General features: G+C 41.5%; 3 protein-coding genes across 4 annotated transcripts in view; 2 read left to right on the forward strand and 1 right to left on the reverse strand.

Annotated features, from left to right (window-relative positions):
• LOC130201863 (glucosamine-6-phosphate isomerase 2) overlaps window positions 1–39 on the forward strand; it is a 4,098-nt gene extending 4,059 nt beyond the window's left edge. For both annotated transcript variants that reach the window (XM_056427027.1, XM_056427026.1), the window contains exon 7: window positions 1–39. This exon is cut by the window's left edge and continues 425 nt beyond it. The gene's annotated coding sequence lies outside the window, so the exon portion shown is untranslated.
• Window positions 40–12,628: 12,589 nt separating this feature from the next.
• On the forward strand, window positions 12,629–34,309 carry dglucy (D-glutamate cyclase). Its single transcript, XM_056426029.1, has 14 exons — window positions 12,629–12,704; window positions 21,222–21,375; window positions 21,636–21,716; window positions 22,011–22,173; window positions 25,479–25,629; window positions 25,710–25,832; window positions 25,918–26,163; window positions 27,208–27,325; window positions 28,248–28,390; window positions 28,479–28,578; window positions 29,320–29,468; window positions 30,190–30,309; window positions 31,998–32,158; window positions 34,148–34,309. Exons 1-14 carry the CDS (start codon window positions 12,629–12,631, stop codon window positions 34,307–34,309), a joined length of 1,947 nt encoding a protein of 648 aa, XP_056282004.1.
• Window positions 34,310–55,642: 21,333 nt separating this feature from the next.
• LOC130201618 (ovarian cancer G-protein coupled receptor 1) lies at window positions 55,643–60,469 on the reverse strand. Its single transcript, XM_056426693.1, has 6 exons — window positions 60,374–60,469; window positions 58,661–58,810; window positions 57,857–57,990; window positions 57,536–57,758; window positions 56,902–57,082; window positions 55,643–56,130 (listed from the first exon to the last, which is right to left on the reverse strand). The coding sequence occupies exons 1-6, from the start codon at window positions 60,467–60,469 to the stop codon at window positions 55,643–55,645; spliced, it is 1,272 nt and encodes a 423-aa protein (XP_056282668.1).
• Window positions 60,470–60,948: the final 479 nt, after the last annotated feature.

Here is a 60,948-nt window from a genome sequence, read left to right on the forward strand (position 1 = left end):
TAAACATGGTCAGAAGGGACTTTTGACTGGTCAAACTTGCTCTTGTCTTGGGTTTGGGTTTGAGTGAGTACATCAGGACTGGCCTTGAAACTTAATCCTTACTGGGACTCGAACGTCAGTTCAGGACAATCTCAATACACACAACAGACCACACAGGAATATGAGAAGGATGTTTTAGATTGGCAGGAGGGACTTTTGCGAAAAATAAAGGAAATGGCTTGGAGCGCCTGTGAACACATACGAGCAAAGGAGTAGGTTTCATTTCAACAATGGGGGGGGGGGGGGGGAGTAACCGAAAATGTTCTAAATAAATAAGTAAAACACATTATTTTGGACGTTATTATTTGAAATAATATTATAGCGACCCTGTAAAGTGGCTCTGTGTAGTTTGAGATATAAGCCAATCACGGTGTGGCAGTGTGCATGCTGGTCGAGGGGTGTGCCTGTAATTGGCGGAGCAGAGGAGAGGCGGAGTTAACCTGCCGGGGAAACAAAAGTTTGGTGTGGTTGACGGGAACCTTGGTTGTTGTTAATGTTCGAGCTGATGAGCAGTTATCTGTCTGTGTTGGTGGATGCTTCAATAAAGTATCACTTGATAACGTCATCCTGTCTCCGTGCTATAAGTGCCATGACGTACGAGACGTTACAATATTATAGTTCATTGTCAGTCAATCAAAATAGTGTAATTTATATATACACTTTTAATGATCTGCCTTAAAAAAATTAAAACATTGGAAAGTTATGAATATCATTTTTTTATTTGAGCCAACTTTGCTTTTCATTTTCACTATAATATTATTTCATATAATGTCCAAATAATGTTGTTTTTGACTTGTTATATAGAAGTGGAGACATTTTTGCTGGAAAATGGGTCTATCTCCGTGCTTTCGGGCCGTACAAGCCCTCGTACCGTAACACCATGAATAGAGGTGTATTAAGCCGTTTCTCAATATGAGTTATTGTGCGTTCTTCTCTGTACTTGTATTCTCGTGGACATATTTATTATATATATATATATAATTTTTTTTTTAGACCCATATTTATATATAATCTAAATATGTATTAACAGTATATATATATGTTTTTTACACAATATATACAATTATATGTGTATGATTATTTTATTTAGAATTGTGTGTATATAAATATCTCTCCCTCTCTCGATATATATATACTGTATATATATATATATATATTTAAATGATAATGAAAAAAGCAGGGTTGTCATATTTTGTTTCACTGTAAAAAACAGTTACAGTGAATAATTAGAGTAAACTCATGAGCAAGAACAACTGATGTGGTGACATCATCAAGTAAGCTGCTGTTCCAATCGCAGAAAGACCGTCCTCCCGTCCTCTGTCCTCTCATCCTTCGGAGTCTGGACTCCCAAGACACAAACTCCCAAATCCAGACTCCAAAAGAACACAAGTCTGTACTCAGTGTACTTGGAATTGAGAAATGGCTACATTTCAAGCGACGGCTCACATGATCGAGTACCTCGGATGGCGGCCCACATGACCCCAGTCCTTCCGTTCTGTGTTCCACTTCTGAAAGGAATCCAATTTGTTTTTTGGCAGAAGAGGAGGGCACCGGAGCCGTTCCGAGCTATGACGGTTCCGGGCAGACGGAACCGTTAGTGAGAACTTTGTGACGCTCATACAGAAACTACCGGGAGATGCTCTTTCCGGGCCGTGACTACGCAAGTAAACTGCCTTCTGATTGGTCTACGCAGTGAGAAGAAGCCACTGATTGGCAAGTATCAAAGGCACATTCGATCAAAGGCTCATTTGATCCACGGCCATTGCCATATATTATTTTACTATATATAGAACCCAATGAGGCTTAAATTGAGCAAGTTACTGTCATATTTTGTTCACATTTTTATATTTCAACAAGACATAGAAGGTGTCCCACCATATAGATTCTTCAATGAGTAGAATCATCAGTGAATGAGCTGATTAACTGGAGAAGGGTCCAGACTCCATGATCGAAGAAGAACAGGAGGTAGAGTTCAGTTATTTCTGTGATGACAGTGGGTCAACAACCCACTCCATACTCGATCCTATCGCTGTAAAACTTGATCAGATGAGGGAACACTTTGAAAGTATCCGGGGTCAAATGTCGGACTTTCAATTTGAGCTGGAATATTATAAAGCTTATCGAGTAATTGAGAACGATCGTACCGGTCTTCATAAGGAAACGTGTGTTTGCAGAAGGGCCCAAATAATGAATAGTCCACTTTACTTGACCCCACTGAACTCCGAACTGGATATCATTTCCCAACGAACCAATATCCTAGAAGTGGAAATGTACGCTGATTTAATCGTCAAATGTTGTGCTTTCAGTTCAATTATGAAGGAATGACAAAGAAAAAAAAAATCTGGACCTATTTCAAATAAAGATCCATTCTCACCACACATGGTGTGGGAGATGGACAAAATTAACGTTATTCTTGAGAAAACTAAGGACATGATTATCGATACTATTAAGGAGATGACAGGAATTGCGTTAAAGCCCCATTATGTAGTTGTTCCCCTTTAGCGCCCCCTTCAGTTTTTGAGGTATTTAATGTTTACTTCAGTGTCGTAAATACCCAGTTACGATAGATGCAGCCCGGTAGAAGCAATCCGGCGACTGTTTCTATTTTGGATTCATACCAACGGGCGGGATCACTAATTCGAAGACTGCGCAGGAACACTGTGAACTGGGCCCAGCACCTACCGGACTAGGGTGAAGTAGCGCGGGGATTGAACGCGGCGCCGCCACGTTCCGCCTGGTGGGTCAGCTGTTTGCCGGCTTTTGAGGGGAGGGGGGGTGTGTGCGCGTGCAGTCATTTACTTTTGTTTGGGGGGACTGCAAAGACTTTGGGACTGTCGGGATCCGGGGATTATACTTCGTTTTGAGTGGGTTTGATTGTTTGTAGTGTATGTGTTCATTTTGGGGGCTTGCCGATGCATTGAATTTGATTTAATATAATAACATTTGGGTTTCCGCATATCGACTGTGTGTTTTTCTTTTACGACCATTTGAGCAGAGAGTTAACACCAGAACTCGCAGATCCGCCCATTCCCTTTTTTTTGCGTATTGTACCTTTTCCCCTTGATTGAGTTGCTAAGGGCGAATTGTTACAACATAACCAAAAGAATGACAACATTTAGTTTAGATGAAATACCGATCGTGTTTTCAGCCTATATACGTTGTTTTCTAAATGTTTGAATGTGGAGTACGTATGATCGAATACAATATTGTTGACAACACCAAAAAGCTACATAAAAAAGCTACCCTTATACTGTAGCTGCGAGCGTGGAGTGGCACTATATGACATTGCGTAATCACTGCCAGAAAGCAGGTCGAAGTACATCCGACCCGGAGCGGGCGGCTCCAGAATCTTACATAGCGGAGTTATTTCCCCACAGACCCCCGATGGCAATGGCGGAGACGCAAATCGTCATATTAAAAGTCATTGTATCGGCACAATTTTTTTCAAGCTGTTATTTTAAGGTACAATTGTTACATAATGTTACTTTAAAGGTGTTAAAAAACGAAATCTCTCAGGAGGTTGACCCTCTTGTTAAAACATTTCTCTGGATAATACTCAAAGATCAGAAGAGCTATGAGAAGATATATCCAACAGGAAAGGAATTTGCCGTACCAGATGATGTCCTCAAAGTTTCAATTATAGATAAACATCTAGATGCATTGGAGTATTGCACAAATGTGGTCAGATTTGTAATGCCGGAAAAAATTCAGGAGTACCTCTCTTGTCACTTGGTGGGACCCGACATGAACCCAGAAGAAATAAAAATCAGGGCATCTTGCAGTTGGTCACATGCTGACAAGTATTCTAATGCACTGACCCAAATATGGGCTTTCCTGAAGGATTATCATGTTAAGATCAACACTCACTTTGTGTCACAAAATCAGTCAGCGGATTACAGTAAACCTTTTGAGACAGTGGACACAGTGTCTGTTTTACCAACTCAGTAGTCGGTTAACATCTTTCATCATGGTGAACCTCCAAGAATACTAGTTTTAAGATGTGAGACAGTGGGCATTGTGTCTGTTTCACGAATTAAGACGCAGGTCTTAAGCTTAAATGACGTTGAATCTCCAACAGTTCCTGATTTAATATGTGGGACCATGAAGTCTGTTTCACCAACTCAGATGCCAGTTTTCAGCCTCAAGGAGGACGATGTACCTTTAACATCTCGGGACCCAATATGCGTGGACACGTGCTGAACCTGCTCGAGATGCAATGGCACAAAAAAGAGAAATAAAATGGCAGTTCAGATATTCGTGGAAAGGCTTGTTTCACGGATATTGAGGAAAGCAAACGTCAAGAGGAATGTTTCAAATCTAAAGGCCATCACCATGGAGCTATTTGAAAGAACGTGGCTCGAAGTTCAGGATGTCGACTTTCATCCCAAATCAAAAAAGTTTGAAAATCTTGACACAGTGATTTTACAGGAGCTGTGTAAGAAGTGGGGCAGTGCACTTTCGGTGTGGTTGGCCACTATTTCAAAGGAACCAGAATTTGGGAACTGCATTGGCTCCTCGGTGATAGATCACCTGATGACACGATGAAGTCCTACCTTGAGGGAAGAACCCAGTGTGTTAGAGTAGGTGAGGCTGTAGGATATGCTAGGATATGAAGTGGGTGTCCCTCAGGGTTCGATTTTGGGACCATTATTATTCAGCCTGCATATAAATGACCTCCCCAGTGTTTGTAAGGGGTGTGATATTCAAATGTACGCTGATGACACAGTGATTTATGTCTATGCGAAAAACAAAATACAGGCTGCACTTAAACTCACTGATACCATGGTCAATGTCTCTGAATGGCTCTCAGATTCCTATCTACACCTAAATATGAAAAAGACGGTCTGCATGTCATTGTGACACGTGCGTCGGTAAACGGATGAATAATCAGCTATTTTGACAATTAATCATTTGTTTCTGTTTGCCGACGTGTAGTGATTGTGTGTGTCCCTCTCAGGACTATCCCTTCATGTAGCCAGCGCTGTGTGCGAGTGGATTGTCGCGTTCAGCATCATCTGCTTCTTCCTCACATACATTGATGATTTCAAGGTGAGTATCTCGCCACCTAACGCACACTTTTTTTTCCAATATGTATTTACTGCTGCGAGGGGTTCTCAATTCTCTACATTTTTTTTTTTTTTTTCCACAGCTGTTCACCTTACAAGTGAAAACAGAATATGAGGAGAGGCCTTGATGAGTCTGCAAACTGCCAGCGAAATCACTCTTTTCAAAAATGTGCTGCACTTGTTTTTGTAAAGCTTTATATGCTTTTTGTACATTTTGCATTTTACACTGCAAGCTTTTGTAAGATTTTAACTTTTGTATATCCTGACTGAATTTATTGGAGGATTGCAGTTGGCACATTATTATTTATAAATTTTTGAAGAACCGATTATAGCAGGAACAAAACTGATCACAGCCTGTGTCTTTACACTTTTTATAAGAGTTCATGACATATTTATAAATGTATTTATTAAGTGCTGTGTTCAAACACAGCTTTGCACTTTGCTATTGATCGTTTGCAACTTGCGACGTTAGCATGACACGCCGAGTCCCGCCAGACCTGTGACAAAAAGAGAAGTTCAACATGGTTCAATGAGCACACTGATATTTCTGTAAATAACCAGAAGCCTGCCTGAAATATTACTTTAAATACTACCAGTTCCTTCACCAAAGTTTTATTTTTTACTCATTTTTCAATGTTTTTGTCTTTGGACTGTTGTGACAACAAATTAGATAGGAAAAATAGTTCCACTTTCTGGATGCCCTGATCCACAGTCTTATTGTATGCTGTTCATGGTTGTTCGACAGTGCTACTGTGCTTGTGTCTATAGCTCCGGCATTGATTAGACTACTCAATCCATTAGTTTGCTCACTACAACTGCCGAATTAGATTGCTGTAATACATAAACTTGAGGTGAAGCCAATTAGAATTAAAAACAAGTTTTCTGTGTGCTTTCAGGCAGATCAATAACAGTTTTATTCCTCTGCCTGAGAGCAGCGCACACAAGTTTTTAAAGGGTGACCTTTCTTTCTAAAAAGGGAAAGAATTGAGGATTTTTAGCGGTCTGAAGGGCGAGGGGTTTGCAGGATCTCACATGTAAAAATGTAATCGTCTGAAATATACAATTATATGAAGTATCAGAATTATATATATATATATAATTTATTATTTTTCATTTTTTCCCTCATCTTTTCAACAATAGATTATTAGAGATTTTAATGGTGCAAGTAACTCCACGAAGAGACTGAGAATCTTTGGAGACACATTTGTTAATGTGGAATTCATCAATAAAATGTACTTGACACATGAGGAAGTTACATCAATACTATGTATAATACTGTCAAGCTGCTTGAGATGTTTTTTTAATTACCGTCAACATATTCCTGTCACATGATGGGAAGGCTTGTGACACCTTGTATGCTGAGAAAAGTGTTTGTGGCCCAGTGGGGAACAAATTAAAGATCACTATTACATTGCTAGAATCTGCTGATATATTTCACTGGCCAGTACTTTTGGAGGATCTCTTTGAATATGAATCGTGATTAGAAGATGGGACTGTAATACAGTATTTCAAAGAGAGAGGCTGTGCTGTAATGGTGGTCAGTGGTCACATTACATTATTAATTAAAGCTGGAATTGTCCTTCCTGCTTCATAAATATCTCTAACGTTAGTCAACAATCAAAATAGTTGCAGTTAGTTTATGGATTGAAAAATAGTCATTTTTTAAAATCATTTAATAGTTCACATATTCATTTTTCAATCCAGATTAATAGAGAATTAATTAATCTTTTTTTTTCTTTTTTCATAATCCATACCGGGAATTAATCTATCGTCACAGTCCGATAGCCAATTATGTTTCTGTTTGTAACACATTAGTGTTGGCTGTAGCCAGTGTTCAGGCAGCTTTAAGTGAAAATATAAAAAGTTGAACACGATTCTGTAAACTCACCAGCTGCGTACGCACTGAAGGCTTCAGCTTCAAGCGCATGCGCAGCGAGTATTCGACTGCAGTCGTGTGGGTCACCTACAGTCAGGGTTGCCAGATCTGTGTGACAAAACAAGCCCAATGGCCAATCAAAACCAGCCCAAAAACCAGCCCAATGGCAACACAGTGTTGCCAGGTCCGCGGTTTTCCCGCGGAATTGGGCTACTTTTGAAGTGTTGCCGCGGGTTGAATTTTTTGTCCGCTGGTTCGGGTAGACCTATTTTGCATGCAAATTACATGAATATCTTTAAATAAAAATCCATATTTAAAATGAAATAATTTATTTATACCCAAATCCTACCAAACTGACTCCAGACCAGCACGTACACGTCGACACATCCCCCCCCCCCCCCCCCCCGTCGACAACGCTCGCAGTGGGTCACTTTCCTATCTCAGGGGGGCATCATGAAGGAGTTATGGGCATATTTTGAGTTCTGATATTGGGCTGGTTTTGATTGGCCATTGGGCTTGTTTTGTCACACAGACCTGGCAACCCTGGTCACCTACATTACATTACATGTCATTTAGCAGACGCTTTTATCCAAAGCGACTTACAATAAGTGCATTTCAACCTAGAGTACAAACTAAGAACAACAAGAATACAGGAAGTAACATTTCCTCAACATAGTCGAACTACAAAAGTACCATAAGTAAGTGCTATCTAAGTGCCACTGAAGTGCTAATCTGTGTTTTAATCCAGATATAGTCGGAAAAGGTGTGTTTTCAGTCTCCGACGGAAGATGTAGAGACTTTCTGCTGTCCTGATGTCAGTGGGGAGCTCGTTCCACCACTGAGGAGCCAGGACAGCAAACAGTCTGGATTTCGAGTGATTAGCTCGAGGTGCAGTAGTCACAAGTCGATTGGCTGTTGCAGAGCGGAGCGAACGTGCGGGGTGTACGGTGTGACCATATCCCGGATGTAGACGGGGCCCGATCCGTCTAGAGCACGTACGCCAGGACCAGTGTTTTGAAGCGGATGCGAGCAGCCACGGTAACCAGTGGAGAGGCGGAGGAGGCGGAGTGGTGTGGGTGAATTTCGGGAGGCTGAAGACCAGTCGAGCTGCTGCATTCTGGATGAGCTGCAGGGGTCGGATGGCCTTAGCAGGTAGACCAGCCAGGAGGGAGTTGCAGTAGTCGGGCGTGAAATGACCAGAGCCTGGATCAGAACCTGCGCCGCCTTCTGAGTAAGAAGAGGCGTATTCTCCTGATGTTGTGCAGCATGTACCTACAGGAGCAGCGTCGTCGCAGCGATGTTGGCCGTCAAGGTGAGTTGACTGTCGAGTGTCACCCGAGGTTCCTGGCAGTCGGGTGAGGGCCAACACAGAGCTGTTGAAGGTGATAGTCAGGTCGTGGGTGGGGAGCCTTTCCTGGAAGGAATAGTAGCTCAGTCTTGTCAGGGTTGATCTTCAGGTGGTGAGCAGACATCCACTGAGAGATGTCAGTCAGACAGGCAGAGATTCGTGCCGCCACCTGTGTTTCGGACGGTGGAAGCGAGAAGATCAGTTGGGTGTCATCAGCATAGCTATGGTAGGAGAAGCCATGCGAGCGAATGACAGAGCCGAGAGAATTTGTGTACAGAGAGAAGAGGAGGGACCCAGGACGGAGCCTTGAGGAACCCCAGTAGTGAGAGGACAAGGATCAGACACAGATCCTCTCCAAGTTACCCGGTAGGTGCGGTCTTTAAGGTAGGAAGAGAAAGAGCGAGTGCAGTGCCTGAGATCCCCAGGTCCTGAAGAGAAGAGATCAGGATCTGGTGGTTCACGGTGTCAAATGCTGCAGAAAGGTCGAGAAGGATAAGGACAGAGGAGAGAGGCTGCTCTAGCAGTGTGAAGCTGCTCAGAGACAGCAAGGAGGGCCGTCTCTGTCGAGTGGCCGGCCTTGAATCCAGACTGGTGAGGTCAAGAAGGCTGTTACTGTGGAGATAGGAGGACACTTGGCTCAAGATAGCTCGCTCCAGAGTTTTGGAGAGAAAAGGAAGAAGAGACCGGTCTGTAGTTGCTGACTTCAGGCCAGGTCGGCGTGGGTTTCTTCAGGAGAGGGTTGACTCTCGCCTCCTTCAGAGAGTTAGGAAACAGCCAGTTGAGAGGAGCTGTTAATAAGATGGGTGAGGAAGGTCAGAAGGTCAGGAGCAATAGCCTGGAGAATGGGAGGCGGACGGGGTCAAGGCGCAGGTGGTCGGTCGGGCGGAGGTCACCAAGCTAAGAACTTGATTGGGAGACAAGGGGTGAAAGAGGAAAGAGGGGATGAAGAAGTTAGTGTTGGTGAGGTGATAGAAGATGGATTTGTAAAGGAGGGCGTATGTCGTCTATCTTGTTTGTAAAGTAGTCGACAAAGTGGCTCGGCAAAAGGGTGGAAGGAGGAGGGGACAGGGGATCAAGGAGGTTGGAAAAGATAGAGAAGAGTTTTTGGGGTTAGAGAAGGAAGACTGAATTTTGGTCAGGTAGAACGAGCTTTTGGCTGCAGAGATAGAGGAAGAGAAGGAGGAGAGGAGATTGATAGAAGAGCAAGTCTTCCGCTTGATTCGATTTCGCCATTTTCTTTCCGCCGCTCAGGGTGGCTCTCTCGGCGCACCGAGTCCGACAACCACGGAGCCGGAGAGGATTTCCGAACCGGTCGTGTCTTAAAAGGACAAAGAGAATCAAGAGATGAAGACAGGGAAGAGAGGAGAGTGTCTGCGGCAGAGTTAGGATGCATGAGTGAGAAGCAGTCAGTTGAGGGAGAGCAGATAGGACAGAGGAGGCCAGAGAGGAGGGGCAGAGGGTGCGAATGTTGCGGCGTACAGGTGCAGAGTCTGTAGATATGGGTGGGTTGTCAGTACCAGAGGCGAGAGAGAGTAAGAGATGAAGAAGTGGTCAGAGACATGGAGAGGAGTCACAGTGAGGTTAGAGGTAGAGCAGTTTCTTGTGAAAATGTAGTCAAGGTGGTTGCCGGCTTTGTGAGTAGGAGGGGAGGGACTGAGTGAGAGGTTAAAGGAAGACAGTAAGAGTAAGAGATCACATGACTTCTCTGTCTGGATGTTAAAGTCACCCAGAAGGATGAGCGGGGGCCGTGTTCCGAAGTTCGATAGGAGGACGTCTAGCTCGTCAAGAAATCTCCCAAAGAACCAGGGGACGGTGAGAACAACAATGTGAAGTTGAACCGGATGAGTAACGGTCACCGCATGAAACTCAAAAGTCAGTGGGATAAAGAGTGGAAGCGGGTAGGGACAGAAACACCATGTGGGTGAGATGAGTAAACCTGTACCTCCACCCCGACCAGAGGGTCTGGGTGTGTGGCTAAAGGAGAAGGCAGAGGAGAGAGCAGCCGTGGTAGGCGTGTTGTCTGCTGTGATCCAGGTCTCAGTGAGAGCCAGGAAGTCAAGCGACTGCTCCACAGCAAAGCCAGAGATGAAGTCGGCCTTGCGGTTGGCTGACTGACAGTTCCAGAGGCCTCCTGTGACCAGGTGCTGGGTGTGAGTAGAACGGGTAGGAAGGATAACAGAGGAGGGGTTCCGGTACATGAATGAGCGAGTCCTATAGTAACTACGAGTAGAGATACGCACAGGTATGGAAAAGACACACATATTTACACACACACAAAAAAAAAAAAAAAAAAAAATGGGGAAATACTCAGCCACCCCCGAAGACTCCTATGTCTTTGTCCTCCGAGTCTTCGTCCGATGAGTCACGCTAACGCTACAGCTGACGCGAAAAACCCCACCCGGTTATGAGCCCAAGTTAGTGCCAATTACCTCCAGCCGCGTTGACACCGCCCCTTGGCTTTTGGTATTCAAATGACACTCAATAGAAACCAGGTGACGATCGCTCGTCCAATCAGTGAAGATTCAGGTGTCGGAACACAGGACACACCTCTCTACCAAAACAACTCCTTAAAACAGGACAGACTAACAATCTAGCAGCTTTAAACAACAAATACAACAGTAACTTTAGCAGATAAAACTAGTTTAAAGAAGATACTTAGCAGGATCCAAGTAGTCAGTAGTCTCGCCTCACAGGTAGAAAATGCACACTGCAGACTTGGCCCCGGGAGATCTTTTTAAAGACACTCAGCCAGCCGCGTTGACTGTGTACTTCACTATTGTCCTCGCTAAGTGTCCTCGGCGTCTCAACCACAGCCTCCCGAACAGGTCGAGAATTGTACATGAAAGTCATACGTGTTTAGTCGATATTCTACTCTTCTACATTTCGGTGCTTATTTTACATAAAAGTCATCCGTGTTTAGTCGACATTCTACTCTTCTACATTTCCGTGCTGCAAGTGTCTTGTTTTCTGCAGTTAGCAGTGACAGACTGCGGTCAACTCAGCAGACACTCGGAATTCCGTGGTCAAATCAGCAGACACTGAAATTGTAGTGCACCTATATACTGATATTGACGGTAAATTAATTCGATCGGGAGCGGGCGAGGGTTTTGACAGTTGGCGGAAAAATCCACGTGACACAATATCCGGCTGTGCAAAGTTAGCGGAAAGAACCACGTAAAACAACATCCGTTTTTCTAAATAAGATGTTAACAAATGGTACACTAACATATAAAAGTAACAACTGAACTGATTTTGTATCTTTATAGATATATAGATAGATCGTTTCTAAGATTGAGCTAAAATTATGCTAAAATTAAAACAGTTTTATTCTACCAAGTTTAGACAAATAAAAGTCCAACTTGTGGATGTTCAAAAAGCATATTTCTGATTATTTGAGGTCCTGTAAATATACTTTCCCCAAGAGTTACAGGAAATGACTGATACAGATGTGTTCAGGACGTCTCTGACTTCCCCTAGACTGGCAAGCAAACAAGTGTACTGTCCCAATTAGGTGTTTTTTCAAAGTAAATGTCTTACATGGGACAGTAAAATTGTTTGATTGCAAGTTTAGGGGAAGTCAGAGACGTCCTGATCACATCTGCATCCGTCATTTCCTGGAACTCTTGGGGAAAGTATATTTACAGTATATTTCCTTGGTACAATAAAACTGTTTTAATGTAAGCATTATTTTAGCTAAATCTTAGAAATGATCTATCTATATGTCTACAAAGATACAAAATCAGTTCAGTTTTTACTTTTATATGCTAGTGTACGATTTGTCGACGTCTTAAATTGAAAAACGAATGTTATTTCACGTGGTTCTTTCCGCTAACTGTGTCAAAACCCTAGCGTGCTCCCGATCGAATGTGAAGATCAGTAGGCTAAGGTATACAAAAATGTCAGTGTCTGCTGATTTGACCACGGAGATCCGAGTGTCTGCTGAGTTGACCGCAGTCCAGACAGACACACTTCAACTACGAAATGTAACAGACTGTCTCATGTGTTTTGGTATTGGAGATGGTACGTCCCTTCGGGGCTGCTGTAGAGCGGGAAAGTAACGGGACAAATAAATAAAGAGGGAAGCTGAACGGCATGTCTGATTTCCCGATTCCGTTTGTTAACCTATGTTATAAGTGCACCTCACAAACGAATCCAGAACGCTCGGTTACATTGGTGGTAGCGGTGGGATTCGTGTGTGGCAGAGAAATAAACACCACAAACTATGCAACTAGTTAGTATTTTCTGTGTGTGAAACGAGTGATTCGGTGTTGTGTCTGTGTGCTGCTGCTTAGGTTCAGCATGCTGACTGCTGTCAGGGCCGCCAGACGCTCCCTCAGACATTTCAGGAGCTTCTCTAACTCTGCCATCCACTCAGGTAAAACACAAACAAAGCTGTCTAAATATACTATAAGAGCCAAACAACCAAGTTTCTGTTGCCAGAAATAGCGGAGGAAACACTTTAAGGATTTGGAAAGGCAAGTAAAGTCAGACTCCTGGTTTAAAATGTTCTTAAGGAAAAGGTCAAAGGTTTCTCGTTGAACAGATACCCAGAGTAAATAACTGATAGTAACTGGAACTCAACAGCATCAAGAGATATTTAAGTTCATTTTAAATTAAATTATATTTATTTTTGTATAGCTTAAAATCATGAATTACAAATTAGACTCAGAGGGCTTTACAATCTGTACACATACGACACCCCGGTCTCAGGACCTCACATCGGATCAGGAAAAACTCCCCAAAACACCCTTTCAGGGGGAGAAAAGGGGAAGAAACCTTCAGGAGAGCAACAGAGGAAGCAATAGATGCATGTTTATAGAATAGATAGATAGATAGATATATACTTTATTAATCCCCAAGGGGAAATTTGTCGTAGCAGTAGCAGCACCAATAAACCAAACACACATGAATAAAAAATAAAAAATAAAATATAAAAACAGGGATGAAAGATATAGAAGCATACAAAGCAAAATATAAAATAAAATATATATGTATATATACAACATATATGCAGACACAATACACAATACTAATAACAATTAAACTAAATATAAAAACACCAAATATAGACAGTGTGCAAAATGCAAAGTGTGTGTATGTGTGTAGTGCAATGAATTGTGTGTATGTGTGTACTGTAAATAAATGAAATGTGTGAAGTGCAGATCAACATAGTGTGGATATGAAGTTATTGTTGTAGTTATTGCACAATGATCTGGCAAGAGGTGATCTGTTATAGAGCCTCATAGCCGTCGGCAGGAATCTTCTCCTGTATCTGTCCTTGTGGCAGCGGAGCGTGAGGAGACGTCTGGAGAAAGTACTCCTCTGTCCCTGTAGGAGGTGGTGGAGAGGGTGGTCCGGGTTGTCCAATATGGACACAAGTTTCTTCAATGTCCTCCTCTCCACCACCTGTTCCAGGTGCTCCAGCTTGCAGCCGATGATGGAGCCAGCCTTCCTAACCAGTTTGTTGAGACGGCTAGTGTCACCGGCTCCGATGCTGCTCCCCCAGCAGACAATGGAGAAGTGCAGTACACTGAACAGCATAACAGAGTTTCAACACATACAGGACTGTCTCAGAAAATTAGAATATTGTGATGAAGTTCTTTATTTTCTGTAATGCAATTTAAAAAACAAAAATGTCATGCATTCTGGATTCATTACAAATCAACTGAAATATTGCAAGCCTTTTATTCTTTTAATATTGCTGATTATGGCTTACAGCTTAAGAAAACTCTAAAATCCTATCTCATAAAATTTTAATATTTCCTCAGACCAAGTAAAAAAAAAGATTTATAACAGCTGAGTGTTTGTCAAGGCTCAGGAAACCCTTGCAGGTGTTTCGAGTTAATTAGACAATTCAAGTGATTTGTTTAATACCCTACTAGTATACTTTTTCATGATATTCTAATATTTAGAGATAGGATATTTGAGTTTTCACTAAAATACAGTGATTAATCTACAGTAATTAATCTTACTTTGTTACCTAATGTTTTAACCAGATTTAGCTCGCTAGCAGGTTGAAATGACATTACCACAGCTAAGATTAGCATGAAATAACATTACCACAACATTAGCCGGCCCAAAAAATATAAATATATTAGCTACGTACCTTTGAAATTGTTGAACCAAGTGGGTTTGAATATGCGCTCGGGCAGAAAATGCGCTCCAAATGCGCTCCAAGTGGGTTTGAATATGCGCTCCGCTCCAAGTGGGTTTGAATATGCGCTCCAAGTGGATAGCGCATTGATTGGATCAGAGTTTTGGGGGCGGGACCACCTTCCGGCACCTTCCAGGCAGCCGCTGCCTGGAAGGTGTCGGTGAGGGCTCAAAACACCATCGAGCGACAAGCTCATGATTTAATATAAACTTATAGAGCTATATTCTTCTACAGATTTGTCTTCTATTAATTAGACGTGCCTGCCAACAATGCAAGGTCAGACCTAGGTGGGCTATAATGGACCAATGAAGTGTCTCCAATCTTGAATTCTGTGTTGGAGAGGCGGCTTCTGTCTGCTCATTAAACGTCTGCTCTCAGTTGTATCTGCTGCTTATGGATTTCAGAGTATTACCGTGAATGTTTCTATCTATGTATAGCATGGGCATAGCAGAGGTCATCCAGGTCATATATATTTATTATATATCATTTATTGATTTATATATTATATATATATATATATATCATTTATGATTCATATATATAGAATTCATGATTTCATTCATGATTAATCTTTGATTTTTCCAATTCATTTTTTATGAGATAATGTGAAAGAATACAAAATACTACAGGGCACCTTCACCAAAAAAATAAGCAGTTATATTGAGACCAGCTTTCGTTGACTGTTTGTGGCAGAGAAGTGTGTGTGTCGATTGGTTGGATTGTGTTACACATACCGTCTAACCTGTAAAATATTTAACAACTTCGGAACTGATTGATGATCTTTATTGGTGATCGTCATGCTCTCTCGGCCTCGCCCCTGAGTGCCCTCCTGTGTCTGTGGATCTGCTTCGTTTGATGGTAATAGTTCTCCCTTTCCTCTATTTCTGCCCCCCTTTCAATTCAATTCAATTCAGTTTATTTGTATAGCCCAATTTCACAAATTACGAATTTGTCTCGGAGTGCTTTACAATCTGTACACATAGACATCCCTGCCCCAAAACCTCGCATCGGATCAGGAAAAACTCCCAAATAACCCTTCAGGGGGAAAAAAAGGGAAGAAACCTTCAGGAGAGCAACAGAGGAGGATCCCTCTCCAGGATGGACGGGTGCAATAGATGTAATGTGTACAGAAGGACAGATTTAGAGTTAAAATACATTCAATGAATATGACAGAGTGTATGAATAGTTCATAGTAGGCATATTCCACGATGGAGACCTCCACGATCCATCAGGCAGATGGCGGTGGGGAGGAGGAGTGGGCGGAGTCTCAACAGTGGGTGGAGTCTCAACAGGATAGTGGCGTAGTCAGTAGCAGAAATTCCACGACCCAGACCTCAATGATCCATCAGCAGATAGGATCTATGCCGTCTCATAGGGTCCGATGACCCCATGAGACGTGAAGTCACAAGGACTCCGGGGAGAAAGCAGAGTTAGTAACGTGTGATTGAGAGATGAAAATTCATCCCTAAGGAGAGAAAAGATGAGATAGGTGCTCAGTGCATCCTAAAACGTCCCCCGGCAGCTATAAGCCTATAGCAGCATATCCAGGGGCTGGACCAGGGCAAACCTGATTCAGCCCTAACTATAAGCTCTGTCAAAGAGGAAAGTCTTAAGTCTACTCTTAAATGAGGTGACTGTGTCTGCCTCCCGGACTGAAATTGGAAGCTAGTTCCATAAAAGAGGAGCTTGATAACTAAAGGCTCTGGCTCCCATTCTACTTTTTAAGACTCTAGGAACTACAAGTAGTCCCGCATTTAGTGAGCGCAGCTCTCTAGTAGGGTAATATGGTACTACAAGCTCCTTAAGATATGATGGTGCATCACCAATCAAGGCTTTGTACGTTAAGAAAAGAATTTTAAAAGTGATTCTTGATTTTACTGGGAGCCAGTGCAGAGCAGCTAGTGCAGGAGTGATGTGATCTCTTTTCTTAGTTTTAGTGAGAACACGAGCTGCAGCATTCTGGATCAACTGGAGGGACCTAAGAGACTTATTAGAGCAGCCTGATAATAAGGAGTTGCAGTAATCCAGTCTCGAAGTAACGAACACGTGAACCAATTTTTCTGCATCTTTTTGAGACAAGATGTGCCTGATTTCTTTAAATATTACGTAGATGAAAGAATGCAGTCCTTGAGATTTGCTTTACGTGGGAGTTAAAGGACAAGTCCCGATCAAAGATAACGCCAAGATTCTTTACAGTGGTGTTGGATGCTAGGGCAATGCCGTCTACAGAAACCACATCACCAGATAATTGATCTCTGAGGTGCTCAGGGCCGAGTAAAATTACTTCGGTTTTGTCTGAGTTTAACATCAAGAAGTTGCAGGTCATCCATGTTTTTATGTCTTTAACCCTCCTGTCGCCTTAGGGTCATTTTGACCCGATTAAATATTTAACCCTCCTGTCGCCTTAGGGTCATTTTGACCCGATTCAATGTTTCACCCTCCTGTTTACTAACATATTTTACCCTTTGGGTTCAATTTGACGCCAGCAATTGAAACCTCCAGAAAATTATTAGAATTAATATTGTTTTCCAAGTTTAAGTGTGAGGCACTTTATGTTTGTTTGTTGACTACCGAAAGAACACCGACATTAAACATTGAATGGGGTCAAATTAATCCTAAGGCGACACGAGGGTGTAATATTGATTCGGGTCAAATTGACCCTAAGGCAACACAAGGGTTAAGACATGCTTGAATTTTACTTAGTTGGTTGGTTTCCTCTGGTTTTATCGATAGATATAGTTAAGTATCATCTGCATAGCAATGAAAGTTTATGGAGTGTTTCCTGATAATATTGCCCAAAGGCAGCATGTATTAGGTAAATAAAATTGGTCCAAGCACAAAACCTTGTGGAACTCCGTGACTAACGTTGGTGGTTATCGAGGCGTCATCGTTTACAAATACAAACTGAGATCGATCTGATAAATAGGATTTAAACCAACTTAGTGCCGTGCCTGAAATGCCAATCGACTGCTCCAGTCTCTGTAATAGGATGTCATGGTCAATGGTGTCGAATGCAGCACTAAGGTCTAACAAGACCAGTACAGAGATGAGTCCTTTATCTGCTGCCATTAAGAGGTCATTTGTAATTTTCACCAGTGCTGTCTCGGTGCTGTGGTGTTTTCTAAATCCTGACTGAAACTCCTCAAATAAACAATTATGATGGAGAAAGTCACACAACTGATTTGCGACCACTTTCTCAAGGATCTTGGAGAGGAAGGGGAGGTTAGAGATCGGTCTGTAGTTAGCCAACACCTCTGGATCCAGAGTGGGCTTCTTCAGGAGCGGTTTAATGATAGCTACTTTGAAGGAATGTGGTACGTGGCCTGTTAGCAGAGACACATTGATAATATCTAATAGAGAGCTGCAAAATTAAAGGCAAAACATCTTTAAGCAGCCTCGTCGGGATGGGGTCCAAGAGACAGGTAGACGTGTTAGAAGTAGAAACCGTTGACGATAATTGGTCACGGTTAATGGGAGAAAAGCCCTCCAAATATACACCAGGGCATACAGCGGTTTCCAAGGCCATTCCACTTAAGGACAGATTGGCACTGGTTAAGGGCAAGAGATTATTAATCTTGTCCCTAATAGTTAAAATCTTTTCATTAAAGAAGTTCATAAAGTCATTACCACTGAGGTCTATAGGAATACTCGGCTCCACAGAGCTGTGACTCTCTGTCAGCCTGGCTACAGTGCTGAAGAGAAACCTGGGGTTGTTCTTATTTTTCTCTATTACTGATGAGTAATAGGCTGCTCTGGCATTACGGAGGGCCTTCTTATAAATTTTAAGACTATCTCGCCAAACTAAGCGGGATTCTTCCAGATTAGTTGAACGCCATATGCTTTCAAGCTTTCGTGATGTTTGCTTTAGTTTGCGGGTCTGAGGGTTATACCAGGGAGCAAACCTCCTCTTCCTCACTGTCTTCTTCTTCAGAGGGGCTATCGAGTCCAGTGTCATTCTCAGAGAGCCTGTGGCACTGTCAACAAGATGATCAATCTGGGACGGACTAAAGTTAGACCAGGAGTCCTCTGTTATATTGAGACTTGGTATTGAATCAAATGCAGAAGGAATCGCTTCTTTAAATTTAGCCACAGCACTGTCAGTTAGACATCTGGTGTAGAAACTTTTGACTACCGGTGTCCACTCCGGTAGTATAAATTCAAAAGTTATGAGGTTGTGGTCTGACAGAAGAGGATTCTGTGGGAAGACCTTTAAATGCTCAATGTCAACGCCATATGTAAGAACAAGATCAAGCGTGTGGCCAAAGCTGTGAGTGGGTTTCTGTACTCTCTGACAGAAGCCAATCGAGTCCAACAATAAGATGAATGCAGCACTAAGGCAATCATTAACAACATCCACATTGATATTAAAATCTCCTACAATAATAACTTTATCAGTTTTAAGAACCAAACTTGATATAAATTCTGAGAATTCAGATATAAACTCTGAATATGGACCTGGTGGCCGGTACAGAATCACAAATAGAATTGGCTGTAGTGTTTTCCAGGTTGGATGTGAAAGACAAAGAACAAGGCTTTCAAATGAGTTGTAGTGTAATTTAGGTTTAGGATTTATTAATAGGCTCGAGTCAAAGATGGCTGCTACTCCACCTCCTCGACCGGTGCCGCGAGGAATGTGAGTATTAATATGACTTGGAGGAGTCGATTCATTTAGGCAGACATATTCTTCATGGCTCAGCCAGGTTTCAGTTAGACAGCATAAATCAATGTGATTATCTGATATTAAATCATTTAGAAACACAGCTTTAGATGACAGAGATCTAATATTTAGGAGACCCCATTTAATAGTCCTGTTTTGTTGCACTGCTGAAATAATGGTGTTAACTTGTATAAGGTTATTGCGTACGACTCCTCTTCTGCTTTCTTTTGATAGAATTAATTTAAGTTTAAGTGGCCGTGGGATAGACACAGTCTCTATGGAGCTCTGGGGGACACTGGGTGACAGGGGCGTGGGGCTACTCTGTTTCTGCTTTATGACATGAATCCTGCGTTGTCACAGATATGGCTGTCCGTTGATCAACTTGGTTATGTTTGCAGAAACGAGACGCGCTCCGTCCAACATGGGATGGATGCCATCTCTCCTCATCAGATCAGGCTTTCCCCAGAAAGTCTTCCAGTTGTCTACGTAGCCCACATTATTCGCTGGGCACCACCTCGACAGCCAACGGTTGAAAGACGACATTCGGCTATACAATTCGTCTGTCTGCAAATTTGGGAGAGGGCCAGAGAAAACGACGGTGTCCGACAATGTCTTGGCATAAGCACACACGGATTCCACATTAATTTTAGTGACTTCCGACCGGCGGGCTCGGGCGTCATTACCACCGGCATGTATTACAATCTGACTGTATCTCTGCTTGTCCTTAGCCAGCAGTTTCAAACAAGACTCCACGTCGCCCGCTCTGGCCCCCGGGAGGCACACGACTGTGGTCCGCGGCTTCGCTATTTTCACGTTCCTGACAATCGAGCTCCCGATAACCAGGGTGTGCTCCTCAGCGGGTGTGTCGCTGAGCAGGGGAAACTGGTTGTAAACGTGAAGTGATTGGTGCACAGCGAGCTTCTGTGTAGACTTACTACTCCTGCGCAGAAACAGGATGTTTAATGATTGACCACATTCTCACACCTAAACATTAATCCTAGTCAAGCAGACCAGAGCGGCAGACGGAGTTGTTCCCCATTGCCGTTTGCATTGGCACCGTCTGAGCCGAGAATCTGAAATAGGAGAAAGTAGTCTGAGTATCTAACAAAAGCGTGTGCTCCATAATGGAGCCGTCGCATCATTTACATTCCCTGAGTCCTGCTGAGTTGAGGTCGTTGATCAGGCAGGAAGACTCCAGAATACGCACCACGACCGGGTTAGCTAACGGTAAGAACCAGTGGATCACCAGTGTTGAGGAAATGTTACTTCCTGTATTCTTGTTGTTCTTAGTTTGTACTCTAGGTTGAAATGCACTTATTGTAAGTCGCTTTGGATAAAAGCGTCTGCTAAATGACATGTAATGTAATCTAATCACCTCTGTGCTGTTGCATGCTACACTGAAACTAAAGAAGAAATTAGAGAAGACGATGATATTAATAGCTATGATTGCATCCAACATAATAGTAAGTCTACAGAAAAAAATCTATTTTGGATGTCCATATTTATTAACATATTCCATGAGTGGTATATTTACCTTCGCATTGAAAATGTGGAAGGTAATATTTTGATCGCCGTGTATTTATTTATTTATTTATTTATTTGTATGCGTGTTATTCGCATAACACAAAATGTATTAAACCGAATCGCATGAAATTTGGTGGGATGATTGGTTATTATCCGGGGACCATTTGATTAGATTTTGGGATCAATCGGGTCAAAGGTCAAGGTCATGAAAAGGTAAAAATCTTCTTTTTACCATAGCATAGTCAATTTTTATCCAATTGGCATGAAACTAATGCCAAAATGTTCATAATGCCCAATCTTGTGATATGCGAAGGTATGCACTCTACCAAGTGCCCGTTCTAGTTGATACTAGTTTCTACATTCCTGTCACATCTACCCTCCCCTGAAGTTGGTAACTGTTGGTACTGTATTGTCATAATATTAATATCTGGGTTGCTTTTTTGTTTCTGATGTGATTACAGTGGATGGGGATGTGGCACTTGGATGGACACCCGAACTGGTCATCTGATTAGTTTCTGTTTTGACGTGCATCAACTGTGTGTGTGTGTCTGTGTCAGGGTACCAGCAGGCCAATGTCGTCATCCTGCCCAGACATCTGGCCGATGACTTTGAAGTGTTCTGTCGCAGAAACCCCGCCCCCTTGCCACTCCTTTATCGCAGCCAAACAGGGCAGACTTCCTGTCCGCCTCTTGCGAGAGATGCAGACATAAGGTAGACCACACATGCACGAATGCCACACAATGAGCAACTGTCCAAAAGACCTGATATCAATACCAGTATCAAGTCGGCCTCTGCGATTACCAAAGTCCATGCACCGGTCTGATATTACTTCATCATCTCGTTCATTAGCTCATTCACGCCACACAGGATAGAATCCATTACATTTTTCCTCTACCTCACATCTTTGTGCTTTACTTTATTCTAGCAGACCATACACTTCACACATTGTTTGTGTCTTTCTGTGTCTTCAGGACAGATATTTCTCAATACTATGTGTATGAAGAGGGTTGCCCGGTGAAAACCGTCTCAAGTCTGCAGTTTTACAGCACTCAGCAAAGGTATTTAAAAATGACACGGATCACTGCACTAAAAGGAGTTTGGTTTAGTTCAAACATGCAGAGAATATATATATATATATATATATATATATATATATATATATATTGTATGTCTATAAATACAGCAGCATCATTTGCAAGCATAATGCATTTTCTCTCTGTTAAATGACATTCCTGATATTGATAATGCACAGCCTGTCACTGTCACACTCCCGAAGGAATCAAAGCGCATCTCTCACCTTGACTTTGTGATCCTACCAGCCTCACTCCTCCTTTTTGTTTCCCCAGTGCTCCCAGGACTGCGTCCGGGCAGCAGGCTGTACATCACGGCCCGTGGTCAGACATGATTTGCTTCTATCTGGGCTGCAGTTTTGGCTTTGAGGACCGACTGAAGAAAGCTGGAGTCCCAGTCAGGAACGTAGAGCAGGGCACAAACGTCAGCATGTACAGGGTATGGCACAAATATCTACAAAGCTGTATTTGCTGCAAATTTATTGTCACACAATCTGAATTATTTACCTGTTGTGACAAGGATCAGACCCAAGTGCAGGTTAAACAAGCACACAGGGTCCATTCTGTGATGTACTGCAGCTGTATTGGCTTATTGGCAGCCGGGGTTGCTTTATCGGACTGGTTTCCGCCCAGTTGGGCTACTTTTGCTTAAGCATGGCTGGAAAAAATAGCATTGGGCTGGTCGAAAAAATTAGTGCTCCTTGACCTCAGTCAACTCAGCAGAAAGAGTCTGCTCTGTCCCTTTGTATAGAGTGCATGAGTGGGATCAGTCCAGTCCAGTTTATTGTTCAAGCGAACACCCAGGTACTTATAAGATACTGTGGACGGTTGGTGAGGTAGTGCAGGATCTTTACATCCACATCAGGTGAAAGGTGTAGGAATTACAACACATTTTATACATGGCACCTCCTTTTTAAGGGATCAAATGTAATTGGACAACCGAACATAATCATCAATATAATTGTCAATTTTAATACTTGGTTGCAAATCTTTTGCAGTCAATCACAGCCTGAAGTCTGGAACCCAGAGACATCACCAGACACTGGGTTTCATCCCTGGTGATGCTCTGCAGGCCTCTACTGCCACTGTCTTCACTTCCTGATGCTTCTTGGGGCATTTTCCCTTCAGTTTGGTCTTCAGCAAGTGAAATGCAGCTCCATTGGATTCAGGTCAGGTGATGGACTTGGCCATTGCAGAATATTCCACTTCTTTGCCTTAAAAAGCTCTTTGGTTGCTTTGGCAGTCTGCTTTGGGTTATTGTCCATCTGCTCTGTGAAGCGCCGTCCAATGAGTTCTGAAGCATTTGGCTGAATATGAGTAGATAATATTGCCCGAAACACTTCAGAATTCATTCTACTTCTTTTGTCAGCAGTCACATCATCAGTAGATACAAGGGAACCAGTTCCACTGGCAGCCATACATGCCCACGCCATCACACTACCTCCACCAGGCTTCACTGAGGAGGTGCTATGCTTTGGATCAGGAGCAGTTCCTTCTCTTCGCCAGACTCTTCTCTTCCCATCATTCTGGTAGAAGTTGGTCTTTGTCTCATCTGTCCATAGGATGTGGTTCCACAACTGTACATCTCTTTTAGATGTTTTTTGGCAAACTCTAATCTGGTCTTCCTGTTGTTGAGGCTCACCAATGGTTTACATCTTGTGGTGAACCCTCTGTATTTAGTCTGGTGAAGTCTTCTCTTGATGGTTGACTTTTACACAGATACACCTACCTCCTGGAGAGTATTTTGGATCTGGCCAACTGTTGTGAAGGGTTTTTCTTCACCAGGGAAATAATTCTTCTGTCATCCACCACAGTTGTTCTCCGTGGTCTTCCAGGTCTTTTGCATTGTGAAAAAGAGCTTTTTAAGGCAAAGAAGTGTAATGTTATGCAATGGCCAAGTCCATCACCTGACCTGAATCCAATGGAGCTGCATTTCACTTGCTGAAGACCAAACTGAAGGGAAAATGCCCCAAGAAGCATCAGGAAGTGAAGACAGTGGCAGTAGAGGCCTGCCAGAGCATCACCAGGGGTGAAACCCAGTGTCTGGTGATGTCTCTGGGTTCCAGACTTCAGGCTGTACTTGACTGCAAAGGATTTGCAACCAAGTATTAAAATTGATAATTACATTGATGATTATGTTAGTTTGTCCAATTACATTTGATCCCTTAAAAAGGAGGGTCCACATATAAAATGTGTTGTAATTCCTACACCATTCACCTGATGTGAATGTAAATACCCTAAAATGAAAGCTGAAAGTCTGAACTTAAAGCCCCATTATGTAGTTTTTCCCTTTTAGCGCCCCCTTCAGTTTTTGAGGTATTTAACGTTGACTTCAGTGTCGTAAATACCCAGTTACGATAGATGCAGCCTCGCATAAACTTGTATTGAGTTGGGATCATTTGTTGTCCTGTATTATAATTATTATTATTGTTATTATTTGTACGTGTCACGGGTTATAAAAGGTGACGAGGGGGAGGTGACACGAGGGTTTTTTTGTTTGCTGATGGAAATGTCACTCTTGCCTGTCTTCAAAACTTGAGAGCCCTGCTAATACGAAGACTGCGCAGGAACACTGTGAACTGGGCCCAGCACCTACCGGACTAGGGTGAAGTAGCGCGGGGATTGAACGCGGCGCCTCGCCACGTTTCTGCCTGGTCGGTCAGCTGTTTGCCGGCTTTTGGGGGGAGGGGGGTGTGTGTGTGTGCGCGTGCAGTCATTTACTTTTGTTTTGGGGGACTGCAAAGTCTTTGGGACTGTCGGGATCCGGGGAGTATACTTTGTTTTGAGTGGGTTTGATTGTTTGTAGTGGATGTGTTCATTTTGGGGGCTTGTAGATGCATTGAATTTGATTTAATATAATAACATTTGGGTTTCCGCATATCGACTGTGTGTTTTTCTTTTACGACCATTTGAGCAGAGAGAGTTAACACCAGAAATCGCAGATCCGCCCATTCCCTTTTTTTTTTAGCGTATTGTACCTTTTCCCCTTGATTGAGTTGCTAAGGGCGAATTGTTACAACATAACCAAAAGAATGACAATTAGTTTAGATGAAATACCGATCGCGTTTTCAGCCTATATACGTTGTTTTCTAAATGTTTGAATGTGGAGTACGTGTGATCGAATACAATATTGTTGACAACACAAAAAAGCTACATAAAAAAGCTACCCTTATACTGTAGCTGCGAGCGTGGAGTGGCACTATATGACATTGCGTAATCACTGCCAGAAAGCAGGTCGAAGTACACCCGCCCCGGAGCGGGCGGCTCCAGAATCTTACAAAGCGGAGTTATTTCCCCACAGACCCCCGATGGCAATGGCGGAGACGCAAATCGCCATATTAAAAGTCATTGTTTCGGCACAATATTTTTCAAGCTGTTATTTTAAGGTACAATTGTTACATAGTGTTGCTTTAAAGCACATCTTGATTGTTTCATTCAAATCCATTGTGGTGGTGTACAGAGCCCAAATGATGAAAATTGTGTCAATGTCCAAATATTTATGGACCTGACTGTATTTAAATTGAAAGGTTCATTATTAATTATTGCATTTGCTATTTGTTCCAAACAGAAACATAAAATCAATCAATTGTTTATTCATCAATAAAATATTTTAGCACAGTTTGTCATCAAGAAAAATAGACATTTTAGCATAAATATATGCGTCTGTGTGTGTGTGTGCGTGCGTGTGTGTGTGTGTGCGCGTGCGTGTGCGTTTGTTTATGTGCGTGTGTGCGTGCGTGGTAGACTGCAGTTCCGTGTATTCCTGCGGCAGTGTTCAGCTGCCCTCTAGTGGTCACTATGCGTCCTGTTCCAGCTGGCATGCTGGATGCAGCAGTAGAGGTTACTCACCTCAACCCGCTTGCACATGGAGCTCCTGTACACATAGGAGACCCAGGTAAACACACACACACACACACAGTTCACACACACTAAGAACCTTCATTTACAAATACATAACTGTACTTGTGTGTGGAGCTCTCCTCGGTATACAGGACCTGTCCAGACCAGACTATGGGGAGCAAGTACAGCTGCAGCCTGGCGATGTCCCAGTGTTCTGGGCCTGTGGAGTGACTGCTATTGAAGCAATAATCAACAGCAGTGAGCAATATGATTGGCTAGTGCTGCATTCACTCCCTAACATCCTCATAGTATCTACACACAACCTGATTTTGTGTCTCTCCAGAGCCTTCTCTGGCATTCAGCCACTCACCAGGCTGTATGTTCCTGACTGACATCCCAGACTCGTGCTCTTCTTCTCCCACACCTCCACCCTCTGAGGGCCCCGTAGGCTCTCCCTCCATGGATCACAGTCTTGAACTGATTCCCTTCTGCTTTTTGGTATCCCACAATCCCTTGCTGTACAGCTTGGCATCTCAGAGGGCCGTGGAAAAAATCCGACAGCTGGCGACAATTATTGGAGAGGACCCAGGTAAACATGGAGTGGAATTTGATTTTAGTTTAAATTATTGGCTGGAATTAACAATTGGCATTGCTCAAGTGATAACGGTGTCCAGACTGAAATATCTCAACACATATTGGATAGATTATTATGACATTTTGTATAGATATTACAGATATGTCAGCGAGCGCCATTATCAGCTCAAAAACAGACTTTAAATTAATTGAAACTCATTTAAATTGGATCAATAGTTTAGTTTGTGACCAAATAACTGAAAATACTGATCCATCAGCTTCTGCTGTACTTTAGTGTTATCTTAGCATGTTAAGCCAACATAAAGTAGGATGGTGAATATAAATAACCAATACTGCTCATGGAATCCCAGTTACACGTCGGTGGATTTGTGACATCAACCCAGTTCGGTGTCTTCACTCTGTGTCTAGCAAGTTACATGTCCGCTGTATTAATCTAGTTTATTGCCACAGTATGAACTCGAAATTAAAAAAAATTGCGTTATATAATTATTTCATTAAAATCTGGATAACTGCATTTTATAGCACTCTGCCAGTTGCAGCAAGGAGCGATTTATAATTCAATAGCTAAACAAGTATGCGTTGTGTTAATATGTATACTGCAGCTGTAAAATCGAAACAATGCCTTGATATAGATCAATCTGACTCTCTGTAGAACTGCTGGGTTTGTCTCTGTTGCCTTGGCCTGTAGCGTTATGAAATTCATGAGCAGAAGCTTTTAGAACATTAAGAACAAAACCACAGTCTTTATATTCCTTTTTTTTTTCTTCCCATTATCCATACCGGTTATCCTCATTAGGGTCGCGGGGCGCTGGAGCCGATCCCAGCTGACATTGGGCGAAGGCAGGGTACAGCCTGGACAGATCGCCAGTCCATGAAGTCCATTTATATTATAAATTATAAATGAATCTGAATCTAATGTGAACACAAACAGAGACCTTAAACGTGGGTCAACGGCTCAGCCTCTGTTAGCGGTGGGGATGTGTGTCAGTACCATGTTGGCTGGATGTGGATGTGAGTTTGTCCCTTTTCTCTCAACCAGGTCAACGAGGGATTCAAGCTTTATTTGTTCAGGATGAACTTCTGCGCTCCTGCCTGGCACTCTCTCATGCGTGCTCTGTTGCCATAACTACCGGCTTTCCAACCCACTACATGCATAGGTAGGTATACCTGCACATACACGTACTGTTGGAGCTATTTAATTTGACATTTGTATTTAGGTTACATTTTGATATGTTAGCTGTTTCTTAAGATAGTTGTAGTTTAGTTTAATATATTTAGTTTTAGGTTCACTGATTGGGTAACACTGGGCACCTGTGGTTATATGTAGAGGTGGGTAGGCACAGGACCAGCATGCACATCATCAGCCAAGAGTGTCAGCGTTTTGTTTGTTCTTTTTTTGCAAAATAAATGATCAAAATCAACATACCGGAATGGACGTTACTTTTCTTTTGCCTGCGTCAACTCCGAAACCCACAGTGCATCAGTGGCAATCTGATTTATAGTTTTGTTTCATTTAAAAGGACAAATGGCCACTACACGTACCTATGAACTTGATACAGTCATATTTACGTACAACGTCATGGAGTGGTTCTCTTAAACACATTGTTCTAGTCCCCATTCATTTGAATGGCTCGCACCTTGAAACATGTTGGTACATAGTTCATTATTCAGTATGTGACTTGTTTGGTGCCAAGGTTATGTTATGCAATCCCGCCATAACAGAACCGTTCGCATGATGTCTTTTAACTTCAGACAAAAGAGAAGTCACAGATGAGAGAGCAGCAGGCCATTAGCACTGAGTCACATGTTCCACTCCACAGCTTTTAAAGTCTGAGTTTCGAAAAATCTCCGTTTGTTCTCTTCAGCTGCACCGTGGCAATAAGCAATGTCTGTTTTTTGAGCACAATTCCCTCACTTCTTTGTGATTTCGGCCCAGATTGTTGCCACCCAGTTAGTAAAGATGCAAAAGCAAGGGCTTCATCAGTGGGTCATAGGCTCAATGCCATTGTGGTACCTCATTCAGCAACAGATAACAAACAGACATTTATTTAAATTAGAATGTGTCCCTTTCCCCTTCAGTCCCCCTGACGAGACCGACGGCCCACCTGGAGCCATTGCCATGGCAACCATGCTGCTGTCGCTTGGGAAGCAGGTGACAATGGTGACCGACAGGAGAGCCTTTGAGATGAACCAGGCCCTGATTAATGAGGCTGTGAGGACAGGTGGGGAAGAGGTGAACCTCAACACTGAAACAATCTCATTGTCCTTCATAAGTGCATCCAATGTTTGTGTCTGTAATTCCACCCTTAGGTGTGCTGAAAACTGCAATCCCATTGGTCACTTTTGAAGCCAGCAGCCCAGACTCTCCACTTCACTTCCTGTGTCACGATGGAGACCCCAGCAAGCCCAGGTGAGCCGACCTGTCATGCAGGAAGTACAAGGACACAATAAAAGAACGATTAGTGCTGTTGAGAAAGTAAACCTTAAATATTTCCATATTTATTTTGAATCATCAGACGTACAGGCACAAATATGTGGGACCTGTATTCATTAGAGGAGAGATGTCAGACTCTCATGGCTTCCCGTGGAAATATGATCTTGAGCAGTTGGGGTGTGGGTACTGTCACGTCACGGGCTGTCCCTAGTGCCGACTAGGGTAGGGCAGCGCAAGGGAGGAGTAAAAGGGGAATGTTTATTCATTCAAACAAATCAAAAAAGTCCATCACTCAACAAAAAGCGTCCTAGGGGAGAAAAAGGTTCCTTAAACAAAAAACAGTCTGGGAGATGTAGTTTCAGCCAGAGCGGCCATTTTGTAGTGTGGCCGCTGTATCTGAGTGGGAATATAGCGTCCCTCCACTACCTGTCCCCTTGTGATGCCACCGGCTCCATACTTGATGGGAACCGGCAACCCTCCTGTTCCCAAGCCAGGCCCCACTGACTTAAGGAACTACCGCCCCAAAAAGTACTTCACATCAGGACTGATATTCTGGATTAGTGTGTCCTTGTCCTTCAGTGAGGGTCCCTGGTCTAGATCTCTGTTAGTGATCACACTGGACTTAAACATAACTGGTGTAATCGGCATTATTTAAAGCGTTGAGTCTCTCAGCTTCCAGGGTGTGAATGGAATGTGCTCCTAATGAATTTGTTTTAGGTATGACCACCTTGTGGCGATAGAGCGCACTGGACGTGCGCGAGATGGAAATTACTACAACATGAGGGGAGTCAACATCAAACATCTGGTGGACCCCATCGATGACTTGTTTATTGCTGCCAAGAATATATCAGGAATAGTCACTACAGGTAGGTCACACATTCATTTGAGTCTTTTTCATCATGCTTTACTTACACTATAATTTAGGGATTCAAATTGAAAGCAATAATGGCAGAACCGTGATAATGATTTCATAGCCTGTCAAATAAATAAACTGACTGCATTTTTTTCCTCCATTGAAGTCAAATTAACATATTTTACGAGCACACAGAATTATGACCCTGCATATGTGTCAACGCATCTATTCTCACATCTCAAATACCTCACATAATAATGTTTAGTTCTGAACATTTTTATTAGTGAAACCATTCTTTTAAAATCCTATTATGAAGTCCATCAAATTCTTAAAGTGGAGGAACAATCTGTCACTTACCCAACTCATACAACTAATCTTTAAATGGCTCAAGCGTTGGCATGATAGAGCGGCAGGTCCTTTGAATAGCTAACGGGGAAATTTGATGAATCCAACAAACTTTTTTGTTTCTTTATGTGTCACATAAAGAAACAAAAAAGTTTGTTGGATTTGCTGACTGAAATAATTGATGCACCAATCTAATCGAATAATCTAATAATAATCTAATGTCTCTTACTTTGGGGATGTAACCAACTTGAAAGTAAGTCAGAGTTCTAGAAAATCTGTTAATATGTTCCTCTTGCTCAATAAAGTGTGTTGCATTACCCTAGTCTGTTCTTCTAGAAATGATTATGAACATTATTCTGAATTTGTGCTCTCCCTCTCTGACCCTGCAGGAGTCGGGGATGGTGGTAATGAGTTGGGGATGGGCAAACTGAAGGACAAGGTGGAGGAGCTGATGCCCAACGGGGGTCTCATAGCCTGCGTTGTCCCTGCTGACTATGCCATCACTGCTGGTGTGGACTTGCAACTCATCACACTCAAAGTTAACGCCGCAGATTATTCTGCTGCTGTTGTTATGGCTGCATGACCACAGCACAGACATGCTTTTTAATACATGCTCCTGCAGGTATGAATGCATAATATGCACTCTGAAATGCAGGTACACACCAACAGGGCTCCATTCAGAGTTCAGAGACAGGATGTCCAACATACACACTGAACACCTGGCCTCTCCATAACCTCTTTGTATGTGGTGTGAGAAAAAGCCCATGTCAGGAGCAACTGTATTATATCTGCCCTAAACTGCCATGAAAGGGAGATGTGAAACCAAAAAGAGGAAATAGGCAAGAAATAACACACCACCTTTCTGGTTTCTCTGAATCATTATAGAGCAGTGACGTGCGGTATATGACCCCAATATAGGAGCTTAAGTCACCATTCAATTGGCAGCTTTCACATTGACTACTGCTTGTTTTTCATATTTCACGTCAGCATTCTTTACACACACATAAGTACGGTACATATTTGATTCCACCAATTTATAGCGGCTGAGTGAAAGAGCACATTTCCTCTGCACCGCCGTGTGCTTTTCATTTGCCATCGCAATTCCACAATTCATACTCAATCAATACAAATAAAAATAGGCCATATAGCCCAATGCAGCATATGTATGTGGTCTTAACTTCACTTGTAAGTGAATTCTATTCGTCTTTCCTTCTGGACAAAAATGACTTTGTTGTAAAAGTCTACCTGATCTTCTTTTAGTTTTAAAAGTGCAGAAGAAGAGCAGAACAAGAATAAACCCGACCCGCGGCCTCTAGCACGCCACCTTCATGGAGGTGGAGGTACTGTTGGCCTCCCCTCTGCTTTTTCACTGCGGTTCTATGTCAATCAGCAAGACTAAATCTACACATATGTGAAGTGCACAACCTATTCTATAGGAAGAAAGGACCTATAATAAAAGGGTCTACAAATATCACAATAGTGACAAACAATGAGAAAACAACTCAACCCAGTTTGTGAGGGATTGCGCAATCTGAGGTAAAGCACAGCACGTCGTTGCCCCACCTTACCGTCTCCTTTCGGTTTGAACAGGATGTGCGCACATTCAACGATTCTCATTAAAAACGCTTGAAATGATTGGAATCATATAGAAGTTACATTAATAGCACAGATCACTAGATACATATTAATAGTTACTTTATTATTTGTTTTTAACTTTTCATGATGTCATGGCTCTGCTTCTCCTGGCCTAACCTGACTGCTTCATTTCACTACATCCAAACCATGTCAGTGTCCTGACATCCAATAACATTGTCAGTTATCTTGTCTAAAATAAGTTGGCAGTAAGGTCATGTTATGAGACCAATCAGCTGACCTTCACATGAGCAAAACACACACTTTCCTCTTTTTCTCGTTGTTTTGTGTCTCTTTGTGGTAATTTTGCATCATTGTAGTCGTTTAGTGTCACTTTGTGTGTCCCTTGTTTTTAGTAGTTTTGCCTTGAGTTGTTTCATGTCTGCGGTTGTTTTGCTTCTTTTTGTAGTTCAGCATCTTTATGCAGGTGCTTGTGTCTTGTTGTCAGTTTGTTTCACTTTGTAATTGTTTGGGTCTTTTCATATATGATTACTCATTAAGAACCACCAATGTCTGTTGTTTACCTGCCTTCTGCCATTCTCACCAACGTCCTTCCCTCCTGAAGGGGTGTCTAACTGGGGAGGCTACGCTGTGGCCTGTGGGCTCTACCTGCTGCACACCTGCCCCTCCCACCAGCGATACAGAAAGAAAGGACTGGGATTTGAGCACTCCATCCCCCAGGAAGAGCTCCAGGACTGGACTGCTAACCTGCCATCTGTGGACAAGGTGACACTCATACACACACTCCTTCGTAAATATTCTCTTGAATAAGCGCTCTTTTTGAGATTTCCATCTGCTTTCTCGGGTGCTCTCTTTCAATGTTGTGTTTTTTAAGATGTAAATCATGAGGAAAGTAGAACATGTATCTTCTTGATTTACATAATACTTTTGTATACAAAGCTTAGAGTACTACGTTAATATGCAGTAACTGAATAAAATAAAATAAACTATAAATATAACTTTAAATTATAAATCCGGGGTCTGCTGCCTCTGCGACCGATCCCGGATTTAGCGGATGAAAATGGATGGATGGATGGATATTTCAATTTTATTAACTTTTTCATGAGAGCCCAAAGACCACATTCACAGCTCTGCAGTTCCCAACTGCTCTGCAGACATTTAGGCTTGTTTACCTCATTTGTTTTGAGCCGTGGGGTTCTGAGCAGTGGCGGTGCGTCCATAGAGGGCGCTAGGGCGCCGCCCCTCTTAAAATTTTGAGATGAAAAAAAAAAGAAAAGAAAAAAATACATCCTGTCAAAAAACATTATATACCAAATCATTTAAATAGTAAATATACCGTGTTGACACGCTAAATGTGTGTGGGAGACCGTCAGCCTGTCAACAACCACTTAAGTTAATGTGAAAAAATATAATATATCGCCACTCATTATCACGGAGAGAAGCCCCTCCCCATTTTCGGGGCACCGGCCAAACGTGTGTGTGCGGCAGCGAGCAAACATTTCACAGTCGTTTCGGCAAGGACGGCTTCTCATTGGCGGATGAAATGTGAATCTTGGGGCGCAAAAATGTGCGCTCTGGCCTATGACATCGTTTTATTATTTCACGTGATTGGACTATTCGGCAGATCAGAGACCGGTATCGTTCCCTCAGCCAGAGAGCTCCACGGCGCTACGGGAGCAGGTTGCTAACGGAGCTGTTAGCTGGAGCTCAGTGAGTAATGCGCTGTTTAGTTTCCCCTGTCTGTTGTTCCAAAGTCCTGGGACTGAAACTCTTTGGACTACAACGGGGTGAGGGATCTAAAGAGCTGCAGACAAGTGTAAAGCATGAATCTTGCCGCAGTTATCTAGCTAACAGCATGAAGCTAACTCGCTAACAGCATGAAGCTACCCGTTTGCAGAGCAGAGCAGCAGAAGGAGACCGAACTGGCATCGAAAACACAACGAAGAAGTTCTGAAAAACAGACACATTCCCTCCAGAATAATGGAAACAGGCTGGTTACAGACATGATTGACTTTAACCAGAGAGTTATTGAGAAGTTTGCCAACTTTAAAGAGAGGAGGCTACTTTTCTTTACACATAGTGGGTCTACTCTGTCAAACACCCAATGTAACATGTGATCTCTTTCTGACTCTATTCTGCTCTGAACCTCTTTCATGTGAGGGTGAAACTCTTTTATTTTGCAAACCTCTGAAACCCAACCCAATGTTTCTTAAAGCATTCTGCTCTGAACCTCTCATGCCCAAAGTTACAGTGTGTTGATAGTTGTTGTTGGACAGTGTTGAGCACGGTGTGTTCTTGAAATAAAGCTCTTTTTTTTACAATATTCTACTCAAAACCTCTTTTCTTCTCATTGTTGAGTGCTATTTAAACCGCGTCGCCCAACTGCGCCCCCCCCCCCCCCCCCCCCAAAAGAATTCACCAGCCGCCACTGGTTCTGACCTGCACATCAGCATCATTTCCAGCAGCAGCAGGCAGCTGTTTTGAGTAAAACCCACGTACACTACCTGCCCAACACCAGTAAATGTCCGAGTTAGACTAGCTGGTGTGCACAGTGGACACAGTAAATACTGGAAATGTGCCTGTTCACTGGATGTGTGAGCAGGGAACTTTTGCTAACACATTCACTATCGCTATAACAGCTTCATAAGTTGTGTTACGTGAATGTTGTGTTTTTAATGAAATAGCTATACCTGTGGTATTTCTCTAGGAATGCCGTTGACACACACACACAAACACGCTCTCTTTGTCCTGCAGGAGGAGTCCATCCTCTCCACTCTGGTGCGTTTTGGGATAAGAAGCGGGAAAACTGGTAACCTGGCGATGGAGGTGGATGGTTTGACCTTTCACCCCACACACTCCGACATCATCACCAGACTGCTGGAAGTCACACGAGGCAGCACCACAACGAGCCTTTGATCGAATCGTTCTGGTTGTTCTCAAAATGGAAAAGTGAATTATCTTAAGTGTGGGATTAAGTATTAACACGGCTTTGATGAAAGTAGCCATTAAGCTCAGGGCTCTGAGAGAGAAAGACACCTGAGCACGCACGCACACACACACACACACACACATACCCGTTTTTACTACCCCGTGGGGACGCCTGACTAGAAGCAGCCCGGTGGGCTCCACCCTTTCTGAAGGATCTAGAGACATAGTTTTAATTGCTAAAATCATGATATTTTTTTGTTCACATGAAAATGACTTTAAACCTCAAACACTCTCTCAAAAAAAAAAAACCTGAATTTCCTCTCCCCATGGGGACCAAATTCAGGTTATGTATAATGGCATACACTTAACACCACGGTTAGGCACTTTACAGTTCATTAACATTATTTAATCTATTTATATTGAATGAAACCCTATTATGAGATTAGATTAATACTGAATCTAAAAATCCAGACTAACAGATTACATTTTTATTTTTTTTAAACAAACTATATCAAATTTTAAAATATAAATAACTGCGCAAACAACATACAATTAAATAGTTGATTAATGATGGATAATTTACCTGGACATTTAAATAAACAGGACTTGGTGTTTTACCTAAACAGTGATATTGGTTCAACATTAAAGATGCTATCTCCCTTCTGGAGAACTATTACCCTTTATACAATAATGTCTTCAAGAATCAGCTGCTTGAAAACACTTAGACCTACTGTACAAAAGAGAGACAAATTAAGCTCATATTGCAACACAGTTTTTATTCAAGACATCCTTTGTATTCATCTAAAACACGGATCCCTAACAGCTAACACGCCTCACTTTGCCTCCATCTGACATCAGACAGCTGGCTGATGGAATCCAGATATTCTTTGGTCAGCTGAAATTTAAATACACAAGATGATTAAAGTTAAATTACATTCAAGAAAAAGTAAGCAGGCATAAACATCTTACATTTTCATTGAGATCTCCTAAAACCTGAGACAATGAACCCAGCATCCAGGGTCAGGTTATAACTGCACTGTCAGGGTTTGGTTAACAGCGACACGGTTTACCTCCACTGAATCATTTGGCTGATTATCTTTTCACTTTTTCTTTGTCAACAAATCTCAATATGTATTTAATAGTAAAACAACAGAGTTCTATCATTCTGGATGCATTCACAAGACTTGTTAATAGATCAGTTCCTTGTTGGTTTGTACCCACATCAAACATTTGAGAAAACAAATAGAAAATGACCAGAATTAGTTTTCTCTAGACAAAGTTAACTTTTCTGCTAGTTTATTTTCATGCAAACTTACAAATATGCTGTCAGTTCTGCTGTCAGTTCTGCTCAGAGGTGAAACATCTGGGTCATCACCAAGACCAGCGGAGGGCCGTCCAGGTGTTACTATATCTGTGCTGTCAGAACCCAGGCTGCTTTCCTGTAAGGGAAAAACAAAACTATATTAATAATACACTGGCTGAAGTAGGTACTGTTAAACATTGGAGAAGGATGTGAAACACTTGTTTTAAGTAAAGGTCAAGAATAGCAACACATCGGTGAATATATGGCTTGACTGTTTAATATTTTTTTCCCTGTGATGAAAATTTTAATCTAAATATGAGAAAAACTATACTGAGGAAAAACTTGATGGACTGCAAACAAGCAGATACACATTTGTGTTACACCTGTGTTATGTGTGTGACACCTGTGTTCCACTGGTGTTACACACGTGTTTCACAGGTTTAACACACGTGTAACACATGTGTAACAGGTGTAACACAGGTGTAACACAGGTGTAACACACGTGTAACACAGGTGTAACACACGTGTAACACAGGTGTAACACACGTGTAACAGGTGTAACACACGTGTAACACAGGTGTAACACACGTGTAACACACATGTTCCACAGGTGTAATATACATGTGACACAGGTGTAACACAGGTGTAACACAGGTGTAACACAGGTGTGACACAGGTGTAACACAGGTGACACAGGTGTAACACAGGTGTGACACAGGTGTAACACACGAGTAACACAGGTGTGACACAGGTGTGACACAGGTGTAACACAGGTGTAACACAGGTGTGACACAGGTGTAACACAGGTGTAACACAGGTGTAACACAGGTGTAACACAGGTGTAACACAGGTGTAACACAGGTGTAACACAGGTGTAACACAGGTGTAACACAGGTGTAACACAGGTGTAACACAGGTGTAACACAGGTGTAACACAGGTGTAACACAGGTGTAACACACGTGTAACACAGGTGTAACACATGTTCCACAGGTGTAACACAGGTGTAACACAGGTGTAACACAGGTGTAACACAGGTGTAACACAGGTGTAACACAGGTGTAACACAGGTGTAACACACGTGTAACACAGGTGTAACACACATGTTCCACAGGTGTAACACACGTGTGACACAGGTGTAACACAGGTGTAACACGGGTGTAACACAGGTGTAACACACATGTTCCACAGGTGTAACACACGTGTTCCACAGGTGTAATATACATGTGACACAGGTGTAACACAGGTGTAACACACGTGTGACACAGGTGTGACACGGGTGTAACACGGGTGTAACACGGGTGTAACACGGGTGTAACACGGGTGTAACACAGGTGTAACACAGGTGTAACACAGGTGTAACACAGGTGTGACACAGGTGTAACACAGGTGTAACACAGGTGTAACACGGGTGTAACACAGGTGTGACACAGGTGTAACACAGGTGTAACACAGGTGTAACACAGGTGTAACACAGGTGTAACACAGGTGTAACACAGGTGTAACACAGGTGTAACACAGGTGTAACACAGGTGTAACACAGGTGTAACACAGGTGTAACACAGGTGTAACACAGGTGTAACACAGGTGTAACACAGGTGTAACACAGGTGTAACACGGGTGTAACACAGGTGTAACACAGGTGTAACACAGGTGTAACACAGGTGTGACACAGGTGTAACACAGGTGTAACACAGGTGTGACACAGGTGCAACACGGTGTAACACGGGTGTGACACAGGTGTAACACGGGTGTAACACAGGTGTAACACAGGTGTAACACAGGTGTAACACAGGTGTAACACAGGTGTAACACAGGTGTAACACAGGTGTAACACAGGTGTAACACAGGTGTAACACAGGTGTAACACAGGTGTAACACACGTGTAACACAGGTGTAACACACATGTGACACAGGTGTAACACAGGTGTAACACAGGTGTAACGCAGGTGTAACGCAGGTGTAACACAGGTGTGACGCAGGTGTAACACACGTGTAACACAGGTGTAACGCAGGTGTAACACAGGTGTAACACAGGTGTAACACAGGTGTAACACAGGTGTAACACACACAGGTGTAACACAGGTGTAACACAGGTGTAACACAGGTGCAACACGGGTGTAACACAGGTGTAACACAGGTGTAACACAGGTGTAACACAGGTGTAACACAGGTGTAACACAGGTGTAACACAGGTGTAACACAGGTGTAACACAGGTGTAACACAGGTGTAACACGTGTAACACAGGTGTAACACAGGTGTAACACAGGTGTAACACAGGTGTAACACAGGTGTAACACAGGTGTAACACACATGTTCCACAGGTGTAACACGGGTGTAACACAGGTGTAACACAGGTGTAACACAGGTGTAACACAGGTGTAACACAGGTGTAACACAGGTGTAACACAGGTGTAACACACATGTTCCACAGGTGTAACACGGGTGTAACACAGGTGTAACACAGGTGTAACACAGGTGTAACACAGGTGTAACACAGGTGTAACACACGTGTGACACACGTGTAACACAGGTGTAACACGGGTGTAACATGGGTGTGACACAGGTGTAACACACGTGTGACACAGGTGTAACACAGGTGTAACACAGGTGTAACACAGGTGTAACACAGGTGTAACACAGGTAACACAGGTGTAACACAGGTGTAACACAGGTGTAACACGGGTGTAACACAGGTGTGACACAGGTGTAACACACGTGTAACACGGGTGCAACACGGGTGTAACACAGGTGTAACACAGGTGTAACACAGGTGTAACACAGGTGTAACACAGGTGTAACACAGGTGTAACACACGTGTAACACAGGTGTAACACAGGTGTAACACAGGTGTAACACGGGTGCAACACGGGTGCAACACAGGTGTAACACAGGTGCAACACGGGTGCAACACGGGTGTAACACAGGTGTGACACAGGTGTAACACAGGTGTAACACAGGTGTAACACAGGTGTAACACAGGTGTAACACAGGTGTAACACGGGTGTAACACAGGTGTAACACGGGTGTAACACAGGTGTAACACAGGTGTAACACAGGTGTAACACAGGTGTAACACAGGTGTAACACAGGTGTAACACAGGTGTAACACGGGTGCAACACGGGTGTAACACGGGTGTAACACAGGTGTAACACAGGTGTAACACATGTGTAACACACGTGTAACACAGGTGTAACACACGTGTAACACAGGTGTAACACAGGTGTAACACACGTGTAACACGGGTGCAACACAGGTGTAACACAGGTGTGACACAGGTGTAACACACATGTAACACAGGTGTAACACAGGTGTAACACAGGTGTAACACAGGTGTAACACAGGTGTAACACGGGTGCAACACGGGTGTAACACACGTGTAACACACGTGTAACACAGGTGTGACACAGGTGCAACAGACGTGTAACACAGGTGTAACACGGGTGCAACACGGGTGTAACACACGTGTAACACACGTGTAACACAGGTGTAACACAAGTGCGACACAGGTGCAACACAGGTGTAACACGGGTGCAACACGGGTGTAACACACGTGTAACACACGTGTAACACACATGTAACACATGTGTAAAACACATGGTCCACACGTGTAACACTTGTATGAAATAACTACTTGTATGACACTTACCAAATTCTTGGAAGCCTCCAGTAACTCTGGTGAGGTCTCTGGTGAAGTCTCTGGTGAAGTCTCAGATGAGGTCTCAGATGAGGTCTCAGATGAGGTCTCTGGTGAAGTCTCTGGTGAAGTCTCAGATGAGGTCTCAGATGAGGTCTCCTCCTCCGGGTCTGGATGTCCTGAGGGCTGAACACCAGAGACAAACAAATCAATTCATATTTCTCCAGAACATTGAGGATCACAAAGAGCTAAAAAGCCAGAGAACTACACTCATACAGACATATTTTCTTTTATATTACTAAGACAAAATGTACAAGAGTCTTTGAATATCTTTGTAAAACAATATTCCATAATTAAAGACGTGTTATAGAGATACTAAACTGGCTTGAGTGAAGTTCAAGAAGTTCTAGTCAGCATTGACCTGCACTTAATTAATCAGGTTACAGTGACTTTCTCTAGTCAGCTGATCACTAAGCTGTCAGGAAAGTCTGGTTTCTGAAGGCAGGAGACTGGTTTTCAGAAACCAGTGCTGTAATATTAAACGGGGTTATAACCTGCTTCTTCCATGTGAACATGTGCAGAACAGACAGAAGGCACCACCTGGGCCAGTTGGAAGCAGAGATGTTTGAACGGAGTGATGCGTCCTTGTATTTAAAATAACCAATAGTCAAACTCAAACGTCATCGAACACAAAGCAGCCTTAAGAATGCTAAATAAGTTTTCACTGCTGACAAATTGACTATACATTCAGACACGTTAAGCATTGAGAGAAAAGGCTTTGTTCTGTCTTACTCCCCCCTGTCAGTTCAATAATAATTAAATGTATAATCATAATGTTAGTTATGATGAAAATGATTCAAAAGTGAAGTCTGTTACTGATCTGCAGAATGTTAACAGTATTTAACCTGGTTACCTGATGCATGCAAAGACATTGGGAAGAGTAATACAAATATAAATAAATTACTGTTCTAACTACAACTTAGTTGCTGTAATGAGCAATAATGTTTAGCTTTTTTTCTGGATAAGGCCTGTAGGATTGTTAGGTAATTAACTACTAGTAACTTGAAATACTCAATATCAAAAGTAAATGACGTGAATGTCAACTTTGGTAAGTGTTAGGATATGATAATGCCCCCAAAAAGGTAATTACAGTAGAAAATGCTGACAATATGGTCCAACCAGACAGGCGAAAAGCTAGCTTACTTCAATATCACCATCACATGCTAATATAAAATAGTGAACCCTTGGCTATAAACATGTTAGCCTGCATGCTTACACTAATAAATAACAACTAAAACAGTTAACTTTAGTATTATATTAATTAACTTACCTTGTTTGCATTTGTTCTCCCTTCTTCGGCCTGTTGTCTGTCAGTGCTGCGTCCATGTTGCCTCCATTTGCTGAGGCCGCATGTTCCTACTGAGGAAACTCCGAGAGGCAGTAGGTGGGGGCTGAGTCCGATGGGGACCGCAAATGTCAGGACATGTGTGTTTAACCCTCACTTATTTGAGTAAGTGCAGAAATAGTATTCCTATAATAAATGAGATTATATAAAAAGCATAGTAAATTGACTATCATGTTCTGTAATAATAGTTGAGAGTATATATAAGAGTTTATAATACTGATTAATTTCTATTTTGTAACACAAGTTCCTACTGAAACTCCGTGACACGGAAATATCAGGAAATGTGTTTAACCCTCACTTTTTGAGCAAGTGCAGAAATATTATCATTGCATTACTTAATTTGTGTTTCACCAAAACATCAGTGCTTCAAAAGAAAAATACGTTGATATTTTAAATATCCTTAATTCTAAATACATTTGACAAAGTTGTGCTGATGCTCCAAACTATATAAAACGCATAGTAACTTGAATATCATGTGACGTAATAATAGTTTAGTATTGAACAATTGCATTTATAATAGGCTACAGATGAATACACATTTTATAACTCATGTTCCTACTGACGGTGAGTAGCTGAAACTCTGTGACTGCGATGTGTGGGGGATGGGCATAGGTCAAATGGGGACCGCAAAAGTCAGGAAAAGTGTTTTCCTCAGTGCAGAAATAGTATCATTGAAGAAATAGTTCTTGCATTCCTTAACATGCGTTCCAAACCATGTAAAAGACAGTTAGTTGAATGTCAGACTGTGGTGTATTAATAATTTAGCAATTAATACTAATGGATACATTAGCTAACTTATAGCCATGGTTTGTGTTAATATCAGAACACCAGCTAAGATACATATGCCTTATAGTCATATAAATATCAGAACACCAGCTAAGATACAGTCATGGCCTGTGTACTTTCATAGTGAGGTGTATTAATATGTTAGTATCGCATGCTCACATTTCTAATAATATACATTTCATACACATGTTCCTACTGATGGTGAGCAGCTGAAACTACTTGACCATGAGAATAGGCCAAACATCAGTGCTTCAAAAGAAAAAATACGTAAATACGTTTTTAATATCCTTGATTCTAAAAAACATTTGACGAAGTTGTGCTTATGCTTCAAACTATATCAAATGCACAGTAACTTGATTATCATGTGTTGTAATAATAGTTTAGTATTGAACAATTGCATTTATAATACAGATGAATACACATTTTATAATTCATGTTCCTACTGACGGTGAGTATCTGAAACGCTGACTGCGATGTGTGGGGGATGGGCATAGGTCAAATGGGGACCGCAAAAGTCAGGAAAAGTGTGTTCCTTAGTTCAGAAATAGTAGCCTATCATTGAAGAAATAGTTCTTGCATTCCGTAACATGTGTTCCAAACCATGTAAAAGACAGTTAGTTGAATGTCATACTGTGGTGTATTAATAATTTAGCAATTAATACTAATGGCTACATTAGCTAACTTATAGCCATGGTTTGTGTTAATATCAGAACACCACCTAGGTTATAGCTCTATATATATATAGTCAGTATAAATATAACACCAGCTAAGATGCATATGCCATATAAATATCATAACACCAGCTAAGATGCATATGCCATATAGTCATATAAATATCATAACACCAGCTAAGATGCATATGCCATATATTCATATACATATTATAACACCAGCCAAGATGCATATGCCATATAGTCATATAAATATTATAACACCAGCCAAGATGCATATGCCATATAGTCCTATAAATATCAGAACACCAGCTAAGATGCATATGCCATATAGTCATATAAATATCAGAACACCAGCCAAGATGCATATGCCATATAGTCATATAAGTATCAGAAAACCAGCTATGATACAGTCATGGTCTGTGTACTTTCATAGTGAGGTGTATTAATATGTAAGTATCGAATGCTCACATTTATAATAATATACATGTCATACACATGTTCCTACTGATGGTGAGCAGCTGAAACTACTTGACCATGAGGATAGGCCAAACATCAGTGCTTCAAAAGAAAAAATATGTTGATTCGTTTATAATATCCTTGATTCTAAAAACATTTGACAAAGTTGTGCTGATGCTCCAAACTATATAAAACGCACAGTAACTTGACTATCATGTGACGTAATAATAGCTTAGTATTGAATAATCGCATTTATAATACAGATTAATATACATTTTATAACTCATGTTCTTACTGAAAATCCGTGACCACGGAAATGTCGGAAAAGGTGTGTATATACCTCACTGACGTTGAGTAGCTGAAACTCCGTGACCGCATAAATGTTAGAAAAGGTGTTTATATACCTCACTGACGAGGAGCTGAAACTCCGTGACCGCATAAATGTTAGAAAAGGTGTGTATATACCTCACTGATGGTGAGGAGCTGAAACTCCGTGACCGCATACATTTCAGAAAAGGTGTGCATATACCTCACTGACGGTGAGGAGCTGAAACTCCGTGACGCGGCAGGTGGGGGATTGGTATAGGTCAAATAGGGACTGCAAATGTCAGGAAAGGTGTGTTCCTCAGTGCAGAAATAGTATCATTGCGTTGCTTAATGTGTGTTCCAAACCATGAAAATGACAGTTTGCTGATTATCGTACTGTGCTGCATTAATAGTTTAGTAATGAATACTAATGACAACTTGTGTCAATAGATCTTGTCGAATGTTAATAAAAAGGCTACATTTTAAAAAGGAATGTTTGCTCACATCGCTAAAAAATAGACATTTGAATGGATTAAATTTACATACATTTTAATTTAAATACATGGTACATTTTGATAATTGTATGAAGTTGTAGTTATTACAATGCTTATAGGGAAGCACACGTTATAGGTAATATAAGTAGTCTGAACATAAGTACTTGCATTGGTATAGTTCCAAAGACAGTTGAATACATTATACATGATTATGCTAGCTTAGTACAGTAGTGGGCTGGTTGTATTAAAAATGATTTGGGGTTCGATAAATCTCCTATTCAATTAATTTCTTAATTTGGGATATGTAATATTATCTTCATTACCTCTTCACATGACTTCAATTAATAGTGAGCTGGAACAATAGCAGGCCTTAATAGTCCAGTTAAACAATCTATATGTTTCGACTTTCTTAAGAAGGCATGATATTCAAGTGACACTTAGTCAGAAATTGCATTTTATCAGGAGGGATGGCCAAAGACTTACTAATAATACTTTTACAGCCTCATTTAACTTAAGAGTTGTAGTTTGTTAGTGGTCCTCAAATGTAATCTTCTTATAGAAACATATTGAAGCACTGACTGCCGCATTGCCTATATTAAAATAAACTTTGCAGGACTCAAAAATGGCATTTGTCGCCCTTTATGCTTGTTGTAATTGGAGCTGATATGAATGCTGTACTGGACTCAACCGTTCTGTTGATTCAACTCAACACTCACATAATTGTACAATGGCTGCATTTCAGTGTCCCATGCCTGAAACACATCTTATTCTAGAATAGACTATTTATTGTCCAGTTCAAATGCATTTTCACAGATTCATTACGTTAACATTCTCCCTTGTCCCTTATCAGATCAGCATAGTCACTTCTAAATTAACCTTGGCACATACGCTTATAAAAGCTGCACGATGGCGCTTTAATGTAACACTACGGAGAAACAATGTGTTTTGCACTTATTTTAGAAATGCCTTGACAGAAAATGCTGGGACCACAAACGTATTCTTTGGAGATCCATTAAAGGTTGCATAAGGAACACAGCAATGTCATATTCCTCGTATCGCAGTAAAACTAGATTTGGCCAAATTAATGAATATTAGACTACTCTAAAAATGTGTTAGAATAATCAGCAAAATACTGGCTTCTCAGATGATAGAGGGAAACAAATTAAATTCATAATTAGAGATGCTCCGATCATGTTTTTTGGTGCCGATCACTGAAATCAGTACCTGCCGATCCGATAATACCGATCACCGATCACGGTGTCGATTGAAGCATTCTATTTATTGTGTAGCATTATTGCCTAGGACTATGAGGAAATACATATATAAAGCAACTCAAACATTAAAGAAATTACAGATTTCTTTAACCCTTGTGTTGCCTTCGGGTCATTTTGACCCGATTAAATATTACACCCTCCCCCCGCCTTTGGGTCATTTTGACCCGATTCAATGTTTCACCCTCCTGTTACCTTTATATTTACTAACATATTTTACCCTTTGGGTTCAATTTGACGCCAGCAATTAAAACCTCCAGAAAATTATTAGAATTAATATTGTTTTCCAAGTTTAAGTGTGAGACACTTTATGTTTGTTTGTTGACTACCGAAAGAACACCGACATTAAACATTGAATGGGGTCAAATTAACCCGAAGGCGGGGGGAGGGTGTAATATTTAATCGGGTCAAAATGACCCGAAGGCAACACAAGGGTTAAACATGTAGGACTTTTACTTTGGAAAATGTCCTAATTGATACATTAAAATTGATTGATTGCCAGTGTAGGGGATTTCAGATATGTATGGAACACATCTGCATTATTCATTTCCTGGAACTCTTGGGGAAATCTATATACAGGACTTTTTTTAACATACAAAAGTCTGACTTATTTTTATAAACTCTTCCTTGGTACAGTAACAATGTTTTAATGTTAGCATAATTTAAGCTAAATCTCAGAAACGATCAATAAAAGATACAAAATCAGTTCATTGTTTACATATGTTCGTGTATGATTTGTCGACATCTTATTTTGATAAACGGATGTTGTTTCACGTGGTTCTTTCCACTAACTTTGCAAAACTGGATGTTGTCACGTAAATCCTTCCGCTAACTTTATCAAAACCCGCGCGCGCTCCCGATCGAATGCGTTTACCGTCAACATCAGTCTATAGGTGCACAAGTGTCGGCTGAGTTGACCACAGAGATCCGAGTGTCGGCTGAGTTGACCACAGTGATTCAACTCGGGGGACAGGGACGCCGCTCGGTGCGTGAGGATCCCCTCGTTGACCTCTGACCTCTGCCGGCCCTCGCCGGGCGCATTGTCTCCGTTGCGATGCGCCGCGATTGAAACGTCTCTGATAGTAGTTCTCCTAGATTTTATGTTATCTGATCGGCCAAGTTTGATCGGCCGTTTTGAGAACGCCGATCAAAACCGATTGAATCGGCGCCGATCAGATAGGAGCATCCCTATCCATAACATTTAAAATAAATTCCCTTATAAGAACCAGAGCAGAATGTTTTATTCACAGATCTAGAAGAAACTATTACTTCAATAGATCCAGTCCAAGCCACTTGTTGGCTTTAGGACTAAACATAGGTAAGAAGGCGGCTACTATTATATGTATTCACTCTGGCCAGAACATATTCTCGTGCCCTAAAGAGATCCAATTAGAATTTCATTAATTGGACTCTAAAGTGTATACCTCTGAAGTTTGCTTTGACAAAGCAAAATGTAATGACTTTTTACAAAAAGTGACACTTCCAACTCTCTCTCTGGATGAGTCCAATGGCTTAGGGGCCCAAATCACTCTGACCGAACTTTAAAATGGCATTGCAGTGATGAAAAAGGGAAAAATCCCCAGGAAGGGATGTTATGTCTCCTGAATTTTACTTATCTGTTAGGCCAGTTTCTATTGGAGATTATTAACTGTTCTATTGAAAGGGGTTGTTACTTAGTAGACTGAGTGTGAATTCTCAGTTTGTATACAAATCAGAACACTGGCTAACATACAGCCCTATAGTTTGTTTGACTATCAGAACATTGACTGAAAAAGCCTCCGTTTGTAGAAATATTGCAACACCGGCTAATTTACAGCCCTTTACTTTTTGTATTAATGTCAGACCACTGCGTACTTATAGGCTCAGTTTGTAGCTTCGGTTTGTATGAATATCATAACACCAGCAAACTTAGTCTCAGTTTAATTACTACATATATATCTATCAATTATAACACAATATAAAATTAATCTAGTCAATAAGTATGTTCATAGTTTGTTGATAGTTTAAACTTCTATAGTTATTTATTAAGTATACTTTAGGTCAACCAAAACATCATTAGTTTAAAAGAATTAAACTGTTCTGAAAGGAAGTTCATTGATTAAATAGGTTCCGTCATGGATTTTATGGAAACTTATTTGATAGCATAAAAGTCTGATTACATTAAAGTGCACAAACTGTAATAATATCAATGGTATATTTAGTTTATGTGATATACACACTTACACACTTTGTCAGGAAACGGTCCCCACGGTGCAACGACACACACTGCAATACCCCCTATGACCACTAGGTCACACTGCAATACCCCCTATGACCACTAGGTCACACACAAAATAGGAAAAATTTACCCGGTGGGGTCCATTTTTTTTTTCTGAAAAAAATGGCACCAGGCCTATCAGCAGGCTGTTTTCTATTGATTGCAATGCTCGTGCCCGTGGGGACCGGGGGTCGGTCCCCACGGGGAAAATTGGTCCCCACGGCGTGAGTGATATGTCAGGTTGTGGACCCCACGAGGTGATAAAAACCAACACACACACACACACACACACACACACATACACACATATTGGCTATGTGAAGGAGAGGTTTCCTCTCTATTTAGATTGTCCAGAGAGGGAAAGAAGAAGGGCAGTGTGTGTGTGTGTGTGTGTGTGTGTGTGTGTGTGTGTGTGTGTGTGTGTGTGTGTGTGTGTGTGTGTGTGTGTGTGTGTGTGTGTGTGTGTGTGTGTGTGTGTTTCCGTTTCCATGCTGCCTTGGTTACCTTTCAGGCCTCCTCCTTGACAACGGGTGACAAAGCACTGAAGTCAAATCTTTTCTCTCTCTGAATTAGCTGTTGTGTCCCTGTGATTTTACTGTATACCTAGTAAACAGTAATATATCTTATAGCAGTGATGATTGACCACATGATTTACTTCTCAATAACACTCCAATGACTTTGTTCATGTAGTAAGACATTCATCATTGTTGTACAATATGGCTGGATTTGAAGTTTTGAATTAAATGTTTCTAGCAGGAAAATAAAAACGTTAAATTTTATAATGTAATTGAAATAAAAAAATTATGCCACTCATATGAAGTCTATCCAATAAATGTTTATTTTTTCTTCTTTGAGCTATGGTGCACCTTTTATAGCAGTTGATCTGGTTTCTGGCATGTATTATTTGTATTAGTGAATGATCAAGCAGAGGCCCACTTTAAAATGCCCAACTTTATAGCAGAAATAAACATGTTTACAACCTGGTCAAAAAACAGTTTGGGTCTCTATAGCTAATTCTATAGCTCAAGTGTGTTTTGTGGTAGTTTATTTTCGTTGGAGTCAAAGATCAATTTAGTAGAATTCTTTATTGAACATGAATCATGGGAGCACAGTTTGTTGGACTGCAGAACTTTGTCAACTCTGAAGAAATCAAAAGATCTTGCACACATAGAAGTGAGGATGAAACCTCACATGGGTGTCATCATTATGTCCTTTCATGGAGGTTAACCAGTTTAAGTTTAGGTTTTAACCTAGAGGTCAGTTATGTACATTTCAGGGAGAGATGCTGAGCACAGGCATATGAAACATAACTCCATGGAGATGGTCAGAATATAGGCATGCAAGACATTAATCTTGTACACATGACATCTATTGCTCCTGTCCATCAGGGGAGAGGGATCCTCCTCTGTTGCTCTCCTGAAGGTTTCTTTCCTTTTTGGGAGTTTTTCCTGATCCGATATGAGGTCCTGGGACAGGGATGTCGTATGTGTATGGATTGTAAAGCCCTCTGAGGCAAATTTGTAATATGTGATTCTGGGCTATACAAAATAAACTGAATTGAATTGAATCTTTAAATAGAAAGGAGTTGACCCCACTGGTTAACCAGCTACACCTGTTTGACTAGAATGTGTCCAGTCACACAGTTCATCTATGAATATCAGTATGGGTAATTCTATAACAAAGCTGGAAATTAATATATACTAATACATTGTGTTGAAATAAAATATCTCCACAATTTGTGGTGTCAAAGCCTTTTTTGTAAACAGTTCATATTAAAACAATATCTTAATAGGGTAGCGACTGTTGTTACAAATTGTGACTCAATATTGAGCCCTAGGTTTTTATAGTAACATTGACATAAAGCCACGACACATAGATAGTTTACATGCTTAAGAATTTTTCAATTTCTTGCAAAACAAGACATATCTTTTCTCTTTGGAGATATGAAATGCATTACTCCCAGCTATCTTGAATGGATTAGGAATTCAAAAGTATTAAATTAAATCGTACAAAATGTTTTTCGATGCAAAGCCTAAGCATGGGCACCACTTTCAACATGCTTCTCCTCTCTGCTTCTATTTTATCTTCTTGTTCTTCTCTAAACGTAGCTGCAAACACATTCAGAATTTTTCTAGAAATTAGAATGACATTAAAGTATCCAGAATGTGCTGTGTGAGTCACAACCAAAGGGCTACCTCGTTGATCTGCCATATCCGTGCCAATCAATATCCCTTGTCATTGTCAACCTCACATCATTTCCAGGGTTAGCACAATAATTACATCTGTCGATTTTTGTGCACAGTAAGAGTCTCTCTTTATTTACACCCTGCCTCGAGGGGGAAATGAATGAGCTGGTCCTCCTTGCTGCAGTCGCTGTTTTTGTGTGTGGCTGAAATAGTATTAATAATTTAGATTGGGGTATGTTCAGATGGATTCAGGTAGAGGGCAGATGGTTATGGGGAAAGAGAAAAACACACTCTGGGAAAAAATGGCATAAACAGAATGGCACGACACATCACTATATCATTTTATTTCAGAAAACACTATATCATTTGAATACGTTAGTAAAGCTGGCTTGGTTTTTCAACATATTGTTGTCGTTGTTTACCAGCCTCACACAAATGTAGTATCCTCCACGTATCTACGTTGGCTGAATGTAGTGTCAGGACTTTCATTCTAAACTTATGTATTTCGGGAAATCAACAATTGTAAAAAAATAATATATATATTTCTACATTGCCGACAACACCATCCAGCCTGCTTCTGAGTGACACGTTGGAGCACACAGGGCTGGACCACTAGCTTACAGCATGGATCCTGGACTACCTCACCAACCGACCACATCATTTTAGGATACCGGAGTTTGAGTCTGACATTTGCAGCACAGGGCCCCCACAGGGAACCGTTCTGGGCCCCTTCCTCTTCACCCACTCCTTTTCACCCCTTAACTGCCACCTGCAAAAGTCCTCTGACTCTACTTCCTCTCTCCCCAACCCTGCTGCTGGAGCAGCACCGCTCAGGATGTCTTCCCTTGCATTAGAGCACATAAGGTTGATTGAAGTTCACTGATTTTCTTAAGGCAGTTTGACAATCTGTGGTCCGCCTGAACTTTGCATCTTACTTTTTCAGGTCATTGAATGAGTGTGTATGTATCATGTAGACTTTGACAGCCTTAGTCATTATCTAATGGTTGTAATATCATTGTTTAGCTAAAATTACATAAGCTTTCTTTAATGTCCCATAAAGAGACTATATTGGTTCCACTCGGGAACCAAAAGCCAATAGGGGCGGTGGCTCAGTGGTGCGCAGAGTCATCATGCAATCAGATGATTGGTGGTTCAATCCCCGGCTCTGCTCGCCCACGTCGATGTGTCCTTGGGCAAAACTTGACCCTAAAATTGTCCAAAGCTGTTCTATGGTGTGTGAATGTTACTGCTTATGTGCAGGTGGAACCATAGCTCCTCCCATCAGTGTGTGTCTTAGATTCCCTTTGTGATGTAATTTCCAAATGTCTAGCTCTAAACTTCCATGTCAAAACTATCTCACAAGATTGCCTAACACCACCATTTTACAGATGCAATACATGTTGCGATATTTTACCCTTTATATTCCAATATAATGATTAGGTACAATTCGTTATTTTTATATTTTTACTGTTAGTTCTGCTTCTATTCATTTAAAACCCACTGGAGATATGAAATGCATTACTCCCAGCTATCTTGAATGGATTAGGAATTCAATTAAATTAAATAAAGTTTATTTTGTATAGCCCAATATCACAAATTACACATTTGCCTCAGAGGGCTTTAGAATCTGTACACATACAACATCCCTATCCCAGGACCTCATATCGGATCAGGAAAAACTCCCGCAAAAAACAGAAAAAAACCTTTTACGGGAAAGAAAGAGGAAACCTTCAGGAGAGCAACAGAGGAGGATCCCTCTCCAATAGATGTCATGTGTACAGAAGGAATCATTACAGAGTTACAACACATTCAATGAATATGACAGAGTGGATCAATAGTTGGTAGTCGGCATGGACCACGATCCAGACCTCCATGATCCATCAGGCAGAGGAGGAGAGGAGGAGTGGGCAGGGCATCAACAGGGCCATGGTATCAGACCCAGCCAGGTCCAATGTGTCCTATGAGACTTGAAGTCATAAGGACTCCGGGGAGGAAGCAGAGTTAATAATGTGTGATGGAGAGATGGAAATTCATGCAGAAGTAGAGAGAGAAGAGGAGATAGGTGCTCAGTGTATCCTAAAACGTCCCCCAGCAGCCTATAAGCCTGTAGCTAGCTAGGTGACCCTGATTCAGCCCTAACTATAAGACTATCAAGAGGAAAGTCTTCAGTCTACTAGACATGAGGTGACTGTGTCTGCCTCCAGGACTGAAGGTGGTTCCATAAAAGAGGAGATTAATAACTGAAGGCTCTGGCTCCCATCCTACTTTTTAAGAATCTAGGGTTCACAAGTAGGCCCGCATTTAGTGAGCGCAGCTCTCTAGTGGGGCAATATGGTACTACAAGCTCCTTAAGATATGATGGAGCATCACCAATCAAGGCTTTGCAGGTTAGGAGAATAATTTTAAATGTGATTCTTGATTTTACAGTGAGACAGTGCAGAGCAGCTAATGCAGGAGTAATGTGATTTATTTTCTTAGTTTTAGTGAGTCAACGAGCTGCAGCATTTTGGATCAATTGGAGGGACCTAAGAGACTTATTAGAGCAGCCTGATAATAAGGAGTTGCAGTATTCTAGAAGTAACGAACGCGTTTGAGACTAGATGTGCCTGATTTTTTAAATATTAATAACCCTTTAACCCTAACCCTTTAATAATATTACGTAGATGGAAAAATGCAGTGCTTGAGATTTGCTTCACGTGGGAGTTAAAGGAAAAGTCCCGATCAAAGATAATGCCGAGATTCTTTACAGTGGTGTTGGATGCCAGGGCAATGCCGTCTATAGAAACCACATCACCAGATAATTGATCTCTCAGGTGTTCAGGGCCGAGTAAAATAACTTCAGTTTTGTCTGAGTTTAACATAAAGAAGTTGCAGTTCATCCATGTTTTTATGTCTTTAAGACATGCTTGAATTTTACTGAGCTGGTTGGACTCCTCTAGTTTGATCGACAGATATAATTGAGTATCATCTGCATAATAATTAAAGTTTATGGAGTGTTTCCTGATAATATTGCCCAAAGGAAATAAGGTAAATAAAATTGGTCCAAGCACAGAACCTTCTGGTCATCGAGGTTTCATCGTTTACAATTCCAAGTAATACCATGTGCACAGCAACCAGTAATGATCTTAAAGTATACAAAAGAAAGCATTTTTTCTCAACGCTGGGCCTGTCCATCTAATTTATTTCCAATTACCAATATGAATATTGCACACTGTAATCACCAACAAAGTGAGAAATCAGATGAAAGTAAATGCCTTTTACCCTGGCATGAAGTGGGCAGGGTAAAAGGCACCTGTGAATGAACTGAATGTAAAGCTGCATTCAAATAAATGCAAAGACAATTAAGTTTATTTTTTAATTTTTTTTATCTTTATGCATTCAGTAATTTACTTGAAACTAGAGAAGATTTTTAGATTGTGTATTTATAATTCATCCAGTTTAATTTGTTATCTGACAGTAGATAATGTTGAGATATTGTTCAATACTGATATTGTCAGTTGTTGCCTGAGTTGATGAGAAGTTGATACAACTGTGAGGCTACTTCAATACATCTGGGCCTTTGAAGAAGACATTCTCTCACTCAACATTCATTTAACTGCGGCCTTCGGGGCTGAGAACACATTTCTGGAACACAATGCAAAGTGAGCAGAAGAGCAAAGCTTTGATTGACAGGAAGTTCAAAACAGAGGCAGATAAGTCCTCCCAAAGCCACGCCCGGTGTGCTGCAATGATGACGACGACCTCAGACCATCTCCAGGTTCTCGAGAAAAACAGGTTCTCTCCTCCTTCTCCACCTCTATATCTGCAGCCAAAAGCTCTTTCTCCTTGACCCCCTTTGACCTCCTTCTCCTTCTATCCTTCTACCAAGCCATCTTCTACAACTACACTTCCATCAACTGCTTCTTCCCCTTCACTTTCCCCTTTCACCCCATTGTCTTGGAATCAAGTTTCTTTTAGGTTAATACAACACAACAATAACAACAGAAAGGGTATCAGACATAAAAAACAGTTATCAAAAACATACGTATATATAACTTTTATTTACAAAAGATAACTGCATCATACTCTCTCACTCTCTCTCACACACACACAAACACACAGTACCGGTGCTGCATGTGTACAGGGGCCACACACACACACCAAACTGTGTACCAAAAAGGACAAGCTGTCCTTTTTGGTACACAGTTTCAAATATTTATGAACATATTCTTTATCACATTCGTCAATGTGAAATATGTCATTTAAACATTTATTATGATGACAGGATTCTTTGACCATGATTGTATAGTTCCATAACAAATGAGTTTCACTATAATGTTACATCTCTGTAAGAATTAAATCGTGCACCATCAAGTTATGGTTAATTCATATTTCTTGAATTTTGACAATCATTTCAAATTTGTATAACATTTAAAATAATGCTATATTTTTGATAGAAAGTACAGTTTTACAACCACGACATGTCTAGCGATTTGCATGCAACAGAGGTTGTTTCCTTTGATACTGATTCTCTCTAAACACAGATGCATAACATTAAAGACCATAGGCCGAGCGCTTTAAAGCCTGTCACATGCTTCATTCACTGATACCAATGTCACCCAGAGACATTTGCCTGCAAATAGTATCATCTCATAAAATGAATGGTATCTTTTCAGAAAATATTCAACAATAAATAGCAGCACTTAATAAAAAACTAAAAACAAATGTAACCTTTCACGGTTTAATGTTAAAGTTGAAGTTAAAGTTGTGAAAGAAGCAAAAAGGAGGACAGTCCGGTCAAATGATGAAGAGATTACTGTTTTAAGCAAGACTGTGCAAACTTTTAACAAATACATATCACACATCATGTTACAAATAACAAATTAAACTAATGAGCACTCATAAGCATGAAAGCCAACCAGCCTTGTTTGGTATTACGACCAAATGCTAGCTAGCCACCATATGCCAGAGTAAAGTTTAGGTAGCCCTCGCTGTGTGGCAGATCTTAATTTGTTGATTATTAGACATATTGTCCGTGACACAGTTCCAAAAGTTACACAGTGTTGCTTTAAAGTGAATGATCTCCAATTCAATGCAACAATGCTGAAGTCCATGCGTGTTACATTATGCTGAACACAATACTGGTAGATTTATGTTATATTAATGGACAACTTAAATCTCTTCAGTTCGATTAGAAACAAAGACTTTTTTTCTGTCATCGAACAAGCAAACATGAGGAACTCCATTACTTTTATTATGACAGACATCGTATAGCTGCATCTTAAATATTCCTTTAACCTGTGACTGATCAAAACAATTAGCCACCAGGCACAGGACAACTGAAGATGATATCATGCTTGTTCTGAATGCTCTGTGCTGTTTATCTCACAGGGTTGATTAATTGTAAACGCCTATTTTTCCAAGTTGGATGGCAGAAAGAATTGTGTACGGGTTACACATTAATTGATTTCTCATCAATATTAAAGGGTTTCAGCCTGTGGTTACATCTTCTTAAATATAACGTTAGATAAGAATTTCATCGTCTACTCGTACAGCAGCAAGAGGGATGCGTCCGAAATGTAACATTATAGATTGCTTCTTGGAAGAGATAAGAATCCACAGTATGGAGCTTATGTTATAAATTGTAACTGATAGGTTTATTAATGGTTTTCTGTTTTTGTTTTTCCTCATCCATGATCCTCCTCTATCACAGTGGAGGTGCTCAGAGCAGGGGGTGGGGCCTATGAAGCTACCTGCTTTTAGTTAGCCACAAGTTAAAATAACTCGTGCCTGTAACGCAGCTAAGAGCGACTCACAGTCAACAGACTGTGGGAATAACCCGCCTCGTATCATACCCATTTTGCAAGGGCATCCTCGCTGAACACCGGCCATATCGATTGTGATTGGCTTAAGAAAAACAAAAAAGCCAGGGTGTTTTGCCCCCATATACCAGATTGACAATTTCTGTGGACCTTTCTTTAGTGGACTAAAGAAAGGTCCACAGAAATTGTCATGCTAAGAAAGACTAAGAAAGACTAAAAACAGCATCATTTAACAGTTATGGTAATAGTTATCTATTTTTATCTTGGAGGTCGCCCGACTCCTTGATGCCCACCTGCAACATTGTTGTTAATGGTTGCTAAAGTGATCTAGCTTTCGTTATGGATTAATGAAGCATTAACATAACCATTATTTACAAATCTCCTCCATAAAGGGTACCGTATTAGAAAGTGGTAGCATAGTGCTATTGTTTGTGAAACAAAAAAACAACAACTAAACGGCCAATTCATTGAAGGCTAATAACTGTCACCTTCTGATGCAGATCTGATGCAGGTCCTAACCTTCTGTCAATCTCAAATGCACCTTCATTTCACTCCCACGTCTACATACCAGAGAAAAAACCACATCAGTAAAACCGATGATGATGATGATGATGATCTAAACACAGCTGAGTGGGCAGGAGGCTCTGTTTAGGGCCACTGCTAGATTGAGTCTTCACAGGCGGGCTTAAACCTAGTCCCACTGCTCTGAGGCTTCTAATGGCATGGTCCCTGACTGCTTACTGGATTATTTACTAGAGTCAGTCTCCTCAGTCCTATCTGTATCTTGGCTCTGCTCTTCCATGGCTATCATCACACAGCTGGGCTTTCCATCCCTGTCCACCCGTCTGTCCGAGTGTCCATACTTCTGTACAATGGAGGGTGTGAACGTTTTGTCATCAGTCTGTGTGATTAAAATTGTATTTCTGCTGGAAGTGTCTGTTTTGAAGTTGTTGAGTGTGCTGATGTGCGTGAGCAGCATCACAGTCGGATAGTCGTTGTTCTCGTCGGTGGCGACCTCGTGGGAATCAGTGGCTGGGTTGGCGGGGTTGGCGGGGTTGGCTGGGTTGACATTGCCTCGGCAACAGCAGCAGCACAGTATCCTTTTGATTGGCCTGAGGATGACTCTATAGAGGCCGCGGCGGGCACTTTCGCTCACAAAGCAGTAGAGAGCGGGGTCGGCCACGCAGTTCAGGGTAGTCAACAATAATGACAGGTGATAGTAGTTAAATATTTCTGCAAAATAACAATATAGTGGTTAAGACACAAATGTTTTCGTACGTAAGGCCTTTTACACACTGGGGGTGTGATGAATAAACCACACAAATTATTCACATGCGAATATTTCTCATCAAATCTATTCCTACAGGCAGTGATGCAAATTTGCAAAAAGGTTTGGATTTGCGCAGGCAGAGAACCAACTACCACTACGACTGACCCACAGCAGGGAATGACCTTAATTGTTGTAAAGCCTAAAGCTATTGTTGGCCAGGAACGGACTAGTCATTGGGAAGTTCTCAAAGACCATTATAGACCGAATCGGCCCGTTGTCATAGTTTTTCTTCTGTTGTCCGAAGTAACTGTATGGCCGTGGCATCAGACAGCAAATACTTTTAAAACGAATTTCAGTCCCAGTACATCCCTGCTGTAAGCTAATTTATTGATTTTTTCTTGAAGCAAATCTTGAGTGACCTTGCTGCAGGTAAACGAGTTTATGTCTAGGGCTTTTATTGTGAAAGGTAAGAACGGAAACAGTGGATCTGGTCGACGCCGCCTTTATCAATGAAACGAGTACTAAAGTTTGCCATCTCGGTTCGGATTACAGAGCCTCTCTGTTGTTGTACGATGTGTTGCACATTCAAATAGATTCGTTTAGCAAAACGTGATTGGTTGATGCTGAAGCTCAGAAAAACAAACCTTGTTCAGGAAAAAAACATATTTCTACTTATCAGGTGTATAAATGCCTTTAGTCACTGAAGGACTTTGCAAAAAAGAAAAGAACTGTACCTGCGATAAAGTTGCAGTCTCGCTCCAGCAGGGTGCGTATTAAGAGGAAGACGTGGTAAGGGGAGAAGCAGACGAGGAAGATGAGGACGGTGCTGCTGACTAACTGCCTGATCCTCACCTTCTGATCCGGCTGAGTCCCAGCACTCCGACCCACGGCACGGAGAACACACAGATAGCTGATCTGAATAGAAAAAGAAGTTATCTGGATCATGACGACAAACTTAATAGTTCCACTTAATATTTCCACTTAATATATTTTTCTTCATCCTCCTTTTTCGAGTTAAATTTCTGAAGATAGTAGGCTAATAGGTTGTTATGCTCGAGTCAGAAGACACAAAGCAAGAACTAGGTCATCCATCCATTCATTGATCCATTCATCCATCCATTCATTCATCACTCAAGGCTGTAGTTTTGGCAGTTTGGGATTTTTATGTTTCCTGCAAAAAAACAACAACAACAACACTTTTAGCTTTAGTTCTATCCCTTTTTTTTAAGATCACCGTGATAAAGGTTGATGTTGTGCAAACATTTTCTGGAGTCAGATACTTGTTACATTTCACTTTTGCAATGAAACCATCGAAATATGTATCTGTGACATGCTAAAATCTTTTTAAAAATAGAGTAGCTTTCATACTGATAGAATAGCCAGCGGAAACATGAAGCCAATAGTGAAGCGGTAATAGTTGATGGGATACTCCCACGGCTGCATGGGGTAGTGCTCGAAGCACACTGATTGGTTCTTGCGGTCTCTGCTCAGTTCTTTATGGCGAAAGAAAACCACGCCGACGGCGATCTCTTTCAGCCAGATGATGATGCTAACAAGCCACGCTGCTCTCATAGAGCGGAGAGAGGTGAACCTGGAGACGGAAAGGAGATATTATGACTTATGAAAAGGTGAAGAAGATTAGGTTTACCGTGGCTGTTAGCATTTCTATAATGTCGAGTCAAACATTACCTTAAAGGGTGGACCACAGCCAGGTAGCGATCCAGGCTGATACAGCACAGGAAACCGATGCTGATGTAGATGTTCTCATAGAGCAGGAAGCCGCAGAGCTGACACAACCACTCCCTGTGACTCCAGTCATCATCCTGAAACACACATGAAATAGACTACAGGTCGGTGCACGAGGCAACAGAGAGGTGACACTGGAGCTGGACTGTAACATGGATAAATATAAATTAAAGTTATTATTAGACTGTACATGTGTGTTAACCAGTTAGGCCTATTTTAGGGGGGCTTCTGAAATATTATAAACTGTCTCCAATGAGCAGCGAATGATATATTTGACACTGAACTAGTTCATCTTTATCTCAGTGTCCAAATCAGCATAAAATATCACTATGACCCTGAAATTCTGTCTCTTATGTTATCATAGATTACATGAGAATGCAAGCAAGAGACGGCAAGCAAAACTACATAGCAAAATCCACTCTTTCTGATTGAATCAATCTATGAACTGTCAGGGCCGCAAAATAAATTGCGGCGGGCTACGCACGGAGACATGCCCAAGCAAGACACTCCCCCTGGGGCTTGGAATCCTACAAATGCCCCTGGTGTTAACACACATTTCTATTCAAATAGGAGCTGCGTAAAAGTGCTGCTTGGAGAAACTGATAACATAAGTCGTTATATATATAAGCACACAGCGGTGCAAATAACTCACCTATAATGTAATGTGAATAGGCACAAAACGTATTTACTTTTTGCGTGTATTCTAAAAATGTGTCACATTGTTGTAGATGAATGGTTGTACTTTACCTGAAAGAAATACTGTAGCCACAGCGGCAACGATGCCAGGTATAACAGATCAGACACGGTGAGGTTCATTAGATACACGCCCAGCTCATTCTTCTGCTTCAGCTGCAGAGCAGCGTGGTACAACGAGTACAGGTTGGAGGGAACGCCCACCTGGAATCAGCACATCATTTTGGACACCATGGCGTTCGTCTAAATACATGTTTAGAACGTCCATATTTTTATTATTTTCCAAAACCCTGGGTTATCTTCAATTGTCTGTTATGATCCATATTCATTCATCCATCCATCATCCATTATCCATTATACCGCTTATCCTCATTAGGGTCGCGGGGCACTGGAGCCCATCCCAGCTGACATGGGGCGAAGGCAGGGTACACCCTGGACAGGTCGCCAGTCTGTCTAAGGGTGATCCATATTCAACCAATTTTAAAATGCATCCTTTCTAAAACATCTGCATATGGGAATTTTGTTATTGCTACGGTTAGGAAAGTAATACAGTTTAAGTTTCTGTCAGGAGAGAGCATGGTTATGGCCAATAAACTATGGCAGCTTTTGAGTTATACACCAAGCACTTGAGGTAATGATTGTGGTTTCTAAAAAGGAAAAAGTTAAGTACAGCTCTGTGACAGAACACACATTCCTGTCTTCTGCAGAGAGTAGAACTCAGTGCATGCCCGTCACCAACCCGCCCTCCACACCTTGCTACATGATGGGCACACGACTTTCTGAATCCACAGTCAATGTTGACGTTGCAATCAATTGTGAGGTTCAGAATCCTTCAATATGGATGTAAATTCTAAGGGTTCTGGACTGGCAGAGAAACCCAGTTCAGGGATTTAGGTGACATTAAGCAGGGTGGAGGCCCAGAGTGAAGGCCCAGGGTGGAGACCCCCAGCGGAGAATGACAGCGGACAAGTTGCTTGTTGCAAAATGGCAAATGTTCTTGTGGTGGCTGGGGCGTTGTTAGACTCAGCTGTGGAGGGGTGTGGGGGAGTGGCTCAGGGAACAGGTGCCGGGAAGAGGCCTAATTGGCATCAGCTGCAGGGGATCAGCTGATTAGTGTCTCTGCCCTTTATGAGGTGGCATTGGGATGGAGGCACGGAAGAGAGAGCAGAGGCAGAGTCTGCCGGCGCAATAAAAGGGTTCAAGAAATATCATCCATATGTGCTCATCCTTTGGTGCTTGGGGGGAGAAACCTAGACATCCAGTGTAACAGGTCCTTGCCCCAAGCACCAAAGGATGAGCACACATGGATGATATTTCGTAATATCTATGTATGAAAAGTCAAGGTTAATTTGTTACCCATTATTCAGCAGCAGCTTGTATCTTTTGTACAAAGATGCAATCATTTAAATGTCAAACCAGCTGCTGGATAAAAATTACAAAAATAACACTTGGATTTTCCCTTATGGTTCAAGAGGCACCGCTTTGTAACCAAATCACAGAGTAATGTACAAGACACAGATGGGTGCACCTTTTCTCCATTGCAATAAACACAATAAATCAAAAAACAGCTGCAATTTGTAGACATTAACTGAGCTTCAATGCTCCAATGTTGTGATTTTAAGGAGGAACTAGGCTTTCTAAACCAGTTTCCTGTGTCCCACTAAGGTCAATTTAGAAAGAAAAAAACCATTACTACTTATACACTTTATAAATAATCCAGACACCGAAACAGTGTTGTGCAGGTTTTGAAGCTATACACAAACTTACCAATAGTACAAGTATATACACACAGGAGAAGAGGTACTGGTGGATTTCATGCCTAATGGTGCAGTTCATCATGTCCTCGGGAAAAGTGTCCACCATCACACACGGCACACACTCAAACTACTTCACCTTTAACATACATGCATGTAACTATAATGTAACAACACACACAAAAACACACAAATCTTCATGTTGGTTGGAGCACTCAGCGATGGCCTAAACTTGTCTCCTCTGATTGGGTAGTCCAGTTTCAGTTGGCCACTGTAAAATACCGAAGAATTCCTCTTTATTAAAGATTATAAACACAACTGACACAACCACTGTGTGTGACTCCAGTCATCATCCTGAAACGGTTACGGTAATGATTAGTTTTTGATAATGTTAGATAAATCATAAAAGTCTTCAGTTATGACCAAATAATAAGGTAGTTTATAATAACCTAAAATAACCATTGGTTTTGTTGTTCCTATTTTTGGTTTTGTTCATCCTAGGTTTGGTTTTGTTGTTCCTAGGTTTGGTTTGGTTGTTCATAGGTTTGCTTTTGTTATTCATTCGTTTGATTTGGTTGTTTATTATAG

The sequence above is a fragment of the Pseudoliparis swirei genome, chromosome 11 (assembly GCF_029220125.1).
Source record: "Pseudoliparis swirei isolate HS2019 ecotype Mariana Trench chromosome 11, NWPU_hadal_v1, whole genome shotgun sequence".
NCBI lineage: Eukaryota > Metazoa > Chordata > Actinopteri > Perciformes > Liparidae > Pseudoliparis > Pseudoliparis swirei.

What these genes read in the sequence shown, in the direction of transcription:
- dglucy (XM_056426029.1), top strand. Translation starts at nt 12,629, where the DNA reads ATGCTGACTGCTGTCAGGGCCGCCAGACGCTCCCTCAGACATTTCAGG. An exon ending in TAACTCTGCCATCCACTCAG is followed by an intron (nt 12,705 to 21,221) that starts GTAAAACACAAA and finishes TGTCTGTGTCAG; the next exon opens with GGTACCAGCAGGCCAATGTC. An exon ending in CTGCAGTTTTACAGCACTCA is followed by an intron (nt 21,717 to 22,010) that starts GCAAAGGTATTT and finishes TTGTTTCCCCAG; the next exon opens with TGCTCCCAGGACTGCGTCCG.
- LOC130201618 (XM_056426693.1), bottom strand. Translation starts at nt 60,469, where the DNA reads ATGGTGGACACTTTTCCCGAGGACATGATGAACTGCACCATTAGGCAT. An exon ending in GGCTACAGTATTTCTTTCAG is followed by an intron (nt 57,991 to 58,660) that starts GTAAAGTACAAC and finishes TGTGTGTTTCAG; the next exon opens with GATGATGACTGGAGTCACAG. An exon ending in GCTGTGGTCCACCCTTTAAG is followed by an intron (nt 57,759 to 57,856) that starts GTAATGTTTGAC and finishes TTCCGTCTCCAG; the next exon opens with GTTCACCTCTCTCCGCTCTA.